This window comes from Vidua chalybeata, chromosome 6 (genome assembly GCF_026979565.1).
Source record: "Vidua chalybeata isolate OUT-0048 chromosome 6, bVidCha1 merged haplotype, whole genome shotgun sequence".
Taxonomy (NCBI): Eukaryota; Metazoa; Chordata; class Aves; order Passeriformes; family Viduidae; genus Vidua; species Vidua chalybeata.
The window spans coordinates 19,999,566-20,060,513 of NC_071535.1; the positions used below are offsets into that span (position 1 = coordinate 19,999,566).

At 42.0% G+C, this 60,948-nt stretch overlaps 2 long non-coding RNA genes across 3 annotated transcripts; both read right to left on the reverse strand.

The window, feature by feature from the left end:
• Positions 1 to 690: 690 nt before the first annotated feature.
• On the reverse strand, positions 691 to 14,506 carry LOC128790149 (uncharacterized). 2 transcript variants are annotated; one of them, XR_008431642.1, is made up of 3 exons: positions 14,322 to 14,506; positions 9,506 to 9,625; positions 691 to 750 (listed from the first exon to the last, which is right to left on the reverse strand). It is a non-coding gene; the product is annotated as an uncharacterized LOC128790149 (long non-coding RNA). The 2 variants fall into 2 exon arrangements; XR_008431643.1 differs by lacking the exon at positions 691 to 750 and adding an exon at positions 4,905 to 5,040.
• Positions 14,507 to 45,420: 30,914 nt separating this feature from the next.
• Positions 45,421 to 52,962, reverse strand: LOC128790188 (uncharacterized). Its single transcript, XR_008431655.1, has 4 exons — positions 52,886 to 52,962; positions 46,009 to 46,160; positions 45,824 to 45,928; positions 45,421 to 45,503 (listed from the first exon to the last, which is right to left on the reverse strand). It is a non-coding gene; the product is annotated as an uncharacterized LOC128790188 (long non-coding RNA).
• Positions 52,963 to 60,948: the final 7,986 nt, after the last annotated feature.

The window sequence follows — 60,948 nt, forward strand, 5'->3', positions numbered from 1 at the left end:
GCATTAAGGGGTTTTCAGTAATATTTATGTTGACTATATTTTTAAGGAGAGGAATTTAGGGACTAGAGTCATCAAAACACACTTAAATTTAAAAATGCAAATCCCTGTAGTACCTTGAGTTTTGGCAACACAAAACAATTGTTTCTTCCCTTTATTTGAATAACAAAGACACCAAATGCCTCTTTTCTCTAAGCCCATAAGGGAGGGTTTGCACTTGAGGCACAGCAGATTCATCCAGTCAGATGCAGAAGCAGAGAGCATTTATACTGCTAAGTTTTCTATAGCACAAGAGTGTGGGAGAAGCACCAATTTTCTTTAAATAAAAAATGAAAAGGGTATGCTAGTAAAAAGCCTAAGCTTTACAAAATCAAAATGCAGTTCTATAAACCTTAAAGTGCACCTGTGATTACCAAGCATGAGTAATAGCTCACTGCTAAAGACCACTAAAACTTTCCCTGAAGGGCATCAATTTATCTGCATCAAAAATTTTCTCTACAGCATTACAAACTCAGTATTACTCATGTACAAGACAGAGAAATCTTAAGCAAAAACAAGTGTCAGCCATTAAGTTGACAATTTTCATTTTACTGCCAGAGAGGCAAATGGAGTCACACACACGCAAAAAAAAAAAAAATCCAGCATAAAGAATGAAAAATAAATGAGATTTATAATCCGCATTCTGTTTCACTGCTCTGCTTTTTCATGGTTGTAAATTTGCAGCCTGTTGTATCTAGGGATACCATGCAGTGTCTAAAAAACATGAGAGTAACAGTTACTGGACCAACTTTGTTATTTGATATGGAAGACATTTTGGTTAGGTTAAAGGTACTTTCAGTAATAATAAAAATTGTTTTTATATAGTATTTGCAATTAATTTTTTCCCCTAAATTTTTATTCCTTGGTTTGTTTCTTTTTATGATAAGAAGGAGATGCTGCTATCATTAGCTGTTTTAACTCTTGCAGTCTTTGCAGGGACACCACTAGGCCGTAGCCTGAGAAGGCTGACTTTGTACTATGTGTTTACTCCCATATACTGCATGCTGTACACTCTCTTGTTAACATTTAGTTACCTAGGGGTTCTCAACCTCACAGAAAATAACCTTCTGCTGAAGAAACACTTCGTGTGCAAGATGACATTCTCTCATTTTTATCTTTATGAACCCTGGGTTGGACAAAGATGTTTTTTAGTGTTGGCAAAATCTATGGCAAGTTAAGCTGGTTTACCACAAACATTAAACTTCATGAGTTGCCAGAATTACTAGATGATTGTGAAGGGAAGATCTCATGGTTTACCCACAGCCAAGAAGCTGCTCACTCAGTCCCTCTCCAGAGTGACTGGGGACAGAATCAGAAGGGCAAAAGCTGGAGAACTCATGGGTTGAGATAAAAACAATTTAATACTGAAAAGCAAATGTCAGGCCCACAAGCCAAACAATACAAGGAATAGATCCACTGCTTCCCATGGCAGGCAGGTGTTCAGCAGTCTCCAGGAGAGCAGGGGCCATCCCAATGACTTGGGAAGACATACAACATCACTCCAAACATCCCTCCCCTTCTCCTGCTTCCCCCCACTTTCTATACTGAGCACGATGTCACACGGTCTGGAATATCCCTTTGGTCAGTTTGGATCACCTGTCCTGGCTGTATCTCCTCCCAATATCCCCTGCATCCCCAACTTCCTCACCAGCTGAGCAGTACAGAAAGCAGAAAAGGTCTTAGCTCTGTGTAAGCTCTGCTCAGCAATAACAAAAACATCTCTCTATTATCAACCCTGCATTTGGAATAATACAAAACATACCAGCCACTGTGAAGATAATTAATTCTACCCCAGCCAAAACCAGCAGAGGGTAGAACTTTTTTGGAAAAATTTGGCAGAAAGCAAGCACAACTGTATCCTTTATTTTTTCCTCACACCTATACACATGGTACACATTTATTTATTTATTACTATCTATTCCAAAGCTAAGAAACTTCAGGAAATGCCATATATTGTCATGCCAACGTCTAAAGCTGAAAGCTTGAAGCAAATCATTGGGCTTAACAAATATCATGGGAGCTTTACCTATGGATCAGCAGTTCTGAGCTGGGCAATAGGGCTGACACTTCACACACCTGCTTGTGCCTACTGAGGGTTCTCATTCTTTGCTTTTCTGATTTTTTTATGCATATTTGAAATAGACAAGAAAAAAATTAGTAACAGAGATTAGATGAAAAATTACTTTGTCCAATTCCCCTCCTAACTCTTGATGTGATATAATGTTAATGTTCCACACACAGGAGGAAGCCAGCAGTCTGTCACACAGGTGGAATATTTCTTCAGGTTGAAGAAATGAATTTGAGTCATTCTTAGCAGTTTTTACTTTATGCCAAACAGCATTCACAGAAAAGCCCATACCAGAGACACAGCCAAGTGCATTTTGAATTTTCCATGTTAAAATTGAAAATAATGTTTCCTGATTTATTTTTATTCTGACACAGTAAAACTGGTGAGCTGAAAGTCATCTTGGTTGGTTTTTTCCACTTCAGTTCTGACCTGTTCTGTTCTCCTGGTATAACTTAGGAGATCAAGGAGGAGGGATCAAGTATCATTCCTACAGCTGCAGGAGTACTGAGCTGAGAAAAAAATCCTTTCAAGACCATTCTTGACCCAGATTCATCTTCAGCTCTGTCAGCTTCTCACAGCCTATATTTGAGGAAGAGCTGTGATTGTGATGGCAAAAGTGACTCTCAGAGGCTTATTTTGATCAGTGGAAACTTCAAATAGCCTTTATAATGCAACAATGAAACATAAAATATTTACATCTTTAAAATAAATTACACTTTCCTGCTTCCTGACATGAGTCAGATCGCACATCAGAAACAAGTCAACACTTTGTAGAGGCAAAGTTAGGCAGGTTCTGCAAAAGGTAGAGGAAAATGCTACCTATCATCAGGCCAGAAGGCCATTCCACACGTCTGCCAGTGAAAGCTCTGCTCTGTGAAAGCTCTCATCTATAACAAATTGCCTAAAAGCCTTTTCTTTTTCATGAGACTGTATGCAAAGTACATAAGAGTAACAAATATTTAGTAATAAGGTGCATTCTTAACTGCTTCTCTGCTGTTGTTTCAAACCCACTGAATTTTAGCTTGGAGGTACAGCTAGATTCCTTACTACTTGTCATGCCAATATCCCACAGTGCTGTTGTTTCAGTCATAAAAATGAGCAAATTAGTATCATAAATGAAATAATATTTTGTATTCAAGGGTAGGTGATGGTAAATACAATGGCAAATGAACTTCGATCTCTTTCTCCATTTCATTTTGTTGCTTTTGCCTACTAAGTTAGTCTAAAGACATCATGAAAAATGGCATGGTTTCTTGAAATGTATCTGAATAGTTCTGACTTGTAACTCTCAGAAATAGCATTAGCACATGTTCCCTTCATAAGTTCACAGCTTATGATAATATGAAAAATAAAATCGTAAGACCATATGAGAGTTACTGAAAAAATGAAGCAAAAGGAGAAATATCAGCTTCCTATTGGTAGAAAATAAATAATGAAGTAAAAAAGACAAAGTTGTAAAAGCCACTGCCTACATACTTCTGATATACCACCTGCTCTGACAATAACTTTTAGATGTCTCCATATCCTATAGGACCTTACTCTCCAAGGTAACTTCTCTTCTTTCTCTGGACTATAGACTCCGTGTGAATTTTCTGTACAGCACTGCCTGCATGCTCATATTAGAGCATGGTGCAAATAATGCCCAGGTCATGGGTTCACTCCCTGTATGGGTCATTCGCTTAGCACCTGGACTCGGTGATCCTTGTGGGTCCCTTCCAACTTGGAATACTCTGTAATTCCATGGAAATTGTGTTTACACTATTAATGGTGTCTACACAAAGAGCAAAACAGTCCTCAGTGGCTTAGCCAACCTTATTTTAAATTGAGAAAAATTCTACAAAAGGATGAAGAATATACAACAGGATAGTTTTGGAATATTTTCTATTGTATTAAGGCATTGCATTATCTATTATAGAATTATAGAATTGACTCAGTTGCAAGGAACCTTAAACATCACTTAGTTCCAGCTCCCCACTGTGGGCAGGGACATCTTTCACTAGACCACGTTGCTCAGAACCCCATCCAATCTGGCCTTGAACACTTCCAAGGATGGGACATCCATCTCTTCTTTGGGTTACTTGTTCCAGTGCCTCACCATCCTCACAGTAAAGAATTTATTCCTAATATCTAATCTAAACCTATGCTCAGTTTGAAACCATTCCACCTTGCTCTGTCACTACATGCTCTTGTAAACAGGACCTCTTCATCTTTCTTCTAGACTCCCTTCAGGCACTGGAAGTTTTCAATTATGTCACCAGACATCTTTTTTTACAGGCTGAACAATTCCAGTTCTCTTAGCCTTTCATGTGGTATTTTTTTGCCTGTAACATTACACCTTCCATCCCATCTCACAGACTTCAATTGAAATTGCAAGAAAATAAATCTCTCGTAATGCAAAAACTTCACAGAAAACTCAGCTGAATCAAAAAAATCAAAACAAATTGGACTTTGGATATTTATCCTGATTTGAACTTGCTTAAAATAAGGTATTTCCCTACAGTAGGATTTTCTAACAATCTTTTTGTTCCAGGGAACAATAAGGGCTATTTTCTTCTATATGCTCTTTAATACCTGGCTTCTATATTGAATATATGAAAATGTTTGAATCTCAAGTACTCATAAATTTGTAATTTGAAGATGTATAGCAAATAAATATAGGATGTCTGACTGTAGGACCCTGAGTAATCACAGCATCTCCTATTTGCTTGAAAAAGATCCTTCTTGGATATTTCTATTTGCTTGAACACAGATATGTCAACAGGAACAATGTGAAACTTGAGTTCTTTGAGGTGGTTCTACATCACACAAGAGTTCACATGCTGATGTCTTCTGAGAGGCTCATCACACTTACTGCATTGGCAGAATGATGGCAGCAGCCCTTGATTCTGTCAAAATTTTCCATGCAGAGCTGTGGGACATAACACTTTCCCTGCAGACTGAGGGGTGGAAGACATTAAGGTATAGTTTTGGATCAACTTTCTAAATTTTACATCTAGGTAATTTTCACAGATAAACTACTTTTCTGCCTTCTCCATCCATGTTAGCCCTTTTATAATCTCTTTCAATATTGATTATCTGTAGTTGTACTTAAAATGTGAGTAGAACAGAAAACTAGTCAAGTTGGTAGCCTGTAAATCCTTATGTGGATATCAGCTTCCTTTACATCATTTATTTCACTTACATATGCTAATGATCTCAAAAACACTATTCAAACTGATCAATGAACCAACCACAAGGCTGTCTTCAGCCAGATGCTGCAGTGCTGTATAACAGCACATAGCACCTGGGTGCAAAACCTTAAAGAGAAGTGGCTAACAGGCTACTCAAATGAGAACACATGGAGATTTTATTTCACTGACCTATAGCAGTAACATTCAGCCTAACTGCAGTGTTCTCCTTCTTCTCCCATGGCTTCACTTGGCAACATTTAGAGGTGAAGCTAAGGTTGTCTCCAGCTACACAGTGTTCAACCAGCACAGCTGTAGTCTTGGTTCTCTGCCCTCCCTGACAAAGTATAAGTCCTTACTAAAGTACCAGAGATTCAAGCTGTTAAGTGCAGCCTGGCAGCAACCCATTCTACTACAAATTTTGGCTCTCCTTACCTCTCACAACAACTCTCTCCAGGGCACACCATAGCTATGGGAAGCAGCAGAACTCGAAGCTCAGTAAGCGTAAGAATCTTAATTTCTCAGGCCAGTACAGTTGATGCCATATCCAACATAGGCAAAACAAACTCACGTCCTTTGGTCAGCACCTGTTCTGCCTAGTGTCTTGAACTGGCTCCAAGAATGGTTTTATTCTCCAAGAATAAACCCTTGACACAGAGAACATCCAATTTCCTAGAAATACTGATATTTAGCTGTACTGTATCTGCAGCCTGGTACTGGTGACAGCCAAGCAGGCAGATGACCTTTCTACTTATAATTGTTTTCAAATACAATTAAAAGCTCAGATAGCTATAAATTTGCTTAGATTTTTAAAAGTCACTTTCAAGCTTGGTTGACAGCTCCAGCTGGAGACTAAACATTTCCATCCACTGGTTAAGTAAAATATAGCCAGTCGCAAGGCTGTCTCTCCAGTGAGATGAGATGAGATGAGATGAGATGAGATTAAATTATTCTCTCTCTCCAGTGAGATGGGATCAATTCTGTGCATGACAGAGCAGTCCATAACATGTGGTTTATTCTGTCCTATCTCTCACGTGACAGTCAGCCAGGGCAACAGCAGTGATATCTTCTCCAGCCTTCTAGTAGTTTGAAAATTGAACAATGAGCACTGGTGACCTGGACCACATTTAAACTAGAATTCTATGTTGTACAAAGAGTCTCCATGGCTACAAGTAGTTCCTTGTCCAACTTACAGCTAAAAACCAATCTATTCTACAAATAAATTGAAAATTTACCTGAGTTGTACATTGTCTTGATTTTTCCTCACATGTTGACAACAAAACCAGATGAATGAAAACTTTTACAGACACAGATTCAAAGTACAGTATACAGATAGAAGTATGGAATTACCTTAACCATCTATAGAAGTATTCTCTCACTAACAAATACCCTGACCTTTGCAAAAAAAAAAAAAAAAAAAAAAAAAAAAAAAAAAAACCCACCCAAACAAACAACAACCACCAGAAAAACCAAAAACATGGGCTTATTATAGACATATAATAACCACTTAGAACTCCTCTTGTTGTCAAGTAGCTTGTATTAGGAGCTATGGCTCCTCAGCTGCTTTCAAATCAGATATGTGAGAGGATATCAATTCACAATGATGCTGGGCAGCCTTACTGTTCTCATAAATATTTTGCTATTTATTCATTCACCATCCTGTAGTTCAGAGGAAGTGATTGAAAACAAAGAAAGTGATGTGAAAATCACAAAAAAAGTCAAAAGAAGAACTAAAAAATAGCTCCACTTTTGAAAGTTATTCCAAGGTCGGATCAGGTATAACTTAAGCCTTACTCAGAAAACATAGAATATCAGTACAAGAAGATACCAAAGATGTTTTTGCAGTTTCACCTCAGAGTTGCCTGCCATGCTGCTGCAGCAAGAAAGAATACTTAATAAAATATATGCTCTTATAGGCAATTTTTTATGGCCTGGCTAAATAAGGGGTATGTTATTTAGAACAGTGACAATTATACTTCTTCAATAATTACACTCTGTTGTTTTTAAATTTTTTGAATGATGAATTACTGGTGTGATCTTCAGAGAGAAGTGTGCAATCCCCTTGCTGTGCTGCAAAGTGCCGCAGGAGCACCATATTGCTGAATATCCTGCAGGCACCAGCTGAGACAGCTGCCAGTTGTTCTTGGGGCTCAGGGCACTCCAATGATACAACCACCTCTCCAGAAATTGTTGGATTCAATGCCAAAAAGATTTCTTTACATTCACTCATATGTTGAAACAGCATCCATAACGTATTTCACCCTCTAAAGCAAGAATCCCCAGAAAAATCAACTACCATTAAAAAAAACCATGTACACATTAAGAGAGATATTTCTCTGGCACAATTGAGAGCTACACTCTTAATATAAAAGTACAATATCAGGTAAGGATTTGGCCCATCCAATTTGAATTCTATAATATATGCATTCTTTACAATTAAATATTTGAACTGTCAGCTCCATCTAACTGCCTCATTACTGTTCATTCATTTCCTGTCAGCACCGCAAAAATAGTTAGGAGAAGGATTTTCCATGAAGAGAGAGCTCACAATGGAAAGATGATGTTTCTATATGGAAAAGGGAGAGCATGTAGGCAGCAGAGACATAAGTGCAGGGGAAGCAGATCAGTGGGCCACTCAGTACTGAGGTACAGGATCAAACAGCAGAAAAATAAACTACACCTGGGGAAATGAGGCTTGGAAGGTGTTAAGAGTGCGGGTAGCTATTTAAGTAGTTTAAGTTAAACGGGACATTATGTACCAGGAAAGACAAATTTCATGTTCCTAGTGTCCTCTGAGTGCAAAAAAAAGGTCCCTAACAAGCCAATTCTCAACAGTGTAAGGAGACTATACTAATGCATACCCTCTAACCCAGTATTATCACATCTAGAGATCTCCTCTGTGCCGCTTGCAGAAGAAAGCCTCAGAGGCAGTATTATGTCATTGAAAGAAGAACTGAGAGCTACCCACTTGGCATTCAATGAATAGGTCCTTATTTTCCTGCCTTTCTTATGCTACAGGCTGTGAAACAGTCTGATCTCTGAATTTCAGAACAGCTTTTGCATGGAAAAATGCAGCTTAAAGCCATAACACCTGCCTGCCTGTCCTAGCAGTTACAGTAATCCCTTATAGTACCCCCTACCATGCTGGAAGGAAGACCAGTGCTGTGCCTCCCCTTCTCTTTTCAGAAGAGAAAGTCAGCAACAGAGAGTCAGCTGGAGAGTGAGAGGATTTCAGAGTTTAATGCTCAGCTCCTGCTGAACGCCAACCAACCTCCATTGCTGCTGTGTTCAGAGAAGAGCTGGGGAGAAAGAACCTGTCGATGACAAACCAAATGGGAACCACTCACACTGACCAACCCTTCTCCTATGCCTTCTAGTAGAAGGGCATTTATCTCTGTCCTTTCTTTTACAAGGGCAGTGGATTCATGTTTTTAATAAAGAAAAAACAGCTTACAGCTACACCCCTACTGCACAGTGAAGTGCAGTCCCTCCTGATACTAAGCAGCCTTGCAATGGCTTTGCCTTTACCCAGCCTGGAGAAGTGCCATCCATCAGGTTCACTGAATTAAACTCAGTATAGCACGTGAATAACTGTAGACCTTTAAACCACCAGATAGCTGCAAAATATGGTCATCTTTGCAAATCAAGCTATCACAAGAACAGATGGCAAAATAAACAGCGAAAATACAATTGATCACACAACTACAGCAGCTCTTTGTTTCTCTCTTCCTAAGTGCTGACTACAAAAGTAACTATTAAATTTCAATCATCACTGTATCATGATTTGGTAATAGCACTGTTCTGTACTGCGAGAATTTAAAAAATGGAGTAATAACTCAATTATGTCTGATTATGAGACTAATATGATTGATTTTCTGACTAACAAGGATACTGGAGGGAATTCTCTTGGTCCAGTGAAATCAGTGTCTAATGACACAAAGTCATGTATTGGCAGAAGCACCATAAAGATGTTTCACATAAAAGCCCATAGTCTAGCCAGCTTCAGAAATCCAAGCTGAAATCCAGCTATATCAAGTTGATAGCAACTCTCCCAGTACCACACAATAACACATGGTCATTACATAGTGTTATTGTACACTGTTTTCATAGCTTGTTTCTGTCTACACTGCCAAGAATCTAATTGTAGTAAGTAACTACTAGCATGAATAAGACCCTGTTTTTCAAGGGCTGAATTTTTCAAAATGATGACTGCAAATCAAAGTCTAATGCTTACCAATTACTCTCAAATTCTCATTATGTGCCTGCACAAACAAAGATTTCCACGGGGTTTCATGCTGCAATAGATATGCCAAATCTTCCGCATGTCTTCATAGGGAGGGCTCTTGGGAAACATCTACTCAAATAACCAGGAAAAAAACAGATAGAAGGTGATGGTAGACCTCAAACATAAACCACTGCACTTTATATATAAGCATTTTCATTGTAGCATTTTGGCCTATATTATTCTCTACCTAAAGTGCCCATTTAAATTGCATTTTCAGAGTCCTGCAGAACTTTTTTTTGTATGTTTCACATGGTTCTTCCCCCTTTTCCAAAAATTATCTTTTCCCAACATTAACACAAAGAACTCACTTTCTTTTAATTGCTCAGTAAAAGAGAGTACCTTGGGGCTTTATTAAGTAAGATTTCTGAGAGACTGAACCATGTGTGACCTAAATTGGCTACATAAGTGCTTTCTGGAGGGCATAGAGCAGTATTCACAAACATAATTGTCTTTCACCTTCATGTTAATTATATACTTTGCCATTCAAAATAAGTTATGGCCATGAGCTAAAGCATTTGTAAAGTAAACATGTCAGGAAAGCAAGATACAGAAGAATTAATTAAAATAGTAAACTCAGCACTATTAAAAATGCCTTTTCTTTTTATTCTCAATCTCTAGTGTGGCCTAAACAGAAAACAACCACTGGTCTCTAAAAGGAAGACAGCAAATTTTCACCTCTCTAGGTTGTTTTGTATAAAAATAAAAATATAATGCACAGGTCTTTTGCTCGGAATATGAAAATGAACAGGCCCTTCTGGTTAACAACAATTTGACAAGCTGGAAGTGCCTCAGGGTCTCATAAAATACATTTCCTCTATTAAAAAAATGTTTTACATAACCTATTATTTTTACATTTAATTTTCTGTTCAGGTGTTCTTCTTCCCTTTTTTAAAATCAAGGATATTTATACAAAAACAGAATCTTTATTTTTGAACTGTGCTCTACTCCACCACAGTCAATATGACCCATTTTTGAAAGTGAGTTTTCTGCTGTTGTTTGTTGCATGTTGTTTAAGGCAGGACCATAAGAATCCAACAACAATCACTGTAATCCAGAAAGCAGTCTCTGACTGAAAGAGATGGCAACCACAATTTATTGATTTCCAACAGCAATTAATGATGAGTTTAGAAAAGCATGTTCCAGACCCGGCCAAATTTAAAGCACTGGCTCAGTTGATACAAAAGTACTAGATTTTACAAACAGATTTTTGAGGCATTTCAGAAAGATCATAAAGAAGATGCTTGAAAAAAAAATTGGAGTTTTTTTGCTTTAAATTGTCATCTGCCAGACTATTAACAAGATACGGTACAGTTGAGGATACAGAACCGAGATACTTCAGGTTTTTCCTGTAATTTCAAGCTTTGAAACCACCCTGCTCACTTCCTACTGGATAGCCCCCCTCAGCCCCTCAGAAGTTCCCCTGGGGCACTGCCTCTGAATCCAGGCTGTGCTCTCTTCTACTTTGTCTCCTACATCAAACTCCAAAATTCAGTGCGAAGAATTCCGTTCCTCATTTTCACTCTCTTCTCCATCCACCATTTTGTCTGCCTGATACCTAAATTCTAACTAAGTCCTCAATGCTCCTCTGTAAGCCCACAAAAAAACAAACTAAAATATAAAATCAATGTCTGTAGCTTCAGAAAATATATATGACAGATTTATACAAGATGAATCCACTGAAAGGTTCAGTACCTGGGACAATATTTTGGGGAAGTTTATTTTGTTTGTCTTTATGCTTTCTTTCTAGAACAGTGCTGATGAATTGTGTTAAATCAGACTGCTGACACAAATAATCCTTTGATCTGAGCCAGCGGGGCTGTTCTTATGCACTGTCAGTATAATACCTCCATTCTCTGTTCACTCTTTTATGTTTCTGTATAGAAGCTGAGACTAAGGTTCTTGCAAAACAATTTTGTTGATATCTGACATACTTTATAAACTAAGTAATATTTCATAAGCTTGTAACATCACCCATTTGAGTTATACTGGATATTAGTTACAAGTATAATAGATTAAATTAATATTAGAAGTAGCATTGTGAAGCACTTTCTTTAAGATTACAGTACTAAAGTTTAGATAAAGAATTTCTCACCTCCTTCAGGATATTAACTGCAGACCAAACTGAATGATGAGGGCATGGACTAAGCACACAGTAGGTATTTACTAGTACATCGAATATACTTTAAAAATTATTATATGTCTTTTTACATTCTGATCCTATTAAATTGATTGGGAGCCTTTCTATACCCTGCCTTAGTCCTGAATGGGATTCACAGACTCCCCAGTGAAAGCATTCAAGTAAAACCAATACAAATAATGAAAGGATTTATGTAGCAAATATATGAAATATATAAAAGCTAAATGAGCTAACATTAGGCACAGGTCTGGTTTTGTATGCTGACTTTGGCAAAATGAGAGCTATCTTCAATAATGAGGAACCAGAATTCTCTCTGTTCCTCTTCCCAGCTGACAGAATTTACAGCTCTGTGAGAAAAGTTTAGTTCCCACAGGCCATTTGGACCCTGTTCCTCTGCTCAGAACACTAGTTGGCCTGCAAATTAAAACAACATTTTCTACTACAGGGTATATGCCCACTGAGTCTACATCGACACTAGGTGGTACAATCACCAAAGGCTACTGGGACAATCACATACTTGTTGATATCACTTACTGCTCTTGGAGCAAAAGCCTTTTGGACCACTAACTAAACTAAAACTTTCAATCTTATTGAAACATAAAGGAGAAACTATACTGCTCATTTACAGTAATACAGGAAGCTTTTCTAATGTTACAAGATATTGTTTAAAAAAATACAAATCAATGACTACTCTCACATAAACCATGAAAAAAAAAAAACATTGGATGCTTTCACTTGCAGCTATTTTCTGACTGATTGGGATTGAGACCAGTTTCCAAGCATTAAGAAACTACCATTTCTGACCAAACCAGAAGTGTTTTCTGGTCAGTATTTCTGTTCTTACTCTATTTGAAAGAAGATAAATTTATATACACCTACTGAAAACATCATAGCCCAATTCTTTAGAAAGAGAATTGAAAAATTTTCAGTAAGTACACCAAGAATTAGCTGATTGTTCAACAACATTGTGAAGTAAGGATAAGGTAAGAATTAAAATAAATAAGTTTTCCTAATAAGAGAACTCTTTGAATCATTCTTTTGATGATTCATACAGTTTTAGTGATTGCCCAGCCCTCTAATTTGTTGAGGTCTCTTGGCAGGGCCTCCCTGCCTTCAAAAGAGTCAACAGCTCCTCCCAGTTTTGTATCGTCTACGAGCCTGCTTAGCATCCCTTCGAGTCTTGAGTCCAAGACATTTATGAAGATGTTGAAGAGCACAGGACAGAGGATGGAGCCCTGTGGAACCCCACTAGTGACAGGTCACCAGTCTGATATCATCCCATTCACTGTAACCCTTTGTGCCCAACCTATGATCCAGCTGCTCACACATCATATGATGTGTTTATCCAGCTATGCGCTGGATGCAGAAGGATCCTGTGACAGACAGTATCAAAAGCTTTACCAAAACCCAAAATTATAGCATCAACTGGCTTCCATTGATCAACTAGGTGGGTTAGCCTGCCATAAAACGAAAATGAAAGTCCTGATAGGTAGATTTTACCCTTTACAAAACCATGCTGGTTGTGACTGATGACTCTGTTGTCCTTCAGATATTTTTCAATTACTCCCAGAATAGTCTTCTCCATAACCTTACCAGTCACTGAAGTGGGACTAACATGCCTGTAGTGTCCAGGGTCATCCTTCTAGACCTTTTTGAAAACTGTGACAATGTTAGCTAATGACAATGTTAGTCAACTGGGACCTCTCCAGATTCCCAAGATCCTTCAAATATAGTCAAGAGAGATCTCAATCTCATAAATACCCATAAGAGCTAATTCATAGCATTTTCATTATGTCAGTCATTGCCTACAGCTGAGAAAAACTAAAATAAAGCCAAAAGAAATGAAACTATTTTAACCACACATATGGGGAGTTGGTGGCATATCTTGGAATGCAGCAGCCAAGTTTGCTCTTGAACCATGAAGCCAAAGTTACACATAACACCAGGGAAGGCACTATAGCTGGAGTGTTTTACAGTACTATCACTATAACTTTGTGCCACTGGTGTCTAAGAGAAGAAGAAATAATAAATAACACCAGGATGAAAAGTAGACATTCAGTTGTCAGAGGGATTTCCTCACATATTCCTCAAGCAAATTCCAAATATCTTGAACAGAGTTTTCAGAAGCTTCCTTGAGGTCTTCCACAGAATTTTTCCCCTATAAATGATAATAAGCTCGAGCTGAAGCTGTGTTTCAATTGACACTTAAAAGCATGGCTAGCAGTTGATTATAAGCCACCATGCTATGGAATTTAAAGCATACCAGGATATTTCACTTTCACCAAGCAATTTCCATTAGGAAACAGTGCAAGTGACCAGTTTGTATTTATTTATTGAGCATCATTTAAGGACTATTAGAGTCTTTTAAACTTCTCCTACCAAGACCATATCAGTTTTTTGTTCAAATAAAATGATATAAAAGTATAAAATTGGGCAGAAGATTAAATTGCCAGTACGTGGCTGTAGTGCTAAAGGCCAGAGCAGCACTGGATAACTTTAAGAGTACATGTGAGAAATGGTCCTGCAGTGGCCAGGGCAGTGGAGAAGGAAAAGAGAAGGTGCTCCAGACAATGCAGCAGGAGTCCCTCTGCAGACACTGAGGAAAACAATGGTTTAGCAGGCTCTCACCCTCCATTTTGTGCCACTGGTGAGCAGATGCGTCCCTGCAGCCCTTAAGCATCCACAATGAAGGCAAGTAATGCTTTAACCCCAACCAGAAACAAAGTGCCACGCAGGGGCTCACTCTCCCCACCAGCTTGCTGGAGGAGAGAAATGGAGGAGTAAAGATGGGAAAACTTGTGGCTCAAGATAAAAGCCAGTTACTAGGGAAATCAAAAGCCACACATGCAAGAAAAGCTGGCAACACTGTCACCACGCAGCCATTGTGACACCACTGGTGATGCTGGCTCTGTAAAGCGCTTGCATCACAAAGGGCTCCAGCCTGGCAGCCCTATAAAAGCAGGGCAGCCGCTCACAGCACTCAGCGAGCACCACCATGGCTGGTTACCGTCGGCGGGGCAGAGGGCGCAGGAGCAGGAGCCGGAGCCGGCATCCCTTGCGGAAGACACGGCGCACCGGCCACGGCCGCTCTCGCCGCCGCGGCACACGGCCAAGGGCCACAGCCCGTGGCTCCCCAATCATCCAGCGCCGGCCCCTCAAGAGACGCGTACGTCATGAAGAAGAGGAGCCAGAGGATGAGCTGGATGACGTGGGAGAGATCACTGAGCCCGTAGACAACTTTGAGCTTTAGAGCCAGAGCCCCTGAGAAGACCAGCCACCACACGGGCCTGGCTGCAGCAATAAATCATAGCAACCTCGCACGATGACTGCGTGTGTCTGGTGCACTGTCCACCAGCTGTAGATCATTCGGTGTCCGCCTGTGTCCCAGGGGTGTGGGTGGCCCGCAGGTCAGTGTGTCCATCTCCATGCCTGACAGCTGTGTGTGTGCAGGCATGATGTTCCTGTGTGTGGTCTGTATGTTTGAGGGTGCTTATGTGTGGCATGTGCAAGTCCAGGGTTGTCTTTGGTTGGGATGAGGTGTGACTGTGTCTGCCGCCCAGGGCCTGTGGGGAGTGCACATGACTGAGGACACACAGATAACCTCTGTTCCTGCCACTGTTCCCATGTGGGTTCCATTTTTTGGGTCCCTCTTTTCGCAGGGTCCCTAGGCGCTGAGCAGAGCTCACAGAGAGAAGAACACTTAGTGCCACATGCCCTCTCCTGTGGCACTGCTGGGGCTTCAAGGGTAAAGGCCAGACAAAGCAGTGCAAGTTGCTCTGCCCACCCAACTCCTGACTCTCACCCTGGCCATCCCCCACTCCTGGCAGGGTTGTCACATTACCCTTCACAGATCTCTCTGCAGAGAGACCCCTGACCCTGCAACATTCTTCTCAGTGCTGCTGTGCTTCCCCTCGCCTCCTGGTTCTCTGTGCCTATACTGGGGTTGGGTTGGTGAGGGCTCCAGAGCAAGGAGACAGTGAGGAGAGCATCTGGGAGAAGATGCCACCAGTTGCCCTATGTCGGCCAGGGTAGTGCCAGCCAGGTCCAAGAAGGACTCACCACTGGCCAAGGCTGAACCCATTCACAAAGGTGATAGTGACTCGGGAACAATGTCTTTGGGAATACATGTGAGAAACAGTTCTGCAAAGGCCAGGGCAGGGGAGAAGGAAAAGAGAAGGTGGTCTAGACAATGCAGCAGGACTTTCTCTGCAGACACTGGGGAAGACCATGATTGACAGGTTCTTACTGTGCAGCCTATTTTGTGCCATTGATGAGCAGATGTGCCCCTGCAGCCCTTAAGCACACATAATGAAGGCAGGCAATGTTTTAACCCCAACCAGAAACAAAGTGCCACGTAGGGGCCCACTCTCCCCACCAGCTTGCTGGAGGAGAGAACTGGAGGAGTAAAGATAGAAGCCTGTTGCATCCCGGAGTTTGGGTTTAGATTAGAGTTTTTAATTTATGTTAAAATAAGTCAAGTTCTGTAATCCCGCGTTTCCCCCGTGTTGTTCCCCCCCGCGGTTTTTGGCCCCACGCTGCCCACTGCCGGATTCTTACCCCTGTGCCGCTCCTGTAACCACCCTGCCGTCCGGCCCCGGGAAACCCCGTGCTGGCCACCCCAAGCCACACGATCCCGCTCAGCCCGCTCTGGCTTGGTGCCTGCCCCTGCGGGGTTCTCTGGTTGGTCGCTGTTGCTGGCGTCACCGCCGCGGCAGCCGACCCTATTGGGCAGCAGGCCGTGGATCCTCTCGTCCCACCCCTCCATAAAACCCTATCCTGCCGGCAGCCAGGCACCATTTTCTCCCATGCGAGTGCCGGGAGCGGTCGCGTCTTTCCATCGAACCGCGCCACGTGACCAATAAACCGTTCCTGCCAAGCACGGAGTAAATGGACAAATTCCTTACCTCTTTGCCGGACCCCTAGCGCACGGTAACAGAGGCTGGCCAGCCCATGCGCCTGAGACACGGAGCCGTGTCCGGGAACCCGCGGCAGCAAACCCCGGCAGCACGTGGAAGCTACGCCACAGCCGGGCTCCCAAGAGCCGCGTGCAGCCGGGGAGAGCAAAAACCCACTCCGCAATTGGCGCCTGAACGTGGTGCCGAGGCCAGCACTGAGCTGATCGCGTGGACAGAGGTTCACCGCGGAGCTCCAGGAACAGCGTCGGGAGCCGCTGCCGCCGGCCAGGGGCCGCGCCGCCACCAAGGGGGGAGCACCGCCGCCAAGCCAGAGCGGGCAGCGGTCCGCGCCGGATCACAGTTCCGTGCTGGACGGAAACCGAGAGCTGGGGCTCTCCAAAGTACGTCAGTGAAGTCTCCGTTGCCCACGGGGGACCAGACAGTGTGTCCTGCGTGGGACAGGAAGTGCAAACTTTCGCAGCCAGGAGGGCAGAAGAAAGAACACTTCCCAGGACTCCCGGACCCTGGTGGCAGCTTGTCTTTGCACAGACTTCAGTCTGGCAAGTATTAGTCGTGGAAACCTGTCCAGCTAATATGGGGAGGGCTGGCCGTGTTCCCGAGGTTGGGACGTGCGGCGCGCAGCACGAACGGCAGCTGCTGGAGTCACCTGCGTTTTTTTGCTTTTTTTTCTTTTTTACTGCCCCAGGGGTGAGGTGGTTTGGGTGGAAGAAGCATGGGGACCGTGCTATCTGCCCAACAAAAGGAATTTTATTCCCAAGTTAAGGAAATCCTTTTGGTGAAGGGCCGATACCCAAAAAATTTAGTGAAGAAATTTGTCCGGTGGTTGTTCTTTGCTTTCCCCCGTCTGTCTACCGAGGACGCGCGCAAAACAGAATTTTGGGAGCGAGTGGGAAAAAGGCTAGCAGAGGGGATCGGTAGGGATCCCTCCATAGATGACTGCTTCCCTAAATTCCATTTGTTGATCTCAGATGTAGTAAAATCAGACCCCGCGCGAAACTCGGTTGGGGAAAGGAAAGAACCATCCAGAAAATCTGTTACTCCCCCTGAATCTGTTTCCCCATCCCCTTCTCCGACCCCTTCTTCCCCTAACCCGGGTGAGCGAGGGTGGGCACCCCGTCAGTCTGAGACGCAGGGCAGCTCCACAAACGTGGACCGTGCTCCTGGCTCCCCCAAGCCACCCCGGCGTCCCCGCCTTAGCGAGATCAGCCGATTCGCTGAGGCCACGACCGTAAACCCCTTTTCCAATCCCTTTTTCCCAGTTGAAAATTCCAGTTTCAGCACTACCCCGCGCAGTTCTGTTTCTTTAAACCCCTTTCTTTGTTCCTCTGAGGAGGCTGAGGCCACGTGGTTGATCCCTTTGTCTTCCCAAGATGGAGGGCGGCCACATGGCAGGGTCTCTTCTTCCCACAACCCCTTTCTGTTCTTTGTTCCCTGTGTCCCCGCCTTTGACCCAACCCCCACCTGCCTCCCTGTGGGCGTGGGCGCCGCCCCCTCAGGAGGTCAGGTTACTCCCTCACCCATTGTTGTCCCTCGAATGGGTGTTCCCTCCAGTCCTTTGCATGTCGTCCCTGCTGAGTCATCGACTCTGCCCTCCTCCACCCGGGAGAGCTTTGCCATCTCCACCCCACTGCCTGAGGGAGGCAGCCCCCGTCCTGTTGCCCGCACCCTGTCCCCATCTTCCCATGGGTCCTGGAGATCCGGGTGGGGGGGAACAGGGGGGAGGGAGGAGCGGGAACCCCTATCCCCATCTTCCCATGGGCCCCAGAGAGCCGGGCGGGAGGGAAGAGGAGAGTGGGGGGGACGGGAACCCCTACCTCCAAGTTCCCATGGGCCCCAGACGTCTGGGCGGGAGGGAAAAGGAGAGGGGGGGGAATTGGAGCCCCTGCCTCCACATTCCCATGGATCCCAGAGACCTGGGAGGGAGGGAAGCAGGGGGATGTGGGTTTCTGAGCATTTTCCAGATTCCATGGAATGGGTCGAGCCGACAGATGAGAGCCATGTAGAGGGATTGGAGGTTCAGGACAAGTCTGTCCTGGAAGCGGCATCCATGAACACTGCTGCCTTGGATGCTGTGCCTCCAAAGAACGCTGGTCTGAAGCAGCCTCCAGCAAGACGCCAGTGCTTCCACGGTGATCAGAGAGGAAATTTTGTTGTTCAGTGTCCATTTCTGGGCAGGGCACCCCCAGGGACAGTGGGAGGGGGGAGAGGGGGGGAGGGAGACCCCATTCCCCCAAAAAAAACCTGAAAAAACAACGTGCACCTGCCTCGCGTGAAGATAAAAGTAAGGCAGGCCACGGCACCTTAAGGGGAGCTGTGATTTATCAAGCAATTGTGCAGGTGGTAGTTCAGAACATCAGGGTGCCTTGGAGTGCGGCAGATGACCCCACCAATCGGGGGGTTGCATCAAACCGCAGGCGACGCAAAAAGAAAAAGGACCCTACGATCTCCTTAAAAAATGTTTTTCCCCAAAGCCCCAGGAAAACTTTCCAGCCACCCCAGTCTGTGTGTGTCCCAAATCCCCATGTTTGTAATAAAGTTGTCCCAGTTTCCCTATCCCTAAACACCCTAAGAAGAACCAGCACCCGTACCATCTCCAGGCCCTCTCCACCTGCGTAGCAGTCACCGCAGCTGCAGCAGCAGAAGCTGGGAGAAGAGGCCACCGCTTGAGAGACTGAATCAACACCACTGCTTTCTTTTTATCTTTTATTAAGCGGGGAGATGTTGCATCCCGGAGTTTGGGTTTAGATTAGAGTTTATAATTTATGTTAAAATAAGTCAAGTTCTGTAATCCCGCGTTTCCCCCGTGTTGTTCCCCCCGCGGTTTTTGGCCCCATGCTGCCCGCTGCCGGATTCTTACCCCTGTGCCGCTCCTGTAACCACCCTGCCGTCCGGCCCCGGGAAACCCCGTGCTGGCCACCCCAAGCCACACGATCCCGCTCAGCCCGCGGCTCGGTGCCCGCCCCTGCGGGGTTCTCTGGTTGGGCGCTGTTGCTGGCGTCACCGCCGCGGCAGCCGACCCTATTGGGCGGCAGGCCGTGGATCCTCTCGCCCCGCCCCTCCATAAAACCCTATCCTGCCGGCAGCCAGGCGCCATTTTCTCCCATGCGAGTGCCGGGAGCGGTCGCGTCTTTCCATCGATCCGCGCCATGTGTGACCAATAAACCGTTCCTGCCAAGCACGGAGTAAATGGACAAATTCCTTACCTCTTTGCCGGACCCCTAGCGCACGGTAACAGAGGCTGGCCAGCCCACGCGCCCGAGACACGGAGCCGTGTCCGGGAACCCGCAGCAGCAAACCCCGGCAGCACGTGGAAGCTACGCCACAGCCGGGCTCCCAAGAGCCGCGTGCAGCCGGGGAGAGCAAAAACCCACTCTGCAGAAGCCAGTTTACTAGGGAAATCAAAAGCCACACATGTAAGCAAAGCTGGTATTCTGGTTTGAAAGCAAAACCAGTGAGAGACTCTAAGTCAGAAATACATTTTATTGGGAAAAGGGGAAAAAAAGACAAAAATACATGCAATGATACAAAAGGAAGACCACTGACAAAGTCAGAATACAACCTGACACCCCTTTGGCCAGCGTGCTGGTAGCAGTCCAAATTGGAGTGGCTGCAGTCCTCCTGGAGTGGCAGATGTGTGGTTGCTGTGTCTTCTCAGAAACCTGTGGAGAGGTTGCTTTTCTGTCTAGAAATCCCTGGATTTATCCAGGTGGGAATGCCTAGCTTCTCTTCCTGGGCAGAGCATCTCACAATGGGCTGATGTTATTTTGAGTCACAAGGTGTGTTCTTAATCACCTGTTAAACAGAACTGGCTCCTGGAGAGTGTTATCTCTGAGTCATGTGGCAAGACATTGATGGGCCTATTAACAGGAGATAAGGAAAACTGTCCAGATGCAACTGCTACTTGGATGGTAATAGGAAACATCTTGGTGCTCAGTCTTGGACATTATCCACCCCTTTTCCTATTTCCATCTGCATCATGATGAAACCTTACACATAGTCCTCACTTAAGACTAAGTTTCCTTGTGGTACACAACGGGTTTCCCCATCCTTTTGCATTACCCACCAAGTATAACCGGGTCCTTGAGCAAAAACAATCCCACAGATGGGTTTGTCTTTGCCTGGGGTGGGATTAATCCAAACAGTCTTTCCTAAAATACCTTTCATATGTACTACAGGGACTTTATCTCCATCCACTGTGTGCAAGGGTTCAGATTGGGCAGGACCAGCTCGATTGATGGACCCTCGGGTGTTGACTATTCAGGTAGCTTTTGCTAAGTTCAGTTCACAATTCTTGAAGTTTCCCCCACCGAGTGCCTTCAGGGTGGTCTTAAACAGTCCATTGCATTGTTCAACTTTCCCGGCAGCTGGTGCATGATAGGGGATATGATATATCCACTCAATGCCATGTTCTCTGGCCCAGGTGTTGATAAGGCTGTTCTTGAAATGGGTCCCATTGTCCAACTCAATTCTCTCAGGGGTGCCGTGTCTCTACAAGACACTAAGATGGTGTTCCGGGCAGTGGCATGAGGCACAGGGTAGGTTTCCAACCATCCTGTGGTTGCTTCCACCATGGTCAGTACATACCGCTTGTCTTGGCGGGTTTGGGGAAGCATGATATAGTCAATTTGCCAGGCTTCCCCATACTTGTATTTCAGCCATCGCCCACCGTACCACAGAGGCTTCATCCACTTGGCCTGTTTGATTGCAGCGCAGGTCTCGCAGTCGTGTATGACCTGTGAGATGTTGTCCATAGTAAGGTCCACCCCTTGGTCACGGGCCCATCGGTATGTTGCGTCTCTCCCCTGATGACCAGAAGCATCATGGGCCCAACGAGCTAGGAATAATTCTCTCTTATGCTGCCAATCTAGGTCTACTTGTGATATTTTCACCTTGGCAGCTTGGTCTACCTGTTCGTTGTTGTGATGCTCTTCAGTAGCCCGACTCTTGGGTATGTGTTCATCCACGTGTCGAATCTTCATGGTCAGCTTCTTTACTTGGGTGGCAATGTCCTGCCAGATCTCGGCAGCCCAGATGGGTTTCCTTCTGCGCTGCCAGTTGGCCTTTTTCCAGCAACTCAGCCATCCCCACAGAGCATTAGCTACCATCCATGAGTCGGTGTAGAGATAGAGCCTCGGCCACTTCTCTCGCTCAGCAATATCCAAAGCCAGCTGGACAGCTTTAAGCTCTGCAAGCTGACTTGATCCACCTTGTCCCTCAGTAGCTTGTGCCACTTGTCGTGTGGGGCTCCACACTGCAGCTTCCCATTTCCGACTAGTGCCTATGATTCGGCAGGAACCATCCGTAAAAAGGGCATATTGTCTTTCAGTTTCCGGTAGCTCATTATATGGTGGGGCCTCCTCGGCACATGCCAGTTGCTCTTCTTCTTCAGAAGACAATCTAAAAGTCTCCCCCTCAGGCCAGTTTGTTATAATTTCCAGAATCCCAGGGCCATTCGGATTTCCAATACAGGCGCACTGAGTGATGAGGGCAATCCATTTACTCCATGTGGTGTCTGTGGCATGATGTGTGGAAGGAACTTTTCCTTTAAACATCCACCCCAGCACTGGTAGCCAGGGTGCCAGAAGCAGCTGTGTTTCAGTGCTAATTACTTTTGAGGCAGCTTGAACTCTTTCATAGGCAGCCAAGATTTCCTTCTCTGTGGGAGTGTAGTTTGCTTCAGAGCCTTTGTAGCTCCGGCTCCAGAATCTCAGTGGTCGACCCCAAGTCTCTCCAGGCACCTTCTGCCAAAGGCTCCAGGACAGACCATGGTTCCTGGCTGCAGAGTAGAGCACATTCTTTACCTCTGGTCCTGTCCTGACTGGGCCAAGGGCTACCGCATGAGCGATTTCCTGCTTGATCTGGGTGAAAGCTTGTTGCTACTCAGGGCCCCAGTGGAAATCATTCTTCTTGCGGGTGACCAGGTACAGAGGGCTCACAATCTGGCTATACTCGGGAATGTGCATCCTCCAAAAGCCTATGGCACCTAGGAAAGCTTGTGTCTCCTTCTTGTTGGTAGGTGGAGACATAGCGGTGATCTTGTCGATTACTTCTGTTGGGATCTGACTACGTCCATCTTGCCACTTGACTCCTAGAAACTGAATTTCTCGAGCTGGTCCTTTAAACTTGCTTCGCTTAATGGCAAAACCAGCTTTCAGCAGAATCTGGATAATTTTTTCTCCTTTTTCGAAGACTTCCCCTGCTGTGCTCCCCTACACAATGATGTCATCAATATACTGTAGATGTTCGGGAACCTCAGTCTTTTCCAGTGCAGCCTGGATCAGTCCATGGCAGATGGTGGGACTGTACTTCCACCCCTGGGGCAGTCGGTTCCAGGTGTACTGCACTCCCTTCCAGGTGAAGGCAAACTGAGGTCTGCATTCTGCTGCCAAAGGAATGGAGAAGAAGGCGTTCGCAATATCGATGGTCGCATACCACTTTGCTACCTTGGACTCCAGCTCGTACTGAAGTTCTAACATGTCGGGCACAGCAGCGCTCAGTGGTGGTGTGACCTCATTCAGGCCACGGTAATCCACCGTCAGTCTCCATTCCCCACTGGACTTGTGCACTGGCCATATAGGGCTGTTGAAAGGTGAATGGGCCTTGCTGACCACCCCTTGGCTCTCGAGTTTACGAATCATCTCATGGATGGGGATCACAGAGTCTCTGCTGGTACGATATTGCCAACGGTGTACTGTTGCTGTGGCAATTGGTACATGTAGTTCTTCAACTTTCAGCAGTCCCACAGCAGAGGGGTCGTCTGAGAGACCGGGTAAAGTATTCAGCTTTCTGATGTCTTCTGCCTCTACAGCAGCTATTCCGAAAGCCCAGCAATGTCCTTTTGGGTCTTTGAAATATCCATTTCTGAGATAGTCTATGCCAAGGATGCATGGGGCCTCTGGGCCAGTCATAATGGGGTGTTTCTGCCACCCATTCCCAGTTAAACTCACTTCAGCCTCCAATACAGTAAGCTGCTGGGATCCTCCTGTTACCCCAGAAATATAAATGGATTCTGCTCCTACATATCTTGATGGCATCAGGGTACATTGGGCACAGGTGTCAACCAAAGCTGTATATTTTTGTGGTTCAGACGTGCCAGGCCATCGAATCCACACAGTCCAATAGATCCAATTGTCCCTGTCCTCTACCTGGCTAGAGGCAGGGCCCCTCTATTCCTGGTCATGGTACACGTTGCTCTCTTCCTGTAGATAGGTTCTTGAGGTTCCTTCAAGAGGATCAGTTATATCATCATTCCTATATTGTCTGGAATTCTGTGTGTGAGAGACTGGAGCAGCATTGACTCTAGATGAGCTTTTTGTGTTAGGTGTTCTTTTTAGTTCACGTACTTGGATTGCTAAAGAAGAGGTGGGTTTTCTATCCTACTTCTTCATGTTTTCTCCATGCTCCTAAAGAAAAAACCAGAGGTTTCCTCATGGAGTATATTCTTTCTCCTTGGCTTGGGAACGCTGGCTCCCAATGGCAGAGACTCTTGTTGGTTTTGATGAAATATGGTAGACTTCTTCCTTAAGTTCCTTTTTTAGTTTCTGATGACTCTCTTCAATCAAGTCCTGGACTTGCTCAGCCAACCTTGTTTCCACAGACGAGACATGGGTACGAAATGGGGCGGTGACAGTATCCTCGTAAATTCTTAATTTATTGGTTAAGACGCCCACCCTGTCCTTGCCTTCCCTCCACTGCAGTGTTGCCAGGTAACGGGAGTACATCTCTGGTCCAAGCCGTGCAAATCTCAACCACATTTGCGATGTGCACTGGACACAGTCTGGACTCTTAGGAAATCTCTCGTCTTCTGAGAAAATTATCTTCAACACAGCCAATTCCCTCAGGCATCGGATACCTTGTTCCACGGTGTTCCATTTTCCTTGGTGCACCTGGAGGTCTTCTTTACAAAGGTATCTGTCCCTCACACTTGCGAGCAGCTGCCGCCAGAGGCTGAGAGTTTCTTGGGTTCTCCCGATCCCCTGGTCAATGACCACATCCCGGGACAGTGATCCCAGTTGTCTGGCCTCACTTCTATCCAGAATGATGTCATTGGCTGCAGCATCCCAGATGCGGAGCAGCCAGGTCAGGATGGACTCGTTTGTCTGGCGGGTGAATTCCCTCCGCAGGTCACGCAGCTCACCTAGGGATAGAGAGCGAGTGATGATCTCTGGTTCTGTTTCTTCTGCTGGGTGCGAAGGTCCTGCAGCATCCTCATCAGTCACTATGCGGACTGATTTGCTCCTTGATTTCTTCTTCTGAACGGGGGCAACTACCATTGGTTCAGGCTGCTCTGGTTTGGTGATGGTTTGTGTGGAGATGCTGATGGCACTTTCGGTCCCTTCCTCCTCTGTGTCGGTCTGTGTAGGCATAGACACCCTTGCTTTGCTTTTGATTTCCTCCTCCGTGACAGTCTGCGTAGACATGGACACTGTTGTTTTGCTTTTGCTTCCTTCCTCCTCTGTGACAGTCTGCGTCGACATGGATGCTGTTGTGGCATTTTTTACGGACACGGACATTGCTGCTTTGCTCCTTGTTTCTTCTTCCTCAAGAAGACACTGCATCACACTATGTATGTTTTGCTGCACCATACTATGTATGTTTTGCTGCACCATACTATGTAGTGTTTTGTTTCTAAGTTTGTTGCAGACTGTGCAGAGAAGACAAAGCAGAACTAACAACAACATTATGCTGTCCTTAGCATCCAGAGGGAACTTAACATTTTCAAAAACTGCTGTGTCAAGCCTGAAAGGTTGGAAAAAATCAATCTTTACCCCCCCCCCGCCCAGGGGCTGGGTGTGGTTGCCGAGGCCCCAGACGTAGCAGCCTAGATTAGGACAAGCAAACAGAATTGAGTACATATTCCAAATCCTGTTCATTGCCTCAGAGGTTATAATGCAATAGACATAATAGATCAATAAAGCAATTCTCATACCATACCCTGGTTTACACATGAGCATTACAACTGCCAGATAATTCCCCATGTTCGGGAAAATATAGAGAGCTAGGTATAAGACCCAAAAAAGCATGTTAAGCATCATAATGAATAGGTACCCCCTACAATACAAAATTGTAATTCTGACTTCTCTCAGTACCTTCTTGCCCCACGTTGGACGCCAAAAATATGTTCTGGTTTGAAAGCAAAACCAGTGAGAGACTCTAAGTCAGAAATACAATTTATTAGGAAAAGGGGAAAAAAAGACAAAAATACATGCAATGATACAAAAGGAAGACCACTGACAAAGTCAGAATACAACCTGACACCCCTTTGGCCAGCGTGCTGGTAGCAGTCCAAATTGGAGTGGCTGCAGTCCTCCTGGAGTGGCAGATGTGGTTGCTGTGTCTTCTCAGAAACCTGTGGAAAGGCTGCTTTTCTGTCTAGAAATCCCTGGATTTATCCAGGTGGGAATGCCTAGCTTCTCTTCCTGGGCAGAGCATCTCACAATGGGCTGATGTTATTTTGAGTCACAAGGTGTGTTCTTAATCACCTGTTAAACAGAACTGGCTCCTGGAGAGTGTTATCTCTGAGTCACGTGGCAAGACATTGATGGGCCTATTAACAGGAGATAAGGAAAACTGTCCAGATGCAACTGCTACTTGGATGGTAATAGGAAACATCTTGGTGCTCAGTCTTGGACAGCTGGCAACACCGTCACCACGCAGCCATTGTGACACCACTGGTGATGCTGGCTCTGTAAAGCGCTTGCATCACAAAGGGCTCCAGCCTGGCAGCCCTATAAAAGCAGGGCAGCCGCTCACAGCACTCAGCGAGCACCACCATGGCTGGTTACCGTCGGCGGGGCAGAGGGCGCAGGAGCAGGAGCCGGCGCCGGCATCCCTTGCGGAAGACACGGCGCACCGGCCACCGCCGCTCTCGCCGCCGCAGCACACGGCCAAGGGCCACATCCCACGCCATCAAGCGCCGGCCCCTCAGGAGACGCAGACGTCTCGTAGAAGAGGAGCCGGAGGATGAGCTGGATGACCTGGGAGTGTTCAGTGAGCCCATAGATGATTTTGAGCTTTAGAGCCAGAGCCCCTGAGAAGACCAGCCACCACACGGGCCTGGCTGCAGCAATAAATCATAGCAACCTCGCACGATGACTGCGTGTGTCTGGTGCACTGTCCACCAGCTGTAGATCGCTCGGTGTCTGCCTGTGTCCCAGGGGTGTGGGTGGCCTGCAGGTGAGTGTGTCCATCTCCATGCCTGACAGCTGTGTGTAGCACAATATGTGGGAGGGTTTGGAATCACAGTAGCAGGCCATAGACACATGCACACCTTTTCCTGGACACCCCTGATTTTCATCTCAAGCCACAAGTTTTATCAGTTTTAGTCTTATGCTACCCTCAAACTCCCAGCAGTAGTGTGGGAGAGGGCACAAAGCACTAAATGTTATTCTTTGTGTGGGCTGTGCTCAGCCCCTTGGGACTTGGCAAAAAGAAGGACCCAGAAATGGACCCCAGGGGACTAGAGAACAAGTGTGGGCTTGGTCACATGAACTGCCCAACAGGGAGAGATTACATGTATTGTTTATATTCATCTGTTCATCCTTGAACACCTTCAGAACTTCTGGCTGGATACCATCCAGGCCTACACATTCTTATGAGTATGTTTTATAAAATTTATATATATTTTTACAATAATCTGTACATGTATTAGCAGCTGTGTAATTTAGTGTAAATTTTCTCTCCCTTTAAATCTTCTCAGAATGTCATTCTAGCAGTAGTATTCCACTTAAATATGCAGAAAGGAGTTTACTAACGAAACATTCCATTGGTTCTATAACTTATAAAAGTTTGCCTCGATTTAAAAAGCAATTGGAAGGATTAACGGAAGAAAATTCTGTCAGAGGCTATGAAATATAAAGACTTCAAGCCCAGGAATTCTTGGGAGTATTCCCTGAGGAAGTGTCATTATAAGTTTGACTAGCTCAAACAGTCCTTCAGCATTCACTGTTGGACATTCTTTTGTAATTATGTAATAGCATGAGAGGCACAAAGCCAGACAAAGAGAATGAAAGTTCCATCTTTTGCCTGATAAAATGTCAGACACTCAGAAACACTCATAGGTGAGAGCCAATTCTCAGCATATAAAAGAAACGTTTATTTATTTATTTCCTTTCTGTAGCAAAGAAAGATATCAGCTCACTACATTAAATCAGCTCTGGTCTGACATGCACTTCAATAGATACGAAGTTAACATTGTGCTGATGGACAAGTATCCTCTGCATAACAGCAATGGCTTTAATTTGAAGTTTGGTGAGCCCAAAAGACTCTGATGAGTCAGTGAGGTACAGGCACTGAACTTGGTATTTAGTCTTCTGGGGATCTTGAAATGTGATGTAAAGTGCACTGCTGTGTGTTGTGCTGCGTAAGCAAAAGCAAGGCTGTCTGGATGAAAATGTTCAGTGCAAAATACCTTGCAGGCTCAAGAAAAGAAATAAATATGAAGGATGGGAGGAGTGAACAATCCAACAGCAAAGAAAATCACAAGGAATAAAGAAAAGAGGTGTTTAGCATTTCAAAAGGTGTATTTCTTCTTACATATGTTCAGTATTCCAAATCCACCAACAAACCTAGAAGTCCTCAAGCTAGAGTAGTAGCTGGCTTGTTCCAAAGGAGAACACCTTGATGGATGGGGATATATAGAGCTGGTATGTCACTGTGGGCTAATCTGAAGCTACAGGGATGATCTGCCAATTCTAATAAAGATAAATACAGCTTCTGCCTCACAGTGTTTCACAGTGCCAGGCACTGGCCATTGGTTTCCCCAACATGATGGATTTTATGGTCAGGTGTGGTGACATCTCATGACCTAAATAGCTTTCAGAGAAAGGCTGGTTTGTTTTGAATGATAATGGATTATACTCCAGAACTCCCTGTGAAAAATGATGTCCCATGCTTGCAAGTATTGCATGGACACAGATAAGTCCCAGCCAGCTCTTAGACTTGGTAAACATCCTTGCGTTTTTATTGCATGTTTCTGTCAATATTTTCCTCAAGTCTTATAACTCCCTCCTTTATTTCTCAATCATCCTACATGAATGGCTAATCACATCTGCCTCAGTACTTCCTTTCAGGGTTACATATGGAAATGTGAAGACACTGAAGTCAGAAATACTGCTGAAGGTACCAAGCAACATCTGATTTTAGCTACAGATGATGAATTTTAGCCATAGCAGCAACTGTGACTGCAAACCAAACTCTTACTTTTCTGTGGTATATCACTGCAGAGCTACACCATTAATGCCTCTCCCTGTCATGCACCAGTCAAACCTGCACAGGATGTACCACTGCTTATATGCTCCCACACCCCCCAGAGGAAAATCCTGTAAGCAGGAGTGCTGGGCAGAAAGAGCACAAGCAGGAAGTTCTGAACATGATGGAGCTCACTCTGAACAGAACCAGATTGAATCCGGCAAATTTCTCTGGCTATACTGTATATACACTAAAGCTAAATTTAGCCCTGTATGCTTTACCTACCAAAGTAATGGAAAAATTTACTACCACAGAGTATTGATACTGCTTCAAAGAGGGTCCATGTCTGAATTATCTGGAACAACAGTTCTCAAGCTACATTTATATAGAAATTTAACTGAGTTGTGAACTTTAATAAGGACTTATTGAATAATTTTCCTTGCACTATAGGCTAATGCACACCGGCAATTTCTGGTTTGAACAGGCAGTGCTGCTGTTTTCCTTCCTTTCTGTATTTTCCATTTTTTTCTTTAACGAATTTCAGTGTTTTGCCTTTGTATTAAGAATAAGCAGCTTCAATTGAAGGTTTTTCTCTCTCTGAATGCTCTGTATCATGTTTTGAATATCAGGAAGCATGCTGGCAGCAGGGGAGAGCAGGGAAGCACCCACAAGAAATGCCTAATGCAGAAGACAAACACCACCAACAGCAAGAATATAAACAAAATTCCAGAATATTCCATCTGTGTGCTACACTGTGACAAAGTCCATTTTTAGTGTAACAGCCAAAGGGATTCTAAAAATGCTTCAGTACCGAAGGATCACATTTCCACTAAAGTTACTGCACAAGCAATGATGTCTTTGTTGTTTGAAGTGCATTCAATACTGCAGTTCTTCAGAAACTGAGGGACTGTTTGTGGGCACAAGATGAACCCAGGTGAGCATTACAGAAGCTTTTCATGCATGGATTTTTGGAATGTCTGCCTGTGAGCTGCAGTACCCAAGCTGCTCCAGTCCTTCCTCAGCCCCTCACATTAGTCACATCAACATCCAGGTTGTTGTTGTAGTATCATAGAATCATCATAGAATCCTAGAACCATCATAGAATCATGGAATGGCCTGGGTTGGAAGGGACCTTAAACATCATCCATTTCCACCCCTCCTGCCCTGGGCAGGGACACCTTTCACTAGACCGGTCCTGAATATCTATTCAACACAGCTCAGCTTGTGCCAGGCCCTTCTCCCACGATTCATATCCATACCCAAACTGATTTCTGCAGATAAAAGATCCATGTTACCACAGCCATTTCAAGCTCCTTAATAAACTAGCTTGAAATAGAGCTGAAACCAAAGCCTAGCATTGTGATACAGACAAAACTGCAAAAGAAGTCTCTGAGAATAATTTTAAAGCAATGATTTCCTGTCTAGGTATTGTGGTTCCTAGTTCCTACTGCTTTGTTTTTTGGAGTGTGAGTGCTTTACAGGACTGGAAGTAAAGGCACAAGATAATCTGCTTTCTGTTGGATTAGTAACCATGCAGGCTGGAATCTTATCACTGGAATCAGAAATGCAGGGAATGCTGGAAGACAATTTCTAAGCTCAGTCACATACCAGCCAGTAATTGTATATATAGCTCTCGCTGGGAATATCCAAATTCAGCCATGGTCACACTTCAGGCTAATCAACTGTACTCCAATCAACCCTGCAACTCTGCTGCAATGCAGAAAGTATCAGATCCATCAACACCAGAGGAATTTAACATGACATACAGACAAAACAAGCCCCAACCCAAATCTTCACCAAAGAGGCAGTTCCTGTGACATAGCTCCAATTAGCCATTTACATTTACATGTACTGCAATATCAGACAGACTCATTTCATCTTAATTTGTTTAAACACAGTCCTACATCAAGTAAAGGTCTCACTGAGAGCTGATTATGATCACTTTTTCTTGTTCAGCATAACAACCAAAGCCTTCCTTGATATCTGCTCCCTCTGTACACATCAAAACTGTGTTTAAAAAATTCCCAAATGAGGCCATGGGAGCATATATATGCCTAGGGAATTTTTCAGAGGAAACAAATACAGTAAATCAAGCCAGTAAATTTATACTAAAGACATAAAGATAAGTGGTTTGTTTATGTTTTTTTTCAAAACCTGACATTTAAAAACAGTTCCAGAAACTTTCAGGATTTGTTTCCTTAAGGGATGGAGAGTATTTTACAGCCAAATTCCTCCTTAATAGCTCATGAAAACTGCAAGGAAAAAAAAAACCACAATGCCATTCACTTTTATTTTTTACAAGCAGAACTCTCACTGCAGGATGTTTCAGATATATTGCAGTCCTGATATATCATCCTCTGTGCATGAAGAATAACGGCAATTTCAAAAGAGTTTCCTCCAAACTAACTAAAAAGAAAGAAAGGGGGGAGGGGAAGGGAGAAGTGACAATATGTTTGTTGCTTGCCTTTCTAAGACACTTAGAAAAAAAGAGATAAAAGTCAGTTTCCCAATTGCCAGTGTGCAAGATATGATAGAAAATCCAATGTATCTAATGACAGAAGGGGCAGAAGCCTAATCCTGCCTTATTCAAAATGCACAGGTTATTTGAGCCTAAGAGAAATGTCCTCAAGCTATTTCCACTGCAACATCCATGAGATTCAGTAAGCAGTTCTTATTTTATTGATAATGTTTGTCCCTGCCAGAATCTGTGTATGGCTTTATTAATCTGAAAGACTCAGTAAGTGGTTGTCATGCTCCAAGGTTTCCTTAAACAAACTGAATTCACCAGAGCTTTCTAACATTCAGTCTCTTTGTTTATAGAATGGCAACTTCTGTCACTTCAACAAGAGATTCTGGTGTACTTCATAAATTATGTTGCATTAAAAAAAGAAGGAAGCAGAAAGTTTGTAAGAATATTTGGAGAGTCTTCTAGTTTGCTGATGTTCAAATTCCCCAAATGCAATACTCATTATGATTTCTGGACCACATGCAGAGACAAGGGAAAATAGAAGATGAGCTGAAGAAAGCAAAAATTAGCTTCAGCAAAGCAGACAGATGTCTAATGGGAAATATATCTTCCTGAAAGGGTAGTGGAAGTCCCATGGAAGTTAAATCAAATTTACTCAAAGATCAGCCTCAGGACTGAATCTTTTAGTTACATTAGTAATTCAGGCCCAATAAGGAGGAAGAATTATCTATGTCTATTTAATCTCAGCATAACTATGAGTTACTGGTGAAACAAGAACATTAAAGATCCAAACATGATTGTGGGAGGTTTCAGGTAAATTTTAAAAACAAATAGGCCAGTAAAAATGTCACTATGATCTCAAATATAAATCAGTTGCTGTGTAGGTCCTCCAACTATTAACCCTGAGATTATTAACTCTGAGATTAACCCAACTGGTTAGAGCATAGTGCTAATAACGCCAAGGAGGTCAGAGGTTTGATCCCCATACAGGCCATTCCCTTAAGAGTTGGACTTGATGATCCTTGCAGGTCCCTCCCAACTCAGAATATTCTGTGATCTATAACAGGGGGAAGGGTTTTTTTCTGTTATTCCCACCTCAAAGAACGAAATCACAGAAGTAAAAGTTCAGGGAAGGGTAATGAAAATTTTCAAGAGATTTGAAAAGATCACAAAATGACGCTGAAATGGCTTCAACTGTTTGCTTTAGAAAGGAGCTACAAAGGATGAGACAAGATAAAAGTACATCAAATAAGGAGCCATAGCAGTAAAGAGACATGGGGAGTTTCTGTTTTCTGCTGCATAATACCATAATAGGAAGATGTGCAATGAAACTGTGAAAAGTGAAAATTGAAAATCAGCAACAGGAAATCATTCTTCATACATCATGTAGACACAAGGCAGATTTTATTTTCACTGGAGGCTGAAGATGTCAAGAACTTAACAAAATGTTGAAGGAACTGGGTGTTTACAGGGCATAATACCACATTCTGAAACATTGGGTTGCATGCACTCATCAGAACACATTTCTTCCTCACTAACATTCACGTTATCAACCCCTAAACCTGCCTAGACAAAAGATAAACTGCAGGTAGTCCTTGGGTGTTAACTTTATATTCAAGAGTCTGACATTGCAAGAATCTGACAAGAGAAAACTCTTGTCCCAGCTAACCTAATCACAAACACCAGAACACAGTTCTGAAACCAAACTTAACCCAAACCAAGCAAAAAATAAAATTAATCTACTTGCAAAATACAAACACACTATTTCACACTATTTTAAAATACAAAAGTTACAGTGCAAAAAGTAGGAGAACCATTTGTTTCTACCCACCCATATACAAGTGTTGTTTTACACAGCTGACAAGCAAGTCTGAACTCCTACTTACCCATGCAGCTGAGAGATTTCCTTTGGAGAGACCTTTTTCTTTTTCCTAAATTTTCTGACCACCTCAGCACTATTAACTATTAGAAACTATTCCCTTTCTGTGAGGTAAATGTGTATTTTTATGCCTGACCAAGCAATGTTCACATCGGAAGATGAAGCTTTTTCCCACATCAACATTCACACTGTGACCCTTCACTTTGATATTTACTTAGGTCTTACGAAGTCTTGCTAACACACCCTAGACTCCACTGCCATTCTGGGAACAACAGAAGTGTTTCTGAGTAGGTTGCTTGCTGAAGAATTGTATTAAATCCTCCATTCATTGTAGCAGGAAAACTGTGAGGATAGATGTGAATGACCAGGTTGGGAGGCTGACATGGTCCCAGGAGAGAAGATCTGTTGCAGAGCCAGACTACCTGAGCTATGTTTACTGTCCATCTCAGAATCTGTCCCCAGACATGTTTCTCTAAGAAACACACCTCCCCATGGGAAGGACTCTTGGTGCCTCTACTGCACCTTTCAACCTCTCCACCACTCAGACAGGGGTTATATGTACATGACAGAGAATACCAGAATAAAAGAGTAAAAATAATCTTTTGCCTGAGCAATTTCCTTCTCTCTCAGACAAATATTTTCTGCTTTCCTACACAGAAACTACAGTGCATGCAAGATAGCTGTATCAAGGGTGGATACTTAAGTGACAGGACAGACATTTATCTGCTGTATCTATGGGTAAAGGAGAGACCTCAATCTTAGTTTGCTGGCACTTCTCTTTGCTAGTATATAATGAACTCCCATTAGAAATCAAATTCATTTAATTTCTGAACTCCCCACAGAAACTATCTCCCTCAACATCCCTCCACTCCATCGCCTGTCAAACCTGGCAAATGTGAGCATCTCAGGCACAAAATACTTCTGCCAACAGCATGACTTCTTCAACGCTTAAAACTACTCCCAGCAAGAATAATGGAAAAGGAGTTTCTTGGGCTGTATCCATCAATTTTTATTAAGCATTTCCTTCAAAGCTGTGAGGCTACTCATTCCCCATCTAGTGACAGCAAAGCTCTGGTCTGGGGAAGTGCTGAAAGGTTTGGGGAAAAGAAAATGAGAGCCAACACCGTGAACACAATCACCAAAACTTCAGTCTCGCCCAAGGCTATTAGAGGATACATTGCTGGTTGCCAGGAGTCACATAGAAACATAACTGCTCTGCAGACTTCAATATACCTTGAGAGAATCAGATTTTTGTGAGCTGTAGATTGCATTTTTTCCCCTCCCTCTTCCTACTGGTTTTGTACTCCATACCCATTTAAAAAGATTTTCTCCCTGTTTTGCAGGCAGGGAGCACTGTACTAAGCATATCAGGGGCCTAGCACACTATGGACTGTTGGTAACATTTCAACAGAGTTGTGATGTACACTGCAGGAACAGTTTCAGTATTTGATGAGGATGATTGAAAAGCCAGTAGCTAGAAATCAGAGTCAATCTGAAGGGGAGGCATAGGAAGAACACATTACCGCTTATGTTCTTGCAACAGGGTACAGTAATGTTGAGATGGAAGAGAAAATGGAATGGACCTAGACCTTGATTTGATCTGTGATTCCTATGCCCTCAGGAGAAACCAACAGGAGAAACAAGTTAAGTGACTCGCTCATCTAAGTCAAAGGACATCTTCAATAGCCTTGCCTTTCAGGAATGTAGAGCACTTACTGGAACTGACCCAAATTGAGGTGCTCTGAATGGTCCTGAATGCAGCAGTGGTGACAGACCTAAAAAACCTCTAACTGTCCTCTTGTAGGCAGAAATGCCCTGTGGACAGCAGAAGACAGAGTAGGGTCTTCCACCAGACCTGCTAAGCGACAGTCATCTGAATCTATTTTTTGTGTGGATTATCCAACTGTGTCATAGATACAAAGAAAGTTCAGGTCCAGATGGATAATAAATTAAGGCACAACGTCACAAACATTTTCAGACTCTTTTTAGTATCATCTTGGCTTCCCCTAAGGGCACTGAAGAACAGCCCAGAGCTGGATCTAATGAAGCCTGCTAGGGTTAATTTGGCATTGTGCTAGCTCTAGGATTTGGAATACACAGATGTCCTGATGCTTGCCTGTGCACCAGCCAAAGGTCAGATGCACTTCCTTGCTTTAAACTGACTTCACTCCACAAAGACTCTCAGCCACTCTCCACTCCCAGTCTCCAGGAATGTGTTCTTGAGCCCAAGCTGTCATGTATCAGCATCACTCTGTGTTGAAACTGATGAGCCATACTTGAAATCAGCGCACCAGGGAACATAAGGAAGGAATACCCTAATTCTGGATCCACCAAACATAGTCCACAATCAACAGTGATTAGAGCAGTGGGTGCCAAGACTTATTTATGGTGGGAAACATCAAACTCCACACCACATACTATTAGACATGCTATTTCGTTTTCTCTGTTTCCTTGGATAGCCCAACCATCCAGTACACTGAGTTATGAAAAGCTTTAAAAATATGTAGAAGTATACCAGAAGCAACATTACGTCTGTGATGAGCTAAATTCAAGTAAGCTCATCATAGTTTTATCTGCTAAATGTGAATCATTATTGTTCACCTCCAAGACTACTGCTACAGTAGTCAATTGATTAAAAAGCTAAATTCAAGTAAGCTCAGTTCCCACTGACTTGCAGTAGAATCAAGGTAGGTCCCAGTTCAAAATTCATAAAACTCCTTATGAAAGTTCCTTAATGCCATATTTTAATATATACAGGTCCTACTTAGAAAATAGAGACATGGGAAGGTTGGGATCTGTGTACTGAAGTGAGTGATTTCTTTACCTGCAGGAACAGCTGTGTAAATTAGCTTTTCCCCAGTACCACCAGAAACCTGGAAGATACCTCATGACTGATGCAAGTTGCATCCTTCTTTCCTCTTCATATCCTCAACTATATTGCAAATTATATCTGGGAAGGAATATCTGTGCAGCAATATTTTAAAGAGAGCCCTGAATGACAAGATGAGATTCTGGTTCTACTACCAGTCATAACACAAGGTCTGACAACATCACAATAGGATGTGACAGGCTTAGCTGAAGATATTTCAGTTTTTCAAAAACACATTCTATCTGGCAAGACTGTCAGACCAGGACTCTTATCCAAAGCCAAACTTTGCCCAAAGTAGTGTTTGATTCAGAAATTTGCTCCTGTCCATTAGTATATTACATAATTCAGAAAGCATTAATTAGAAATGTTTGTGCAGGAGGGAACTGCTCCAAGGTCTGCTATAAAAAGGTTGTAAGTGCCTTGCCAGTTACTGCTTTCTCAATGCCTTGTTTTGCTCCCCTGAAAAATAATGTGGCATTTTTTAGACTGTGGAACACTTTAAGACATTATGTTAGAAAAATAAAAGAGCACAGGCCAAATCTCCAGAAGAAATGAAGCAAAATTATTCTCTCAGTTGTTACCAGTCTACTAAAAATGTGGATGAAAACATTTAGAACTGGAAGTACCATTAATATCCTGCATCCCACAGGATATCAAAGGAAATAAAAACTGTAATGAAACAGATGTGGAATACACAAATGTGGAAAACTGAGGTCTAGAACAGAGAAGTTACTTGCTTATGATGGCACTGTTGGCAGGACAGGTGACAGCCACTTCTTGTTTCACATCCATGTGCCCTAGATTCTGACCTCTGTCGTATCACAACCATTGGACACTCAGCCCTTCAATTCAAGGACTGTATAGAGGACCTTTAATTGTTTGGAAGGATTTCTGACAGGCCTGATTCCCTAAATATTCTGCTCAGCTACTTCTTCATTTTGTGCTATTCATGTGCAATTGTAAAGATACAAAGTACTCTTCAGCTGCTCAGGTTCTCAGAGTGCAGTTGCACTAAATTTTAAAAGTGTGAAATTCAAGCTAGGTCACAAGCTCCAGAAACCAGGAAATTTCTCATTTCAATGGGACAAAATGCCCATTGATCTCACTACCCACTTCTATGAGAGTCTTCAGAATGACAGCTCTCCACATTTTTCATCATTAATTATCCAACTTTTTGATTGTATTTGTCTCACCTGAGCTTTCTCCAGATTTTCTCTGGCACAAGGTGGGCCAGCTTTCTGCAGCTGAGATCTCTACTAGCCTTAATCCTTCAGCTGTGAGAACTCAGACTCTTGGCCAGCTGGAACAAGCATCCCTTTCTCCCACCTCCATAACAGCAGCCACAGATTGTGGCTGTAACCCTGACTGGTATGTCAGTCACGGAGTGAATGACCAAGCATCAGAACATGTTTGAATAGAAAATGCTACTCAACCACTCAGTAAATATATTTCAGATATGACATCACAGTGTGCTGTGTTACCTCACCTGACATTCCACCTTGACAACCAGAGCAGAATTTTGTTTCTTTATGGCCCTTTTATTATTGCTAATTCAACCACAGTAGCGAGCTGCATCTAGAACCTGGCCCATGACCCAGCCACTCAGCACAGCTCAGGCTCAACCATTACTATTTCACAATCTCAGCAAATTTATCCTTTTCTAGCAGCAAGTTAGTTAAGTCTCAACCTTCCCAGAAGGAATTAAGTGAGAATGAATGGCTCTGTGTCCAGCATTCCTTGCTGGAGGGCAGATTAATTTTAGTCACAGTTATTAGTTCCAGGATCTTGCAGAGGAAGAAAGCATTAGTGAAAAGACACTGAACCCCATCTTAGGCTCCCAGCTGTTTTGTGATGTGGGTAATGAAACAGGCTTGTTAAAAACATCCCATCAGAAATATGATCTAAACAAATATAGCTCCAGTTCTTTTATGTGACTTTGAGAAAGTGTACACAGAGAGGAGACCTCTTGGCATACAAGCTCAGAGGCTGTGCTATGATAGCCTTCCTTTAACAAAGCCTTCTTACAGCCATGTGCTAAAGAGAACTCTGTTGAAAAATGGAAAACCAAAACAAAGCAAAAAAACAAAAACAAAACAAAACAAACCTCACACCTACAACATGTATTTTTGGCCCTGGGTCTAAAAGGCTAAAATAATTATACTTGCAGTGACCATAAGGATTCTGTTGAAGTTTTTCAGGTACAGCTTCATAAATCTTACTGTCTTCTTCCACAACAGAAATTTTCTTCACTGAGAACTTTAGTGAAGCCACTTTTTTTTGAAGACTGCATTACCAGCCAAGCTGCTACAGCAACAGCACATAGCTGGTCAAAGCAGGAGGTGAAGTAAACTGCTCTATACCTTTGAGCAAAAAGGAGCTTTTTTAGTTGAAGAGACAGAAGACTTGATCTAAGTCAGAAGCTTCCATGTATCAGCTTTAAACTTCTGAAGTGTCTGAATTAGAGACTCCTCTAACCTCTAGTAGGGATTCCAGTAACATTTTGTCTCTAAGGTCTCTGTATTCTTGCTCTCACATGCCACTGATGCAGGCAGTAAGCATTTGTCAGATGTTTTGGTTGTGTTCCAATTTCTCTAAAACCTGAGACAGAATATGAGAAACTAAGAGTTACTTAGATCTTTCATTTTTTAATAGGATTCTCCAATTCTCCATGGAAATATGCTGGATAGGATAATGTCAGCTATATTCTGCTTCAAGGTCTCTACTCCATTCCAATGCAATGTTGCACTGTATTCTATACGCACAGCAATAAGGATGCTATGCAGCAAAATTACTGCTTCTTTCCCTAAGAAAAATATCAGCCTAATAGGATGCCATCTGCTTCTGCCCCCAGTGTGTTCCTGCTAACCCTCAAAACACCTGCTTTGTGACACACAGAAAATGCAGAGCTGCCAAGCAGGAAGAAGTGGAAGTCAGGGAGCATGGAAAGTCTTCAGGCATCCCTCTAAAGGCATCACCACTCTTCCTGCTGGGCCCAATATCTGCATGATCTCTCTTCCCAACAGGGATGGGGTCAAATGCTTGACCAAACCAAGATGCAGGCAGCATAGCTGTTGTCATTTATTTCAGGGACCAGGCAGTAAATATTCATTCCTTACAGAGGACCACTTACAGAGTGGTTCCTGTGTTCCTCCATCTGTTTAGTTAATATCCCTGAGCCAGTGAAGGCCAAGCACAGACATGGCCAATATTAGGAGACTGAGTTTCCTTGCTTGAATAGAGCAGAGGAATTGAGTAGAGAAGTGGCCTGGCTTGTTTACAACTCACATGGAGCTTTTGTGTAGATCCCCACTTCATGCCAGCATAGCACTGTTGGGTTTTGGGATTAAGGAGTTCAACACCCTCCCCTCTGCTTGACTGCAAATGCAGCTGCTGCCGCAACATGCACTCACTCCAAGTCAAGAAAACAAAAGCCAGACATTACAGTGGGTCCCCAGCAAACAAACAGGCTTTTGTATGATCTCTCATGCATTCCTTGTTTATGGATATTGTTGAAAGCAAAAAATTCTCAATTCAAAAGACAAGGAAGGCACAGAAGTTAGCTGAGGACATTTAGTCATAAATATAACCACATTATGTAAAATGCCTCCTAACAGTAAGAAGCCATAAGGGCAGTATCTCTTACATATGTAGATCTCACAATACTTCTGGTGTGGCAGCTCAAGCACAGAAAGTCAAGAGAGAAACAATTCTACTTACAGTTCATCAGGAATAATTCTCTTGATTTTTAATCCTTCCTTATACATCTGTAACAGCAGAAGTAAAGCCTGAAATCTCTCAAGCGAAGTGGGAAAGAACAATGCCTGTGAGCACCTTTTTCTCCTAATTGGCAGACATACATATTAACTGATCTCCTCTCACCACTAGAGGAGGGCCAGGGATCAAATCCTTCAAGGCAACATCACATCTAGTTGTGTTCCTGACAGGTGAGAAACACCAAACTAAGATGGGTTGCTTGTCTCCACAGGACACCAGTACTGACAGTGAGGAAAACAATCCCAGCAACCATTAATTTTACTTCATACACTGACACATAGAGACTTGACATAAGAATATGATGCAGATGCATAGGAAATGCTCACAGGAAAAACCTGCTGTAGATAGACTTTAACATAAAAAGCCCATACATTTACCAGCAATTTCATACTCCTAGTAAAGATAGGTGAGATCCCCACATCTTTTATGATAAATAACTGTGTGAATTGTGACTGGAACTATCTGCAGGCCTTGAGACCCATGAGAGGAAAAGGGGGAGGGAAATGGGGCTCCAGCACTTTCTTGGTGTTTTTTGTTTCCTCTTTTTCAAGACAAGACAGCTCTACTTATTAAGGACAGGATGGCTTTACCTCAAGGTTACAGGGTCTTCAAAAACCTAATAATGAAGCAGACAACATGCAGAGAAGGACATGTCAGGAAAGCATTGTGAAATTCAGGCAAAACCACACAGAAATTAATGCATCTGCTCCTTGAAACGGACTGATTTAGAAGGAGATTGAAAGAGAAAAGTATTTATATTCAGAAAGGTATGCCTAATTCCTTGAAAGAGCAATTATTAGTCTGAAGTTTAAAACAAAATATTCTCTACCTGCTTTGGTAGAGCTCTAATTATTTAAAGTGTGAGTTTAGAAAAGCTCCTTCTACTCAAATGTGTAAATTTTTTTCATACTGTAGATACTTACAATACAATAGGTTCACAGTTACCTCTCTGTGATCACTTTCACATGCAAAAAAAGTTTCTTGTCCTGATATTGCAAATGATGCAGGAAGATGTTTATTTAATGTAGGACCAAACTGAAGGTTTTCTAAAGCTTTATGCTTTTTCACTTCCCAAGGCATTCACAAGCCTATGATGCATAGGCTAGCATGAAGAACAAGAATTAATCCCTGAATCCAAAGAAATTATTCAGTACTGATTGGGCATTGCCATGTAAGAAGCTCAGAAATTCTGTATACAGAGAAGAGACGCTTTACTCCTACTCACATTTCAGAAAGAACTCTGGAATTATTGTTACGAAACAAGTTACAAAGGGCATATTTCCACCATCTACCATTTTCCTGACAAAAACTGATCACCTTAGCTCTATTTCATTGCCTTGTCCTATTAGGTAAGTGTAGCACTGCTTGTACCATATACACATACTCACAACAAAATGCTCCTGTTTAAATTGCATTCCTTCCCCACTGCAGATGTGGGCAACTTAACTCACTCATGTGAGCAGAGTAGGAGTCAGGCTAAATGGAAGTTAGAAAGAAGTGCTCATGAAAATTTGCTGTAATGCAAAAAAATCTAAGCTGGCACTACAGCCCTGGCAGCCAAGAAGCTGCAGTTCCCTGTGCTGATGTGAGGTGTTGCTGGCAGCAGCAACAGCAGCTCTTGCAGCACTGCTGTGCCAGGGACACCTACAGGTATCTGGTGTATCTCTGGTGCCTGCTCAGGTACATATTTGAGTCCAGGCAGCCAGTCCTTGAAACTAAAGGCAAAGTCAAGAGACAAACTTCTAAGTGCTTTTCTGCATAATGAGGATATGGGCTTGTTTATTGTTCCACCAGTTAAGAAATACCTCTGGTAGTACCAATATCCCAGAATTCCCAATCCCATTCCCCTCCCCAGCAAAAAAAGAGGTTTATATTCTCTACTGTTTAACCATCATCCTGATCACAATATTTTCTCACTGTGGGTAGGATTTACTACTATTTTAATACAGGCTGGAGGACACAAGGTAAGTTTAGCAATGAGATTTTGCAAAGATGGGGACACTGCTTCCCCGATGTCACCGTTGAGGCGGGACGGGAACAGAAGAATTCCAAGATCAAAAGGCGAGAAGAAAACTGATTTATTTCAAATGCACCACTCTATTTATAGAGAACAGCGTGCAGACTAATTTCATTGGTCTTAAAGTAAAAAAGTCTCACACCATTGGTGCGCTCTGAATGATGCTTTGTGGCAAGACATATCTATAAACAACATGAACAACAAGAGAGATAGAGAATTATTTACATTCTTTCCCAACTGTTTCCCAGGCTCCTGCCTGGTTAGAAAACCCTCTCTTTTTCTCTCTGACTGAACTGAGAATATCCATACCCCAACACAGTGCTGGGTGTGTGTGATCAGCCATGCCACTTGCTGGGAGAGAAGGCAGGTTGACAGGCTGCTGGGTTAATCAAGGATGGGCTGACAACTCATGAAGCTCAACAAGAGCAAGTACAATGTCCTGCACATCAGGAACAACCCCATGCAACAGTACCTGCTGGGGACGACCCAAATGAGGTTTTCCTACTAGAAATAATTCAGCTTTTCAAATTACGTGAGCACAAAGGGCTTTTCTGTTAATTATATTGGGAAACAACGCCCATAACTGTCATTCTATAAGTAGTCAAGGGAGGAGGATAAAATCTCCTTTTGTTGCTCAGGAAGTGGGATAATTTTCTTTATGATGAGTTTTTTAATCTTTGACACAAGTTGCCAGCACATATTTGTTAAGCTCCTTGGCATTCTGCTCATGTCTCTGGCACTAACACCTGCTTAGAGCTTGTGAAAGTGTTCTCCTATTTCTAAAATTTCATCCTCCTTCTCCTGTCCACCCTCAAATCTCAGTAGATCTCACAAAAACTGGCTGTGATACAACTTCTCCTGCTGATACACAGTGAGCTCTTCATCTCATTTTTCCTCAGCAACACACTTGTTAATTCTTCCTTGGCATTGCTTATAACCAGATATTAACAGATCCTGTGAGAATCCAAGAGTCAATGATTTAAAACAGGCAAAGAGGGAGGACATAGGAAAGGTGACTTTTACAGTGGCTTGCCAGCTATCAGTTTTGACCCAGTGTTAACCTGTTTCTTTCTCCATTCCCTCTTGTGAGGGAGCAAGGAGCAAGCTGCTGCTTTACAGGCAATTTACTGCTTAAATAGCTTTAGGTGAGGAAATATAAAACCAAGGGTCACCAATAGATGCCAGTGTCAGCTACAGAAAGATTCCCAGCCATAAATTTTAGGACACACTGCACATGCACACACTCCGTGCTCATTCCCCCTTATAGCTGAAAAAGTGGAGCATCATTAATTAATACAGGGAATGGATCCTCAGTGAATCCTCCCTCCATTCTTTCCCACTCAGGTCCCTGCTGCCAGCACCTAGAATATACACTCAATCTGTATGCTCAGTACTCAATCTGGCCCTGCTCAGGAAAGTAACTGTCAAGATACTTTGGGGTTTCTAAATATTTCAAGACCAAATATGTCAATATTAAAAGTCACTCAACTTCTGCTGACTCAATTTTGACCATACAAGCTGCTGTTTTCATCTCTTCTCACTAGGAATAAAGGTTTCCAACAAAATAGCCAGCTAAGATCAGCTTTTGTGTACATGGCATAAAATCATCTGTTCTGTGGTTGTATTAAGTCTACAGAGCTAGCAGGGGAGTCACTGAACTATTATTTCACTGTTTTACTACAAGAAGGATGATGTACTAAGATCTTAGGGAGATGCTGTTGAGACCTAACTCTACTTATGTCAAGATTTAAACTGGGGAAAATAAAAACAAACTATGAAAAGTATCAGCAAAATATTTTGTTCTGATGGTGTGCTACCATGATTTTCAACATTCATAAGTGATAGTAGAAAACTGGATAGTACAGTATAAACAATTTCACTGACTGTTGAATAAAAATGTGCAATTTAATGATGTGTTTTCAACAGGAGACACAGTTTAGGGTAGGAAGTTATCTATTACAGCTTTGATAGTTGGCAACATTATTTGGCATGCTGTATGTTTCCATGCAGGACTGTTTTATGTGGTTATTAACTAATAACTGTTCACAAACAGAGTAGAACATTGACATTACATCACTAACTGCAGGTTTACCTATATTTAAACTTGTCAGGAAAGTAGCGATGAAAGAAGTGTGGCCTTTTCCTTGTGGTTTTCAAGCACACAGGATTTATTTCTGTTTTGGCAGACAGCGTTCATTTGCTAGCATAAAGGTTTTTCTCAGCCTCCTTAAAATTATTCAGGAGCAAAACTGTTTGTTAATCACCTTATAAAAAAGCAAGAGATCTTTCTAAAAGACATTGGGAAAGGTTTCAACTCCCACCAAGCTGGGACTATAGGATCCTCTATTAAACAACACAGCAGAAATCACAGTCACAGAAGGGATTGGAAGGGACCTCTGGCAATCACCTAGTCGAACCTGCCAAGGCAGGGTCACCTAGAACAGGTTATACAGCAACCGTTCCAGGTGGATTTTGCACGTCTCCAGGCAGGAAGACTCCACAACCTCCCTGAGCAGCCTGTGCCAGTGCTCTGCCACCCTCAAAATAAACTCTTGTTCATGTTGAGGTGTTTGCCAGTTATACCACAAGGGAAGATTTCCCTTTCATTTGCATTGTTTTCACTACTCTGGAAAATTAAGCTTTGAAGTGAAAGCTAAAACTTGGGGTCCTGTTTTTTAAAGGGAGAAAGAATATTCCACCTACTCCATCACAAAGGCTAGTCAGTAGAGATAAAAAAAAAAATCCCTTCCATGAAATAGGTCTCTAGATGCAGCTAGACCACAGACATCATGAAGGGATTCCAGCACTGTCCTTCAGTTCTTGGACTTCACTGTACAGGTGGCAAATATTTAGCAGAAAGGAGGAGGTAGAAAGAGAATTCAGAGCTAAAGACAAATTGCCAGTGAAAATGCACTACTCAGGTGTATTGCTGCAGACTGGATTATTTCAAGCTCTGAACAAGGCAGGACTGGGCTGCAGAAGCTATTGGCACAACCCCTAGCCTACAGACTGGCCATTGTGCCCCCCAGCACATGGCCCACATAAGACTGCTGTGCATGTCCACTGCTGTAGCTGTGTGTAAATTACACACTATTTATGTCACCTCTGAATTCAGCTTGTTGCTTTTTCCTTTTAATACAAGTTGGCTTCTACACATGGCAATTAAAACTAACCTGGCAAGTGGGAAAACACCTGTATAAACCTCTCATTATTCTGGCATTCCACACTAATTGTAACACATTTTAAGATTTCAATATTGCCTGAGGTGGACAATTTTTGTGACATTTTACAGCCAGTGAACTTCCACCGGAGGAGCTGATACTTTCCCTGAGCCCACAGTTTTAACATTACCAAATCCTGATTAGCTTTGTGGATTAATCAGGTTTCAGGTCTAACAGCCAAGATGGATTTTACCTAAAGCTCTATTCACAGTTGACTGGGCAATACCTGTTATAATTTACAGGCACTGGCAGATCTGCTTCAGATAGCTCCTTGGAAGCGATTATCCGTCTTGCTTCACGGATGCCACATGTAATATATTCCAAAACACTAAATTACACAGAATTTACTGATGTCTTGAGTTTTTTTATTCAAACTCAAGACTGATCACATTCATCAAGAGGGCCACGGACCTGGAACGTGTTTCCAAAGAACTGCAGTTTGTTTATCATGCAAAGGTAGTGGCTTCACTCTGCTTTCCTGAGAGAACAAAGCAATTTTGATTTGGAATGTGTTTTGCTTGGGCAATCTGAGACTGCTTAATCCTGAAATTACAAAATTCACATCACCTATTTGCCTGAGTTTTGAAGAGAAACCTAGCTTCACAAATCCTGCTATCAAGGCAAATTCCTTATAATTAAAAAGAATCTGTTCTATGTACAGGATGCAGTTATAAGGACTGAGAAATACAAAGTTCTTCTACAACCCCTATTCTGTTCTCCTTGAGGTCAGTAATATTTTGGGCAGACAGAAGGCACCATGCTGACAGAAAGGAACAAGATACCACAAAGAGAGCTTACCTGTGTTGATACCAAAAGGGTTACTATATGGAGGTACTCGAGGCCAGGGTGGGTGGGGCTCTGGGTAACCTGGTCAGGAGGAAGGTCCTCCACCTGTAGAAGGGGCTTCAAACCAGATGTTCTTTAAGGTCACTTCCAAACCAATCTATACTATGAAAACTCAAAATCTGTTTAAGAATACAAACCTCATACTTAGGAATCTTTGGAAGGCATTAGTGAGTGCCATCACACCTGCTCCCTTTGAACAGTTGAATATTCACTTTTGTACCATCCTGTCCATAAGGAACTTTTTACTTTTATTTCATCAACTTCAACTGATCCTGTTTTGCTGGCAGGCCTATGTGAGAGCAAAGGACAGAGGGAAAGGCTAGGCAAAGTAAAGGAAAAAGGCAGCATGATTACAATTCCCAACAAATCCTGGACAAAAACCCTGAGAAGGATGCAATAGCATGGGGTGCTGACCCTAGCCAGCAACCAAACACCCATCCTTCCTTGGCTCACTCAACTCTCCTGTGAGGCTATTTTAAAAAAATCAAAGGAAGGAAAATAGGTTATAGATGGATATATTGACAATTTAATAAGAAAACTACAAGCTTTGTAAGCAAAGCAAAAAGAAGGTATTCAGACCTTGCTGTAGGCAAGCACGTAGATGTTGAGCCACTTTCTGGGAAACAGCATCCCCACATGTAACAGTTCCTTAGAAAGAAAAAATGCCACTTTTCCCTGAACTTTTACTGTTGAGCACATCATACAGTACGGAATATCCCTCTGGTTAATTCAGAGCTTTGTCCCCACTCGATCTCTTGCCCACTGCTAGACTATTCACAGGGGGAAGCCTTGACACTGTGCAAGCAACACACAGCAGTAGTCAAAAGGCCAGTGTTACCAACACTGTTTTAGCCACAAAGCACAAGCTCCTTGTGAACTACTGCAAAGTCAAGTACATAACTTCATCCCAGCCAGGGCCAGTACAAATATACATACCATGGCAGGGTACAAACCCAGTCTAGAGTACTCCACCCTAAAAAGAGTTGGGTTTTCTTGTTTTTAAGGAATGCACCTCATGCATTTAACTCCACCTTTCTGTGACTAGGATAATAACAAAAAATGCAGGAGGACAGAACTTTGGGTTTGAGCACTTATCTGCCAAGTACTACAAAAAATGGTTAGTATGATTTCATTAAATTAGAAGAAAGAAGTAAAAGCAGGACAACCTCTTATTCTTGCAGATTACTCTTAGACTTTAACACTTACACTTTAATATCACTTCTCACTCAACCCACCTCCTTACAATCCCAAGAGCTCAAGCAAGTTAAGGTTGGTTTAACTATGCTCAGCACCATCTTTTTGCCTTTAATTTTCAACCTTTGATGGAAATGCTCTCCATAAGTGGTTCTGCTGCAAGTCTTATGCATGATTGCATTAATTAAAATGCTAGAAGGGATGATTTAAGAGTCTCATCATCAGGCTTGGCATAATTAGACTTCCAGACCCAGTGTCAAATGCTCCCAGGGTTGCCCCAACCTTTCATCCTTCTAAGGCAGCACTATACAACATGCTTTGCAGCAAGAACCATTTCTGAAAAAAAGCTTTAGGAGAAAGGTTTTGTCTTCTTTCTTGAAACATTAAAAAAATCCCCCTGGCACTTTTTCACAGAGTCCAGATTTCTGTTTATAACCACAGCCAAAGCAGCCCTAACATCTATGCCAGAAGTAGCTTTTTTTTAGTAATGCCAAGTGTATGAAGTTGAAAATTGCCTGGTGATCCCTCTGGAGCAGAAGATGGTATGTAAATAGACTCACTATTTATATCCTATATAGGGCTAGGTTCAAACTAAAATGAGAAAATTAAATGGGGAAAAGAGGTCAGTGCATTCAGATATTCTCCAGCACTTGTCAGCATCAATTAAGCACAAAAGATCAAAGCATCAGAAACAGAACAAGACTGTTTTCAAGGTGTCTCAGATCCCACTGCCCTGAGTTGACAACTGGGTATGTACCATGAAGGCTTGCCAGACAGAGCCAGAAGTGAACCACTGTGGTCATGATATAGGTCAAGTCTTTTAATTACTACATTTTCTCTTTGTTCTTGGAGATTAGGTTCTAGCTGTTCCTGAACTACGAGTGTTGTTTTACATGCACTGCTTTCACAAATTAGAAAACACTGGGCAATCATCTTAATTGTTAAAAATTCTTGCCTGTTGTATAAAGGTAATATTACTACAAACGAGCAGCTAAAATGTTATTTTCTGGAAAACCAACTTAAGCAGGACATACACATTATTAAAATCTCACAGCTGGGGCCTTGTAGGGAGAACTTACACAGATGTAGTCAGTTTAAACAAGGCACATGGTACTTTAAGTAAGCAGTTACCATAAATGATGCATTTTCACCACTGCTGAGGTCCCAGACTACAAGCTTTTCTGCACTCCCTATTTCTGTAAATGTTGTTTTACTGCCATCTGGTGGGAAAAACTCATAGGAAGAAGGATCGTCATGAAGGCATAGGAACAGAGGCACTGCAGTGAGTGAGAGTGAGAATTCTGAATTCCCTAGTCCAATGGTTGTATTTTAGGATCCAATTCCAAAGTACATGCAGATACATGGATAACTGCTATATAGTTTCTACATAATAAACAAGACCAGGAGACTGAGTATCAGTAAGACAGATGCCACAGGCACCAAAGCCTGTGACCAGACCACAAATCAAGCTACATGAATATCAAGATACTGACACTGTAATATGAATTCTCTGAAGGCCCACATGAACAGAAACATTTTCTAGGGGAAACTTACATTCAGCAAATAAGTCACTAACTAGGAACTATTATCAAAATTACTCAGAAGTGCACAGTGCTCAAAGGGCACATGTAGCTTTATGGATGTATCCCTTCTTTAGGTTGGTCTAGCTTTACAGTCAAATGCACTTAACTAAAGGGCAAACTATGACCTGTTTCAGTCAATTAAACAAATTAGTGCCTTACCTTGTGCCACTAGTTTTAATCAACTTGGGAATGCAGTGCCCATTCTAACTTAGAACCTGCAAAGAGTTCTATTTACCCCATATTTCCTTGGTCCATATTTCTGGTCCAGTAAGGGCCAGAAAGGACCATCTGTCCCTCTTTAGAAGAGCCAAAGGTAAACTGGAAGTGCTGCTGAGTTCTTTCCTCTGCAATGTCCAACCTTAATACAGATGGTGCAAACAGTTCTGTGTCTGGCTCTGAAGAAGAAGCAGAAGGGATATTCCTGGGTAGACAAACTTGTCCTCTTACTTCAGTGAGAGCCAACTTTGAAAGATGATGAGAAAGTCTTTTGACATGGTTTGGTGGTTTTAAAACAAAATGTATCCCCATCAGTTGCCTTTAGCCAGTGAGTTTCAGGCCAGGACTTGAGATAATGGCATGGAAATGTGACTGATCTATCTATTAATACAGCATGTCACCACCAGATAGTATTATTATTTACATTTTATGAGTCTAAATGTGCTTGGTATGTTGCTGAGTGTGCTTCCATTTACTCTCGGGCACAAAGGAACATGTTTGAATTTGGCAGCAGATTGTAGACAGTGTGTGAAAGCAGAAACTGGGAGAAGTGCAGCTGAGGGCTGCCATTCTCAGCAACAGGCACTAACTCAACAGCAAATCCCAGCCTACAGCCCAGGATGGCATGGTAGAGCTTAAGAGGTCAGTGCTTTCACAAATACAAATTTGCTATTGCAAAAGGGCATGATTCAGCTTACACATTGAAAGTTGCCAATAGTAATCATAGCATTCTTCCTCTCTGGGTCATGTCAAAGTTGAGATCCAGGTATCCCAGGATCTACTGCCATGGTAACAACCAGACAAACATGGTTCTCTGGGTAGGTTATGGGCAGTTCCTGACCACAGATTTCACAGAGCAAGGGACTGAGTCACTCTTCATCACCCTCTTTTGAGTACAAGAACACACTGAGTTACTGTGAGGTCTTATCCTGAATAATTTTTTATGATTCTAGGAAACTAACAAGTGACAGACCAGAGGGTGTTCATCTCCATTGCTATTTGGAGGACAAACAGATGACCTTCTCAGGCTCAGTACTTAAGATAATACAAAGAAAACTATACAGAAAACCAAGGATATGACAAAGATCTTGAATAACATTCTTGCTTTGACAGAATATCAAGCACTTCAAATAGTAGGACACAACCTAATTTGACTAATTTCTATTAAATTAGTCAGTGAACTGATATGCATACTCAGAATTTGTCCCAATCATTATTTGTTCCATAAATTGTATAAGTTTAGAGTCCAGGTTAATTCAGTGTGAGTTTGGTTCTAGGTGCCTCAGAGATAATTTTTTTTTTTTTTTCCTCCCAAAAGTGATTCTGTGGTCACTGAAATCCACAGACTCTCCCAGAAGGTCATCTTTTCATTTAACAGGAGAGATGGCTAACAGGCAAAAATTCACACTACATTAGGTAAGAAAAATGGGGGATTTTCAGAAAATAGCAATTAACTCTTCAGGAACACCACACAATCTATCTGCTTGACCAAGTAACAATAAATAAGCTGAGAAAAAGGCCAGTAAGAACTGCCTGAGTAAGAGGGAGGTGTAGAAACAGACCAATAATGACAAGATAACAGTGCTGTTATTGTTAGAATCTTTTGCTGCTTCCCTGTGTCTTTAACTAGAAGCAGCTAAAATGCCTACACCTAGAACAGTGAAATTGAGCAAATGTCACATCAACAGACAGTTCAGAAGAATCATAAAAGCACAGGAAGGAAAAATGGAAGCAGATGCACCACTGGAACAGAAAAGACCAAAATATGATGAAAAGGTACTTCAGAAACTAGAGGGAGACAGACAAAAGAATAAGTTTACTGAAGTCAAACATGTATCTCCTCCTGTGAGAGATTGCTGGTCCCAAAAGAGGAAAAAAAAGAAAATTTACTTTTCTTGGTAATTGTATTTGCTCTATTATAGCTTTTATAAAAAAAACCCTCACAGAAAGGAGGGTAGGCAGATGAATCAACAGATAACTTTACCCTTCAATTCCAGTGCGGTTGTGATGGATGTTGAAGTCTTTCCAGTCACAGTGCCAGAAAAATGCAAGGAAGTCACTTGCCTCTTAACTGCAAATGCTTGGGAAGTTTGGAAAGGGCGGACACCATTACTTAATAAGAATGAAATCATGACAATGGATCAAACCCCAAAACAGCAGTGATAGTCCATTGCTCGGGAACTTTACAGGTTTGGAAGCAGAAACTGGCCAGATGAACAATGCCAAGTGTTAACCAAGATCCAGACCTTGTATTTCTATTCAGACTTGTACCAAATCAGCCCACTTCTGAATTTCTCAGCAAGGTTCTATGTTTAACAACTTAAATCCAATAAACTTAAACTTTGTGTTTAGAGAGCAGACAATCCAAAATCCAGATCTGGATCTAAAGCATGGCAAAATAATCTTGAAAATATCACCTCTTCTTCCAAGAATTTCCAACTGAACAGAATTCACAGAATGGGTAAAAGTTGGAAGAGACCACAGTTGGGTCATCTGGTCCAACCTCCCTGCTCAAGCAGGGTCATCCTTGAGCACATTTCACAGGATTGCATTCAGACTGTTCCTGAATATCTCCAGTTTAGGAGACTCCACAGCCAAATCTGTTTCAGTGCTTGGTCTCCTGCACAGTAAAGTTCTTCCTCATGTTCAGGAGGAATTTCCAGTGCATCAGTTTCTGTTGCCTCTTGTCCTATTGCTGGGCACCACTGAGCAGAGCCTGGATCCTTTTTCTTGGCACCCTCCTGTCAGATACCAACAGATGTTGATAAGGTCCCCTCTGTCATCAAGGCTGAACAGGCCCAGCTTCCTCAGCCTTTCCTTATGAGAGAGATACTCCAATCCCTTGATCATCATTGTTGCTCTCCACTGGACCTGCTCCAGGAGCTCCCAGTTTCTCTTGTCCTGAGGAGCCCAGAACTGGACACAGCACTCCAGCTGTGGCCTCACCAGGGCTGAGTAGAGCAGCAGGATCACCTCCCCTGACCTGCTGGCAATGCTCTTCCTGAGCATCCAGGACACCATTAGCCTTCCTGGCCCCCAGGGCCCACTGCTGGCTCATGGACAACTTGTTATCCACCAGGAGCCCCAATTCTTCTTTGCAGAACTTCTTTCCAGGAGATCAGCCTGAACCAGTAAATGAAAGCCACTTCTGTCTCTGCAGCAAAATTAATGAACTAATGCATGGACAAACCTCCAAGTTCTCTGGATTTAAGTGCCCCTGTCCCTAAGCTGTTTGCAGTCTATGGTGTCTGCGATCCTTTGAGCAGGGCATCTCCCCTTAGACATCTGGGCAGACTTCATACTCTGTGATTCTTCAGTTGGGCACCAAAGGCAATAGCAAGGTAAAGTCTTCTGTTTCTCACTTTTAACATAGGAATGTATGCTAGTGATAAAAAGTACTGGAAAATGATCCATAATTCCACTGTGAAATTAACTAGGCACTTACAACCAAGTTGAAACAATTTCCAGCTATTTTATGCTACTCATTTAACTTCAAATATTTCAACTTTAAGATTTGTTATAAAGAGAAGGTACTAAAGGCAAAGAGTTGCTAAGTAAAGTTTTCTCCAGTTTTCCACCCACCAGATGGTTATGATCCTTAAACATGCATACAAAGCAGAAAGCACTTCTCTTCCCACCACTTGATACAGGATGCATCTTTTGGACATTATAAGCTGTTCCCTATCACGTTTGTACATAACAGCTTCCTCTCCCACCCTCCTGGGCATCAGCAGTGCTTTTGAAATGGAACCAAATTAATTTCAGGGAACTTTCTGTAGTTGTATTTTATTCTTGCATTGTCATGTCACAAATCCAGAACTATTTTAGCAGTCTTTTAAACCCTCCTCTGCAGAAATTTAAGTTACTTCAAATGAAAGGAAGGTATAAATACCAGGTACTGTATTTCATTCTTGTTCCTTGTTACAAAGACTTCATTTGGGAATAATTGCCTTGTTGCACATGACAAGCAAGATGAATAAATAAGGATTCAAAGCAGTGTAACACTACAAGCAAGCCTCACCAGTTAGTGTCAAACTACATTGGTATGAGCCAGTGGCTGCACAGCTCCAGTCTCCTGTCATGAGACTGTTACAAAAGAGCATCTGATAGTGCAGTCATATCATGTCACAAGAACCTGCTTGGTGACTGTGCCAGAAGACTACAACTGATGTTGTCACAAAACTCTGTGATACCTTAAAGGGACACTCCTGAGTCATTATTGCTTCATAATAGCACATTTCTGTCATAAAGGCAAATCATCTCTGGGCTGCAGCATATGGGATAATTAACATCTGATATGTATCCAGATACTGCAGCATATGGGGAAAAATGCCAAAAGCAAACAGGTTTCATATAATCTGATTTTGGGTGCCTAAATTAAAAGGCTAACCACCTCACATCATCCAGAGACAAAAATATATACATTCAAAATACAATTTATAGCTACAGCTTAAGTGACCTTGCCCTTAGCTGCTTCCTGAAAGAACCCATTGCTACCACTTGGGGAAAGTAGCCTAAGATAAATATCCACTTTTAGATGTCCAATATTTGACACAGACTAACTCGATTTAAATAATTGAAAAATTATAACACACAGGGCACAGAAGGCCCCACCAAATTCAAACAAACAAAAGTAGTGAGCAAACCCTTGTACCTATAAGTTAACATAAATCCACTTATATCACTAGAACCTGACTAGTTCCAGACTGTCAAAGAACCACAACAAAACTGGTTTGCTGCTGTATTCACTCCCTGTTACAAACAGGCAGACAATTTCACAATAAGATACACTCAATAAGTAATTAAAAACTTTAACACATAAATGTTGCAGCATATACCACAGTTGATAGGGCCACGACACACAGAGTACCACCATACAATTCCAGAAAGCTTTAACCCATACAGAGTAACATCACTACACCACAGCAAAAGGCTTCAGGTGTCTGCCCATAAAAAGTAAGATCATAATACTTCAGAAGGCTGCAAGCATCTGCCCTTCTTATTCTTTAGCCCAACCTTTTATACCCCTCATGGCCATGCATTGCACCTGTGTGCCCTCTGTTCCCTTTGTGGTTGGTCCATGCACCTGGGCACTCCAGGTCTCGTTGCTTTCAATACTGGTCACCTGCTTCTCACAGCTTCCCACAGTAATAACAGTACCAGTACCCATTGAAGATGAGGTTCAGCCCCACAAACTGTGTACCTGCACATGAATGCAAGAAAAAAAAAACCCAGAGATAATTCAGTGCTACATTTGTTGGTATAATGTTTCCTTCATTTCTTTCAAAATGCATTTTTAATAGTGTAAGATGTGCACCTGGCTGACCTCACTGAATGCCCAACTACATCATCAACATTTTAGTCCTGCTGTTAAAAGGAACTGCATCATTTATACATGTCTAGAAAAGCTTATCAAACCAAGTTTTCAAATCAAATAGAATAGTCTCTTTGCTGTATCCTTGAAATACACCATGGTCCTCTTTCCTTTGAGCTGCAATTCAGAATTATCAAGATCTCACATAGGCTACATGAAAAAGATCAACAGCAGGCAAACCAAGCCAAGTGCTTCCCCAGCTCTGCCAAGAATTAAACACAGAGCTCCATCAGCAGGAGGGCTTTCTTTGGTACCAAAATCTGTCTCAGTCTGTATGTAAAAGGTTTCCTAAGGCTGCAAATTAAATCTTAAAGACTAAAAGCAAAGCCTCAAGACAAGGAGAGCTCCTATAGAAAAAATGCTGTATAAAATTTCCAAAAATATATAGGTAATAATTATTTCTAGTAACAATAGTAATAGCAACAATAGTCCCTCTTTTTAATGATTCTCCTTCCCTAGAGATCTCAGCATGCTTTATAATTTATATAAGCAGCAGTGTGCAGTTCACTTAAAATTGAAATCCAGCCACCTCTGAGCACAACTGAAAAAGACAGCATGAAATAACATTTCATCATGTAAGAAATAAAAAAAAAAGCTATGTTAATTTGAAATCACAAGGGAAGTTTCACAAGACATTTGGTGAAAACACCAGGGCTACAAACCACTCCCTGGAAAAGTGCCACTGAATATTTAACAAACTGAAATGGTCAAGACTTCTTGCACATCAAAAGGAAAAATTAGACTGCACTTCATCCCCTAACCCCTGCCAGCACTGCTCTGAAACAAGCTGGGGAGGCAGTTCGTCAGTGATTGAAAGGGAGAAGCCCAAATGCTGCATGGGAGTGCTCTTAATAGCAGCTCTTGAAAAGGTTTGGAAAATGCACAGGCACTACTTGCCCTGGAAAAGGATTTATTGGGAGCATGAAGCAGCATGCTAGTTCTTTTCCACATTGCATGTATGCAAGCACGGGCTGACGTATGGGCCATACATCTGACTGATAATGTCATATTAGTCTGATTTGTCTTAGCACAGTACTAAAGACAAAGGTGCAGTATGATGAATGAAACTGTAGCAGATTTCTGAAGGAAATTAGTCTGATTTGACAAAACTGTGCAACCCAAAGATAAGTATCTTTCCTATAACAATTCTTCTTATTAATTAGCAGCAGTGAAGAAAGAGACTGAGCATTTCACTTCCTTCCCTTTTTATTAATATGCACAGTAAGTCAAAGTTTCCATCATACAAAACAAGATGGAACACTGTTAGTCCTATCCCAAAGGAACACATGGACCTCCTGTAATGTAGCACATACAAACACTTCTAACTCCTTCTGCTCAGCTTTTCCATCACCCTTCATTCACTCTCATCACTGAAAGCCACCAAGTGTGTGGTATTTTGTGGTATTTCTCAAGTACAAATCAAGTGTTACACTCAGAAAGTATCATAATGTAAATAAAAATATATAACTGGAGGTAAACAGAATTAAACAAGAAATTTAATCCTGTTTTTCTTTTAAAATTATACTTGTATTCCCACCAGACCAGAAACACTATATTGGAAATTTTACATAAGCTGTCTCTTTGAAACTCCTGTCATCTTGGATGCAACTAGATTTTACAGCTAAAGAACCCCCACCAAAAACAGATTAAAAAAAAAAAAAAGAAAAACAAGAAAAACCAGAACCAAACCAAAAAAAAAACACCACACAAACAAACAACCCCCAAACACACAAACAACCCAAAATAAAAACAGAAAAAGGAAAAAAAAAAAAAAAAGACAAATAAACACATTAGAAACATAAGTGGGCCCATTTCATATTGTGGTACTGTGGTCAAAAAAAAGGGCATCAATCCCAGAGCTGATAATCTAGTAACACCCCACCATTATTAAAACATGCTTCACTTACTTTAATATAAAATACCTAAAGCCAGAAAGACAGAATTGTCTTTTCCTTTTAACCAGCTGTGATGGCTCAACTGGCCTCTGATTACATAAGGCTTACAAGTCATCTGAACACATTTATATGCCACTATTTAATAACAGTACAGTGATTAAATGTCTAAAGTTATCTTAACCAGTTCAGTGAATATCTAATGCGAAGTAATCTAAATTTACAGTGGAAGTGCAAGAGCTCTGATTATGGCAAGAGTATTACAGCCATTTCTTTTAGTCATAATCTCCTGTCGAATTGATGCTCATAGATATTAAAGAATTGTTTAACATTGAAAAGTGGCCATATTGTCACATTCTCAGAAGTCTTGCCAGGACAAGGAATGAATCACAGAGACTTAAACTGCTTATTAATGCTCAAAAAGAGTAATCTTAAAAGGTGAAGTCCTGATATTTCACTGGAAGGAAATTTTTTTGCAGAAAAGACACCAATTAGCACATTTTATTAACTTCAGAAATTTGGCAAGGAACAAAAGCCACAGCTTTTAGTAGCTTGAGAAGATTATGCCGAACATGAAGAAAAGTGTCTTCACCAGGAGGGTAATGTAACATTGGATGACATAATCCAGAAAAATGGTGGAATCTCCAAGCTGCTTCCAGACAAAACCACAGCTGATCTGGTCTATCAGTAAAAACTCTCAGAGTGATGTTTGGTGAGAATATGCTCAGAGATCCCATCCAAACAACTTTTCCAAGACTCTGTGATCTTGTGAGCAGATGCAAACCAAGCCAAAAATTAACTGCAGCAGGAAATGGCTGCAGGAGCCCCTAGTACAGCAGTAAGGCCATACACCTGGACAACTCTCAGGTAAAGCCTCACAGAAGATCTTGTACAGATGCTTTTGTCAGCAACTGCGTTTCTTTTCAAGACACTGATTTTGGCACTGCCTTGCACCTATCAGAAAATATTTTAGCTGAATGACTAAAGCACAGCAGGCACATCCTCATCTTTTCCCTGAGACATGCTGTTTTGCCTATCAGACATGCCTTTGCTGAAACATGAAGATGTTCCACATGTTCAAGTTAGAGGGGAAGTCTGGCACACCAGGTTCCCTTCAGAACAGCTGGGGCTGGCATGTACTGGTTACAAATGCATGAAGAACCTTACCATAGCAATGGGAGTTCAGTAGAGGAAAATGCTCTCTTTTGCTGTTACAGTCTTCATGGTTTAACTTCGAAAGAAATTCTCTGCTTCAAAAGACTTTCATGCATATGAATGCGATTTTCAGCTTGTCTCTCAACTTCACTGTTACAAAGACTTGTTAGGAAAAAATAGTAACTGGAAGGACTCGAGGGTAAATGAAATATAAAAACTGACAAATCTTTCTTGTGTCTGGTTGCACCCTTCACCCCCACTGGTACAAAACATCATTTTTCACATCACTTAAAAATTGTGTGCATTGGACACTTCTATATATGCCAGTAAATATACTTGCATCTCAAGCTTTCTTGTAGTCACTGGTATGATTTGCTCTGCAGGGTAGGCATAGTTTTAATCAGGTGGTGCAATTCTCAAGACAATTTTTCCCCTTTTATTTAAGTTTTGGCTGCAAGACTTTACAAAGAATTTTGAGGGGCAAAAAAACTGTGAGTGGTATCCAGGGGCTGGCCTTTGACTGCGAAACTTTTGCTCAATTTTTTAACACCTGGATATTTTTTAATATCCTTCTCATTTCAGTAGTAAACAACAGAATTTATAATAAATACAGCTCTTGCTATGACTGAAAAAAGTGGAAAATGTTTGAATCAAGCTAGCTGTCAGATATTGTAAAAAGAGCACTCAGAAACAGATAAATCTCCAAAAGATTTATTCTGTAGTCCAAAAATGGAGTGGGCTAAAATTCAGAGTCCTGAATTCTTCTGATCTGCTGCAAAATTAAAAAGAACTTCCTTTAGCCCAAGAGAACCAAATTAAAAGGGAAATTACTGAAATGACCAATACATCATACGTGGCAAACATAGTGAGGTCTTGCTCCCAAATGAAGCATTTTATTCTTCCCCATAATGAAAAGTACTAGGTGAAACTAGTAAGTGAGGTATAACTAACAGGCATGGAATATGTACATGCTAAGAATGGGGTATCTGTTTGGAGTGGTTCATTCTCTAACATCTCTTTTCTTCTTAGCCTTTTCTCTAATTTGAGGGTTTAGTGTTTTCCTCCTACCTCACTATTACTTCTCCCCTTCTTACTTCAGTTTCATCTTCCATCCCCAAATCATGGCTTTACATTTTACCTCACACTCTTCTTTAGAGATATTTAGGACGTTCATAGACAAAGTCTTGACAAACTCAGTCAAACCAGCATGCCCAAGCAAACCACAGATCTCTAGAGATTTTAATGCCTGCAGACTTCATCTAGCATGATTTCTTTCAATTTTAATACAGATTTCTAGCACACTTAAATTATATTTAATTATGCTTTTTAACAAGAAAATCTTAAAATGTTAAAACATCAGAACTGAGGGCAAGTCCACCACATTCCCTAGTTAACTGCTTGAAACAACCTTCACTTAAATACTGCATCTTTTTTGGAGTAAACTCATCTATTTCGTTGTGTTATTGCAATGAAGACTGAAAATTTTCCCTACTAGGGCATCATGTTCTCATCTGGAATCATTAGTATATATTAAGTCAACTTTGAGACTCCAGAGAAAGAAGAGAAATATATCTATGTCTTTAAATCCATCTCCAGCTAAGGATCATTTTTATGCCCTTCTCTGAAGTTCCTCTGAATGTTGCTATGTTGGTTTTGGATAGAAAGTTCTAAACTGAACATAAGAATGTAGCACTCTTACCAGTATTTCATGCAGAGGTAGAATGACATTTTTTTACCTGCTATTCCGATTTTCAGAAGAGTCTCAGTGTTCATAGCAGAAACGTTTTGAATATCACTTCAGTAAAAACCTGTATCATGACAGGTACTCACTTTCATAATTACTGCTCTAAGTTACCCCCTTTCAGGAGTTTCTTTGAATAGGTATGGCCAGTATTCTCTACTCCTACACATACTATGTTTTATTTATCTGCAAAGAATGTGATGGTTTTAATAATTTAGATTACACTGTAATAATGCAGTATTATAATTACAGCATTATTTTCTATTAAATAATTTAAATAACATTTCAGAACACTGCTAAAATGCTGAATAATATAAAGCAAACAGGATTCCTGAGATACCTAGTCAAAAAACAGACACCCTGTTTTCTTCCCAATAGCAACTCCTTAGATCAGCCATGAAGCCAGATTTTAATCCATCTAATATATAAACTCTTAGAGCCAAGTTTCACTGGTTTCTCCCATCAAGATGTTAGAGTGATAAGACAAATGCCTTTAAGAAATTCAAGTATACTATATTCATTATGCTCTCTTTATCAGCCAGATCTATGATCTTGTCAAGTGATGACAGTTTTGTTTGACAGAACATGTTTCCATAAAACCATCTTGACTGACAATAATATGCTCTTCGTCTCTAACCTTTTGTAGATGGCATCCAAACTGTTCTGTTCTGCTGCCAAGACTTCTGCGAAAGTCGCTCTTCTGTTGAGTGGTGGATAGTTCCTTACAATTCTCCTAAGTATTTGTATTACAATGGCACTCCTGCATTTTTAAGGAGCTTCTCCACTCTCCAACACTCTTTAATATTTAATTAATGGCTCAAAACACAAATGCTAGATTTATTTACCTAGTAGGATTTCAGAACTGCTGGTCATAACATACTTACTTTTACCCAATGCTCCCCATATTGCACTTTGACTATAATGAATAAACGTATACTTATCTATCATATAAGGGTTGAAAAACAGAGCAGAAACAGCTGCTGAATATTTCTAGCTGTTCTGCATCACTATTTATAATTTTACTTTCAGTTTAGCAACAGATAATTTGACCCAATTACATCTATCAACTGAAGGCTGATTCATAATATATCTTATTCATAATATACTTGCATAATATCCTTAAAAATGCCCTCTTACTACTGTTAGATTTTGGTATTCACTTTACCCTCCATAGCTTCCTTAAAAATAGAGATAAAGTACACATCAAGTTAGACAAAAATGTTCTTATATCAGTTTTACACTGAAAGAACTGGGGAAAAAAACATACAATAAGATTGCCTATGTAAAAAAGTACATGGAAGAAAACATACTTCATTGAAAAAAATCAGATGACACTGCAAGCAACATTTAGACAACTGCTACTTCAGTGCTTTTCACTTGACTTTGAATGTTGGCAATTACTTTTTATTATTTTTTCAAGATACAGGGAAATACACAAACCTAAAAGACTCTTCACTGTTGTACAATATAAAAATAGAACTATCACCTGCAAAAAACACAGCTGAAAGAAATCACTGTTAAGGGAACCAGAAAATACATCACCTTGGACACCAACACCCCTGCCACACACTCTCCATCTCATGGTTTTAAAGCACGTACAGGGAGTTGAGAGACAGAAAACCTTGCAACCCTAATCTTTCCCAACACAAACAGAAAACAAAGGTAGATTCTGAGCTGTAGTTAAAAAGTGACCACCAGAGCTGAACAGACACAGAGGTGTTCTGACTCCTTCTCTTGATTAGATCATTGCCTAAGGTTTGGTGAATTTCTAATACAGTTTTTTATGCAGCAAAAGTTTATTCCATTCTGTTTCTCTGAGGAGTGGGAGGAGATGGTGGAGAGGCATCCATACCTCTCCCAATATGTTCGGTGCTGTTGTGCTTAGCTGCACATATGTCAGGGACATGAAGCATATGGCCCGG